We start from the raw sequence: 72,089 nt of genomic DNA, 5'->3' as shown, positions 1-72,089 counted from the left end.
CAGGAACAGATGAAGTTAGGTCTGCTACTGTTCAGTTATTAAATATGATTCATGGTGATGGGAAATAAAAAATACATCTAGTAGTAGTTTTCCTTTGCTATTTATTCCAAGGTGTGTCTTTAACTTGTAAATGTATTGTGTTGAAGCTGGCATGTGGTGTGGATGATAGAATAGAGTGAATAGAGGAGAGAAGAGAGGAGGAGAGGAGAACATAATATAGAAGACAGATAAGATAGAGATAATTCATACCCAGGGGAGTTACTGGCTCTGGCCCAAATGACACCCTGTTCCCTACATAGTGCACTAGGCTACTTCTGACCAGATCAAAAGTAGTGCACTACATAGGGAATAGGGTGGAGATTGGAGATTTGCACAATGGCATTAGAATATTAGACTATCATACTGTAATGTTAGATGTTGCCTCATTCCAATATTAGAATATCATACTGCAATGTTAGTGGTTGCCTCATTAGAATATCATAATGTAATGTTAGTGGTTGCCTCATTAGAATATTAGAAAATCATGCTGTAATGTTAATGGTTGCCTCATTAGAATATTAGAATATCATACTGTAATGTTATTGCTTGCCTCATTAGAATATCATAATGTAATGTTAGTGGTTGCCTCGTTAGAATATTAGAAAATCATACTGTAATGCTAGTGGTTGCCTCATTAGAATATCATAATGTAATGTTAGTGGTTGCCTCATTAGAAAATCATACTGTAATGTTAGTGGTTGCCTCGTTAGAATATTAGAATATCATACTGTAATGTTAGTGGTTGCCTCATTAGAATATTATAATGTAATGTTAGTGGTTGCCTCATTAGAATATCATAATGTAATGTTAGTGGTTGCCTCATTAGAAAATCATACTGTAATGTGTAATATTCATATGTGTCACCATACTGAATTGTAATTGGATGCATCATACTGTGCAATGATTGGTTAAGACCACCCAGGTGGTGAGGTCATTCTAAGATGATCATGGCCAGAGACACATGGACATGCACGTTATAGCTAGTTAATAAAGAGGTACGTTTATAAATATCCTGTCGTCCTGCATTTTATTATTTTGTACAAAGCGTACAAAACAAGACATGGTGTCAGAGTAAAAGGACTAAAAGATGGATTTTGCTGGAGTTCCTTCACCTCGAATGGATTGGGGGTCTACAAATCTACCCGATGCATGGCGTAAGTTCAAACAGCATGTGGAGCTGATGTTCACGGGTCCTCTGAAGGAAAGAGGAGAAGAGGAAAAGTGCAGCTACCTGCTCCTCTGGATCGGTGAAAAAGGAGAGACATTTACAACACATGGACACTTACCGAGGCTGAATCAAAGGTACTGAAAACATACTACGATCGTTTTGAAGCATATGTTTTGCCAAAGACCAATACAATTTTCGCTAGGTACAAATTCCATGAGAAAGTACAAGGCGCTAGTGAATCGTTTGAACAGTTTGTCACTGAGCTGCGTCTGCTTGTGAAAGACTGTGATTATGCAAACAAGGATGAGATGGTCAGGGACCGTATTGTATTTGGAATACAATCACCGCGAGTGAGAGAGAAACTTTTGAATGTTGGATCAGAGTTAACGCTGGACAAAGCTATCGACATAGCCAGATCTCACGAGCTAGCACAGGTTCAGATGAAAACCATTTCAGGCGGCAGCATGAGCGCATCACGTGAACAAGCAGTGCACGCAGTCAGGCAGACATCAAAGCACACCTCCAGTGCCCAGAGAGCATGTTTCAGAACGGAGACAGACAGAACTCCAAAACAGAGCGACACAGACTCCAAACGCCCCAAAACATGTGGATATTGTGGATACAAAGTGCATGGCGAACAGGGGAATTGCCCAGCTAAAGGCAAACAGTGTACTAAATGTGTCACGGTTCCCTCAGACAGAACCCAGAAGCAGACCAGGACAAGGAGAGTTGAACGAAGGTGAGGGTTTATTACAGATTCAAAAAAGGTGCAGAATAATCCAGGGACAGAGCGGGCGGCGTGGATGAGTTGTTGAGGGTGCAGTTGTTGGTCCAGTGATGGCTCGGCAGCCGCCGACCATCAGGCAGAGGTAGGGTGAAGGTTCCGGACGAGTGACTGCAGATGGGACAAAAAACGGAGGTAAGTAAACCAAAAACCAACAAGGTACAAAACAACAAAACTAACGCTAGACGCTCTAGGACTGATACTCTGACAAAACCTACTGTTCATGGCTAGCGATCCGGCAGGAACTGGATGTTCGGCCAGAGCCTAAGAAGGGTGATGATCAGGACCAGGTGTGCAGATTGCTGATGGGATGCAGGTGCGGAAAACAAGAGCGCTCCCCGGAGCGTTCCCGAACCCTCGGGAAACTGGAGATTACGAACAGGAAAAACTAGTCACCAGACAGGACCCGACTCAGACAGCCGGGATCGTTACAGTACCCCCCTCCGACGAGACGACACCGGGCGGACTCCCGGAGCGCCAGGATGGAGGCGGTAGAAGTCACTGATGAGGTCCGCATCTAGGACCTGTCGCCGCGGAATCCAACTCCTCTCCTCAGGGCCATACCCCTCCCAGTCCACGAGATACTGGAAACCCCGGCCCCGCCGTCTGGAATCCATGATGCGACGCACCGTGTAGGCAGGACCACCTCCGATCATCCGAGGAGGAGGAGGAGGAGGCGGAGGAGGCAACAGAGGACTGAGGAAGACAGGCTGAGGCAGGAGACATGAAAGGTGGGATGGACTCTGAGCGTCCTCGGTAGTTTGAGTCGAACTGCCACTGGATTGATCACCTTCTCCACCACAAACGGACCAATGAACTTCGGTAACAACTTCCTAGACTCAGTCCGTAGCGGAAGATCCCGTGTGGCCAACCAAACCCTATCTCCGATGGTATAGGTGGGAGCGGGGATCCGGCGACGATTCGCCTGGAGCTGATACCGGTCCGAAACTCTAAGGAGTGCCTTTCTGGCCCGATGCCAGGTCCGGTGGCAACGACGAATATGGGCCTGAACAGAAGGCACTGAGAGCTCCTTCTCCTGAGAAGGAAACAGGGGAGGTTGGTAGCCATACAGGCACTGGAAGGGAGACATCCCAGTGGCAGATGTAGGAAGAGTATTGTGGGCATACTCAACCCAAGGCAACTGAGAGACCCAGGAGGTGGGGTTGGAAGAGACCAGACAGCGTAGCGTGGATTCCATCTTCTGGTTGGCTCTCTCCGCCTGACCATTGGATTGGGGGTGAAAACCAGATGTGAGACTGACTGTAGCTCCAATGGCCAAACAGAAGGACTTCCAGACAGCAGAGGTAAACTGAGGGCCACGGTCGGAAACGATATCATTGGGCAAACCGTGGACCCTGAAAACCTCCCTAACCAGGATCTCGGACGTCTCCGAGGCAGAGGGAAGCTTGGCAATTGGCACAAAGTGGGCGAACTTGCTGAATCTGTCCACGATAGTCAGAACGACCGTGTTCCCCTCAGAAGCGGGCAACCCAGTGGCGAAGTCCAGGGCCAGATGCGACCATGGTCGCGGGGAATAGGAAGGGGGGTGAAGTAGTCCAGAGCTGGGCCGATTGGTACTCTTATTCTGCGCACACACTGGACAGGCAGCAACAAACCCCGAGTATCCTCGGCCATGGCAGGCCACCAAAACGTCTCGAAGAAACGCCATTGTCCGAGCCACGCCAGGGTGACAAGCCATCTTGCTGGCGTGGGACCATTTGAGGACAGCCGGACGAACCGACTCAGGCACAAACAACCGACCGGGTGGACCGTTACCGGGACCGGGCTGAGTCCGAAGGGCCGCCAGCACCTCCTCCTCAATCTTCCACATAACTGCTCCCACGACGCAGTTCCGGGGAGAAATTGTCTCGGTCTTGGACCCACTCTCCTCCGTCTTGGAGAACATCCGGGACAAGGCGTCCGCCTTGCCGTTCTTAGATCCAGGTCGGAACGTCAGGGAAAAACTTGAATCGTCCGAAAAACAACGCCCACCTGGCCTGGCGGGGAGTTGAGACGTTTAGCCGATTGCACGTAAGCAAGATTCTTGTGGTCAGTCCAGACAATAAACGGTTGCTCCGCCCCCTCCAACCAGTGGCGCCACTCCTCCAAGGCAAGTTTCACCGCGAGAGCTCCCGGTTACCCACATCGTAATTCCTCTCCGCAGGCGAAGGCGACGAGTAGTAGGCGCAGGGATGGAGTTTACTGTCCGTGGAGCATCGCTGCGACAGGATGGCGCCAACTCCCACATCAGACGCGTCCACTTCAACGAACGAACTGACGGGCCGTGTCCGGTTGAGAGAGAATCGGTGCGTTGGTGAATCGCCTCTTCAAATCCAGAAACGCATCGATCCGCCTCCGGATTCCACTTGAAGGTCCTGATACTGGAAGTCAAGGCAGTTAATGGAGCCGGCCACACGGCTGTAATCCCGGATGAATCTGCGGTAGAAATTCGCAAACCCCAAAAATCTCTGGAGCTGCAATCTCGTACCGGGCTGAGCCCATTCCAGAACCGCTCTAACCTTCTCCTGGTCCATCCTAATCTCTCCCCCTGGAGATGATGTACCCGAGAAAGGATGTCGTGTGGGCGTGAAACTCGCACTTCTCGGCCTTCACGAACAGGCGATTCTCCAACAATCGCTGCAGAACCTGCCGGACATGCTGGACGTGGTCGGAAGGTTCCTTCGAGAAGATCAGAATGTCATCCAGGTAAACAAACACAAAGAGACCCGATCATATCTCTCAGGACGTCGTTCACCATACTCTGGAATACCGCTGGAGCATTGGTCAGTCCAAACGGCATCACCTGATACCGAGTGACCCATCGGTGTATTGAAACCCGTCAACCACTCGTCCCCCTCTCTGATCCGGACCAGGTGATACGCATTGCGTAGGTCTAGCTTGGTGAACACCGTAGCACCCTGTAAGGAGTCGAAGGCAGAACTCATCAAGGGGCAGGGGATACTTGTTCTTGACCGTGATGTCATTCAACCCCCCGATAATCAATACACGGTCGAAGAGAGCCATCCTTCTTACCCACAAAGAAGAATCCTGCCCCCAGGGGTGATGACGAGGGACGAACGAGACCAGCAGCTAGGGACTCCTTGATGTAGGTCTCCAACGCCTCACGTTCAGGTCGGGAGATACTGTATAACCTTCCCTTGGGGTAGACAGCTCCAGGGACCAGGTTGATGGCACAATCATATGGTCGGTGGGGAGGAAGTGACAGAGCCTTCTGCTTACTGAAAACTTCCCCAAATCGTGATATGTCTCGGGAACCAGGGACAAATCTGGGGGTTTAGCCTCAATCACCTGACTGGGAACCGAATGGGGGCAGGCAGTCTTGAGACAGTTAGCATGACAATCAAGGCTCCAACTTCGTTACCTTGCCCGTCACCCAATCGAACGTGGGATTGTGTTCCTTCAGCCAGGGGTATCCAAGGACCAGAGGAACATGGGAAGACGGCAGAATGAAGAATGAAATCATCTCAGAATGATTCCCCGACAACCGCATCTTAACCGGTTCAGTCCTCATCGTGATACGTGCCAGACTACTGCCGTTCAGGTGGTCGCTTCAATGGCTTCCGGCAATTGCTCCTTGGAAAGCCCCAGCTGTTCCACCAACTCGGCATCAAGAAAGCTTCCACTCGGCACCTGAATCGATAAAAGCGTTAAGCGCTAAGCTCTGATTCCTGTTCACAAGGGTAGCCGGGAAACGGGGTCTGACAGAGGTACTGAGAGGTTGAAACTGGCTCGCTAACAGTCCTCCCAACTTTAGCGAGCCGGGCAGTTTGACGACCGCCCGGAACAAGTGGAGATGTAATGTCGGCGACCACAGTAGAGGCAGCAGTTGGTCTTACGTCTATGTTGACGCTCCTCCTTGGTTAACCCGTGCCGCCCCCACTTGCATGGGTTCAGAATCGGAAAGAGGTCCTCTCCACTAATCCTTTGTGGTGGAGAATGATCGACGTGTTCTGGTCCACCACCCGACCCGACTGGGAACTGAGAAGCTGATCGATTGGACGGACCCCATTGCTTCTCCCTCCTTCGCTCTCGGACTCGATTATCCACCCGAATAGACAAGGCTACCAAGCTGTCCAGGTCACTAGGCTCCGGATAAGAGATCAACTCATCCTTGAGCTGCTCCGACAGACCCTGGTAAAAGGCCGCTTGCAAAGACTCTCGTTCCACCCACTCTCCACAGCCAACGTCTTGAACTCGATCACGAAGTCGGCCACGCTGCGAGTTCCTTGGTGAAGAGAAAACAGGCGCCTAGCTGCGTCCCTCCCTCGGACGGAATGGTCGAAGAGCTTCCTCATCTCGGCCGTGAACCCCTGGTATGAAGCCATGCAGGGATCCTGTCGTTCCCAAACGGCTGAAGCCCACTCCAGCGCTCGACCACGCAGCAACTCAATCACAAAGGCTATCCTAGCCTTGTCTGTGGCATAAGAGTAGGGCTGTAGATCGAACACTAATCCACACTGCATAAGGAAGGAACGGCATCTTCCCAGCTCCCCCTCATATTTATCCGGCGTCGGAACCTTGGGCTCACGGAGGGACACAACTTCAGAAGCGGCAGGCGAGATGGGTGAAACCGGTAGTGGGTCCTCCACCGGACACTGGCGTTGGTTCTGGACCTCCGTCAGACCGGAAGAAAGGTTCCGAACTGACAACGCGATCTCCTGTAGTACCGTGCTATGATGGCCCAACATCTTCTCCTGCTGGGTAATGGCATGGCGAACAGAGTCCAGGTCCGCTGGGTTCATTACTGGCCGGATCGTTCTGTCACGGTTCCCTCAGACAGAACCCAGAAGCAGACCAGGACAAGGAGAGTTGAACGAAGGTGAGGGTTTATTACAGATTCAAAAAAGGTGCAGAATAATCCAGGGACAGAGCGGGCGGCGTGGATGAGTTGTTGAGGGTGCAGTTGTTGGTCCAGTGATGGCTCGGCAGCCGCCGACCATCAGGCAGAGGTAGGGTGAAGGTTCGGACGAGTGACTGCAGATGGGACAAAAACGGAGGTAAGTAAACCAAAAACCAACAAGGTACAAAACAACAAAACTAACGCTAGACGCTCTAGGACTGATACTCTGACAAAACCTACTGTTCATGGCTAACGATCCGGCAGGAACTGGATGTTCGGCCAGAGCCTAAGAAGGGTGATGATCAGGACCAGGTGTGCAGATTGCTGATGGGATGCAGGTGCGGAAAACAAGAGCGCTCCCCGGAGCGTTCCCGAACCCTCGGGAAACTGGAGATTACGAACAGGAAAAACTAGTCACCAGACAGGACCCGACTCAGACAGCCGGGATCGTTACAAAATGTGGAAAATGGAATCACTTTGCAAAAGTGTGCAGAGTTTACCGTGGAAAAACAGTACATACAGTGAGTGAAGATGAAATGTCAATCAAAGAGTCAAATGCTGATGAACTGTTTATTGATTCAGTGACACAGAAAAGTCAGATATCAGAGACAGAGCAAGCCTTTGCTGACATTGAGATAGGAAGACAAGGCACAGAGCTAAAATTCAAACTAGACACTGGTGCACAAGTAAACATTATTCCTCTGAGTAAGTACAGAAGCTTGACATCTGAGTGTGAGCTACAGCCCACCACGCGCCAGACTGACTGGTTATGGTGGTGAACAGCTCCCAGTAAAGGCACATGCACTCTCAAATGCAAATACAAGGAAAGGGACATGATGTTGGACTTTTACGTTGTTGACACTCGAGCACCTGCAGTGCTAGGTCTTAAAGCATGTTTAGACATGGACCTTATCAAGCTAGTTTTATCAGTGACAGCACCAGTAGAGATAGAGAATGTCATGGAGGAGTTTGCTGATGTTTTTACAGGAATAGGACTATTCCCAGGAGAATGTACCATTCACCTTAACCCAGACGCAACCCCTGTGATCTACCCACCGAGAAAGATTCCACTTGCTCTCCGCGCCCGTCTGAAGAAAGAGTTGGAGAGCATGGAGCAATCTGACATCGTCACCAAGGTTACAGAACCGACGGATTGGGTCAACGCGTTAGTGGTGGTGGAGAAACCACGGACAGGCAAGCTCAGAGTATGTCTCGACCCAAGAGACTTGAACAAGGCTATCAAACGCCCCCATTACCCCTTACCGACGCTAGATGGCATCACACACAAGCTAGCGGGCGCACGCTACTTCAGTGTCATGGACGCCAGATCAGGCTACTGGGCTATCAAGCTCACAGAAGAGTCATCTAAGCTCACAACGTTCAACACACCGTTTGGACGCTACAGGTTCCGTCGCCTGCCTTTTGGGATTATCTCAGCCCAAGACGAGTTTCAGCGAAAGATCGACGAGGTGTACGAAGGCCTCGGCGGAGTCGTGGCAATGTGGACGACATCCTTGTCTATGGTCGAACCAAAGAGGAACACGACAGAAACCTCAGCGCGATGCTGCAAAGGTCCCGCGAGAGAGGAGTCCGGCTCAACCCCGAGAAGAGCACAGTCGGCGCTACAGAGGTCAGCTACTTCGGGCATCTTCTCACAGCGAATGGAATCAAGCCAGATCCGCAGAAGATCTCAGCCATAAAGGAAATGGAGCCACCAAAGAACCGCGCAGAGCTGGAAACAGTGCTTGGCATGGTCAACTACTTAGCCAAGTTCGCACCCAGCCTCTCCAATGCTAATGCACCCCTGCGTCAGCTGCTAAAGCAGTCCAGTGAGTTCCTCTGGGACAACCAACACGACATCGCTTTCCAGAAAGTGAAAGACTTGATCACGAGAGAACCAGGACCAATCCTTGCCTACTACGACCCCAACAAAGAGCTCAGACTCCAGGTGGACGCGTCAAAGTATGGACTAGGGGCAGTGCTACTGCAAGAAGGAAAACCCATCGGCTACGCTTCCAAATCTCTCACAGACTGTGAAATCAACTACGCTCAAATCGAAAAGGAGCTGTACGCCATTCTGTTCGGATGTAAGCGTTTCCATCAGTATGTCTATGGACGACAAGTCATTGTGGAATCAGACCACAAGCCCCTCGGAGTCAATCATGAGGAAACCGTTAGCCGCAGCCCCACCAAGGCTACAGAGAATGATCCTTCAACTACAAAAATACGACTTCACAATCACTCACCGTCCAGGCAAAGACATCCCTGTCGCAGACACACTCTCCAGGAAGTTTCTTACCTACAAGGACAGCAGCCTCAGTGAAGGCATGGACATGCAGGTGCACACTGTGTACAGCAACATACCAGTTAGTGACACAAAACTGAAGGAGATCCGAGCAGAAACAGAAAAAGACACACAACTCACACAGCTGAGGAAAGTCATACAGTCAGGATGGCCTGAGGAGAGGAGAAAATGCCCTCAGAGCGTCTCAGAGTTCTGGAACCATCGTGACGAACTATCACAGATCAACGGAATCATTTTCAAAGGAGAGAAAATCATCATTCCTACCAGTCTCAGAGAAGAGATTTTGACAAAGATCCATGCTGGACACATGGGCATGGAAAAGTGCAAACAGAGAGCACGGGACATTTTGTTTTGGCCCGGAATGTGCAAACAAATAGAGGACATGGTTGGTAAATGCCCCACGTGTCTTGAACGACGCCCCTCGAACACCAAAGAGCCAATGTTACCTCACCGTATCCCAGACCGACCCTGGCAGGTCGTGGCAACCGATCTGTTCACGTGGAACAACGAGGACTACATTATAACAGTGGACTACTACAGCAGATACTTTGAACTCGACAAGCTTCACAGCACCACATCTGCAGCTGTGATACACAAGCTGAAAGCAGCCTTTGCCAGGCATGGCATTGTAGAGACTTTAATATCTGACAATGGGCCCTGTTACAAATCAAATGAGTTTGAATCCTTCACAAAAGCATGGGAGTTCACACACGTCACCACAAGCCCACATTACCCTCAAAGTAATGGCCTTGCTGAAAAATCTGTGCAGATCGCTAAATCACTCATGGACAAAGCAAAAGCAGACAAGAGAGACCCCTACCTCAGTCTCCTTGAATACCGCAACACTCCAGTTGACAACTTCAAATCACCAGCCCAGCTGTTGATGAGCCGCAGACTTCGCTCAATCCTCCCCAGCACCAACCAGCAGCTGCAACCTGAGGTCGTCAGCTACAAGGAAGTGCATGCAAAACGTGCACAGAGACAGCAACAGCAAAAGCGATACTACGACAGGTCAGCCAGACCAATGCCACCACTGAACGACGGAGAGTCAGTTAGAATCCAGGAGCATGGCTACTGGAAGCCAGCAGTCGTCATCCAACCAGCTGACACTGAACGTTCATATCACGTTCAGCACCGCAGAAGGAGCGGTGTACCGCCGCAATCGTCGTCACCTACTGAACACAAAAGAACAACACACTGACGAGATGAACTGTTCCCCTGAAAGAGAACGGGATGGACTAAACACAGACACAACACAACATACACCATACTTACCTGCAACACCACAAGAACTGTTGACTGACACAGAAGCATGCTCAGCTTCATATCACACAAGGTCAGGAAGAGAGGTCAAGCCTAGAGCTGTCCTAGACCTGTGAAATGTCAAAGGGTGTAGGCGGATCGCTGCCCTAAAAGAGTTTCCAGACTGTAAACTTGTTATTGAAAGTTAACTTGAAATGCTTTGGTATTGTATTTGTTTGATATGTTGAGATGTCATTGCTACAGTGAAAAGCTGAGTTGCTGAGAAATATTTGTTCTAAAAATAACAATATGCTGAATCATTGTTTGTCTGTTATGTTGATGCAGTTGGTGCAGTTTAAATGGTTACTTACCTCGAGTTCAAACTACAGAGCATATATTCAAAAGAAACGCTTTATTGTTCCACATATTTTTTTCTTTTTTTTAAAAGAAGGGGGATGTAATATTCATATGTGTCACCATACTGAATTGTAATTGGATGCATCATACTGTGCAATGATTGGTTAAGACCACCCAGGTGGTGAGGTCATTCTAAGATGATCATGGCCAGAGACACATGGACATGCACGTTATAGCTAGTTAATAAAGAGGTACGTTTATAAATATCCTGTCGTCCTGCATTTTATTATTTTGTACAAAGCGTACAAAACAAGACATAATGTTAGTGGTTGCCTCATTAGAATATTAGAATATCATACTGTAATGTTAGTGGTTTCCTCATTAGAATATCATAATATAATGTTAGTGGTTGCCTCGTTAGAATATTAGAAAATCATACTGTAATGTTAGTGGTTGCCTCATTAGAATATTAGAATATCATACTGTAATGTTAGTGGTTGCCTCATTAGAATATCATACTGTAATGTTAGGGGTTGCCGCATTAGAATATCATACTGTAATGTTAGTGGTTGCCTCGTTAGAATATTAGAATATCATACTGTAATGTTAGTGGTTGCCTCATTAGAATATTATAATGTAATGTTAGTGGTTGCCTCATTAGAATATCATAATGTAATGTTAGTGGTTGCCTCATTAGAAAATCATACTGTAATGTTAGTGGTTGCCTCATTAGAATATTAGAATATCATACTGTAATGTTAGTGGTTTCCTCATTAGAATATCATAATGTAATGTTAGTGGTTGCCTCGTTAGAATATTAGAAAATCATACTGTAATGTTAGTGGTTGCCTCATTAGAATATTAGAATATCATACTGTAATGTTAGTGGTTGCCTCATTAGAATATCATACTGTAATGTTAGGGGTTGCCGCATTAGAATATCATAATGTAATGTTAGTGGTTGCCTCATTAGAATATCATACTGTAATGTTAGTGGTTGCCTCATTAGAATATCATACTGTAATGTTAGGGGTTGCCTCATTAGAATATTATACTGTAATGTTAGTGGTTGCCTCATTAGAATATCATTCTGTAATGTTAGTGGTTGCCTCATTAGAATATCATATTGTAATGTTAGTGGTTGCCTCATTAGAATATCATAATGTAATGTTAGTGGTTGCCTCGTGAGAATATTATACTGTAATGTTAGTGGTTGCCTCATTAGAATATCATACTGTAATGTTAGTGGTTGCCTCATTAGAATATCATACTGTAATGTTAGTGGTTGCCTCATTAGAATATCATACTGTAATGTTAGTGGTTGCCTCATTAGAATATCATACTGTAATGTTACAGTGAGGGAAAAAAGTATTTGATCCCCTGCTGATTTTGAACGTTTGCAAACTGACAAAGAAATAATCAGTCTATAATTTTAATGGTAGGTTTATTTGAACAGTGAGAGACAGAATAACCAAAAAAAAATCCAGAAAAACGCATTTCAAAAATTGTATAAATTGATTTTAATGAGTGGTTGCCTCATTATAATGAGGTAAATAAGTATTTGACCCCTCTGCAAAACATGACTTAGTACTTGGTGGCAAAACCCTTGTTGGCAATCACAGAGGTCAGACGTTTCTTGTAGTTGGCCTCCAGGTTTGCACACATCTCAGGAGGGATTTTGTCCCACTCCTCTTTGAAGATCTTCTCCAAGTCATTAAGGTTTCGAGGCTGACGTTTGGCAACTCGAACCTTCAGCTCCCTCCACAGATTTTCTATGGGATTAAGGTCTGGAGACTGGCTAGGCCACCCAGGACCTTAATGTGGTTCTTCTTGAGCCACTCCTTTGTTGCCTTGGCCGTGTGTTTTGGGTCATTGTCATGCTGGAATACCCATCCCACGACCCATTTTCAATGCCCTGGTTGAGGGAAGGAGGTTCTCACCCAAGATTTGACGGTACATGGCCCCGTCCATCGTCCCTTTGATGCGGTGAAGTTGTCCTGTCCCCTTAGCAGAAAAACACCCCCAAAGCATAATGTTTCCACCTCCATGTTTGACGGTGGGGATGGTGTTCTTGGGGTCATAGGCAGCATTCCTCCTCCAATCACGGCGAGTTGAGTTGATGCCAAAGAGCTCCATTTTGGTCTCATATGACCACAACACTTTCACCCAGTTCTCCTCTGAATCATTCAGATGTTCATTGGCAAACTTCAGACGGGCATGTATATGTGCTTTCTTGAGCAGGGGGACCTTGCAGGCGCTGCAGGATTTCAATCCTTCACGGCGTAGTGTGTTACCAATAGTTTTCTTGGTGACTATGGTCCCAGCTGCCTTGAGATCATTGACAAGATCCTCCCGTGTAGTTCTGGGCTGATTCCTCACCGTTCTCATGATCATTGCAACTCCACGAGGTGAGATCTTGCATGGAGCCCCAGGCCGAGGGAGATTGACAGTTCTTATGTGTTTCTTCCATTTGCGAATAATCGCACCAACTGTTGTCACCTTCTCACCAAGCTGCTTGGCGATGGTCTTGTAGCCCATTCCAGCCTTGTGTAGGTCTACAATCTTGTCCCTGACATCCTTGGAGAGCTCTTTGGTCTTGGCCATGGTGGAGAGTTTGGAATCTGATTGATTGTTTGCTTCTGTGGACAGGTGTCTTTTATACAGGTAAAAAACTGAGATTAGGAGCACTCCTTTTAAGGGTGTGCTCCTAATCTCAGCTCGTTACCTGTATAAAAGACACCTGGGAGCCAGAAATCCTTCTGATTTGAGAGGGGATCAAATACTTTTTTCCCTCACTGTAGTGGTTGCATCCCCCCTTTTTCTTCTGTTGTGTTTTCCCTCAGTGTTCCTTATTGAAAATCAATTAACAATTCACCCCCCCCAAAAAAATCTTATTACGGTTTTGTTTGAATCACTTTGGTACTATTTTCACAAGCAGGTGGAATATTTTCACAACTCTTAGTATAAAACTCCAAGCTGGTCACGCTTGTAAAGCAGCCAGTCTTTCATTCAAAACCTGTCATTGTGCATTCATTTGGATTGGAAACATCTCTCACCACACAACCATTGATTCAAAATATAAATGTAATGAGAGCATTGGTTTAATCACCAAAACAACTTAAAACTACTCAATTGAAAATATATCATTAACTACCAGTTAATCCAATAGCAATCACTGCAAGATAATTGTTTCAAATAACCCTTAGAAGTGCTGAAATTAATATGCTACAGTACTGTAGATTACAGTTTACATTAGGCTATACACTTACATTACCCAACAACATTGACAATCTATCATTTCCATGATATCTATCCAATGTGTAATCAAAGGTGTGATCAATGATGACATCCTCTACAATCATTCATGGGGAAAATGTTTTATTTTTCTGATATAATTGCAACATACAGTACTGTCTGTAATTAGATGTAAGACATTAAATGAAACATTACATGAATGAAAATAAAATAATGTTTAGCACGCATTAATTAGCATCAAGCCTGTCTAGAGCATTTGGCCATAAATTCTCATCCACATCAGTAAATGTCCTCATTGTTCAGGCACCACTGGAGAAACCTTTCGGCATGTTGAATCAAAGCTTGACATTGGTCTGCATTGATGTCATCACATGCCTCTTCCATGGCCAGAAGGAGGGTGGCACGCTCATGGGGATGGCGATCGTACACCTTCCACCTCCATGATGAAAAAAAGAATTTAATAAGGTTGAGGAAGGAGAGTATGGGGGCTGGTATAGAGTCACGAATCAGGGAGGGACCTGAAACCATGCCTGAACCACCTCTGAATGGTGGAACCTGACATTGTCCCACACAATGACATAGGTGACCCCTTCACCTTGACAGGCCTGCTCAATTTCATTGAGAAACACAATGAGTTGTGCAGCGTGGTAGGATCCAAGTAATGGTCTACGTCCTACCACACCATCTTCAGAGATAGCTGCTGCTCTTGGAAATGTTTCCCCCACGTTGTCCAGGCACTTGGACGGACGCCCGTTGGCAGATGAGGTTCCGCCCACGGCGCCAAGTTTTGGCCAGGTTGAAGCCCGCTTCATCAACAAAGATATACTAGTGATGGTTCACAGCAGCATCAAGCACCATCACCCTCTAAAAATATATTTTGGTTAGTTCTTTTTACAGTATAGTTCCAATATGTTATTGTGAAGTAGCATGTGCATTAATAGCAACAGTAATACAGTATATAGTGCTGTACCTGAACATACTCGGCCCACAGTTGTTTCTCTTAGAAGGCTCCAGGTCAATGTGTTTCATAGATACCTGGTGCCTCTTCAAAAGGCGGGTGATTGTTGGTAGGCTGATGGATGCCACATTGGCAAAGGTGTCATCATTCTCCTCAATGGCCAGCTTTATTTCAGACAGCCGTATGTCATTCCTGGCTATCACCATTTCCACCACTGCCCACTCCTGCTGGTCGGTCAGCACACGGCCACCACCATGGGGTCTTCTGTCAATTCTGAGGGTAGAACATAGTATACTGTAAATAGATCATACTGGAAGAATACTGGAACAAGTTATGTGAATTTACATGCATTACAACATGTAATTTATTGTAAATGTAATGGTAAAGCATAGTGCATATACTTCAGACTTACCGGTTTTCTTGGAGAAAATGTTCTCATGAACTTATTGACAGTTGATCTTTTCAGATTGGGGTGAACTAATCTGACAGCCTCTGCCATGGTAAGGCCTCTGTTTACCACATGGTCAACGACGATGGCCCTGATTTCATTAGACAAAAGAGTTCCCTGCCGTCTGTCTCCCTCTCTGATGTCCACCTCTTTGACGGGACCCATGTCCACCTCTTTGACCTCTTTAATGGGGGCCATGCCCTCCTCTCTGATTGGCCCCTTGTCCACAAGCTCTTTGATTTCTTCCTCTCTCTTGCTGTCTATCCTGCTCCATGTTGAAAGAAATGTTCATAAACATCCTTTTATATGGTGACCAATTGTGGTTCCCACTATGTGGAATCAATTAGCAATAATGAGCAGTCATTATGTATGGTTATCATGTATCATACATGTTATCTAGATGTTTATACTTTACAAACTGTAGTTTATTTCTGTAGTTCTCAAAATCCTTATATAGTAGACAAACCAGTTTAAAATCTATAGTTTTACCAAACGGTTAAGTGATTAACCATTAAGCGCAGTTAGATTAAGTGATGGTCAAATGTATTTAAACAAATGAGAAGAGAATCATATGAAAAGTATTGTGAGCATTGCATTGTGAAAGGCATTTACTTTATATGAAAGGTATTTCTAGATGAAACACTGATTAGGTTTGGTGAAAATGTTTCTGTGTGGTTTTGTGTTTTGTACTTAGTCAATTGAAAATGTGCTTCAGGTTTTGAAGAGAAAAGTAACAGCCTTTTTGACGATCTGTGATGAGTTTTGTTCTAAGAGTTGTGAAATTTTACCACACACTTGTGAAAATAGTACCAAGACAACACTGGGGAACAGGTTGTCTGGAATCCAGTAACAGTGGAAATTGACCCCCTCCTCTCTCTCTGTGAGTTATCAGTGCTCTGTACAGGCAGAAGTTAGTAAGTATGAGACAATCTTTACTGAACTGATCGGGTCCATTGAGAGAATACTCACTGAGGTGAAAAGGTTGATTAGAGGCCAGGAGAAGACTGCAGTGAGACGGGTTAAAGGACTCCTGGAGCAACTGGAGCAGGAGATAGCTGAGCTGAGGAAGAGAAGCACTGAGCTGGAGCAGCTCTCACACACAGAGGATCACATCCATTTCCTCCAGGTAACTAAACTGCCTTGTTACATGTGATATGAAGTTGCATTTTTTAATAGTGACAGAACTCCTTAGCTGAAGACCAAAGAAGAGTTGTCCCTCTGTCAGTGATATTCAAACACCCTCTCAAAGACAACATACATGTTCTTTCTTTTACTTATTGGGTTTTGTTGTTCATCAGTCAGACGTCCTCCAGCTGACATTGGATCTGAATACAGCTCATCCAGAACTCAGGCTGTCTGATGGAAACAGGAAGGTGACAGCCACTAATAAAGCTCAGCCCTATCCTGACTACTGGAGACAGCTGCTGTGTAGAGAGGGCCTGTCTGGAGTCTGCTACTGGGAGGTAGAGTGGAGCGGTGGATGGGTTGAAATAGTAGTGTCATATAAAGGGATCATCAGGAAAGGAAAGGTCCCAGAGTCTACATTTCTAGGTAACAGTCAGTCCTGGACTTTGGAGTGCTATCCCCCCATTGTAGGTTTTGGCACAATGCTAATCAAACAGAAATATCTGTCCCCTGCTCCTCCAGAGTAGGAGTGTACCTGGACCACAGGGCAGGAACTCTGTCCTTCTACAGTGTGTGTTTGTGTGTGTATCTGTGCCGTGTGTGTGTGTGTGCTTACTGATGACTCTGGCGTGGGAGAAGGGTGTTTTCTCCATGGACAGGTAGCAGGAGGTGACACACTCCATGAGAGGGGCCAGCAGCAGCAGAGGTAGGATGCTGATGACGTTCATGGCACCGATGGGCAGGAGGAAGCTGTTCAGGTGCAGGTTAGAGGTCATGGTCTGAATGTAGTAACCTGATGGAATCTGTGGGAGAGGTCAGGGTAACAACAGATTCTAGGACAACTTTATGGAGCATAAATAAACATTATAGCTTTGCCAGTTTTACCCCCAACATCTGAAAAATAATGTATTTGGACTTTCCACTGAAAACAAACAATGACCTGAAAAAATCAATGAATGAATGGAACCATTTATTTGTCTCTACAGTTTGAAGGAACTTTCTAACTAGCATTAGCGCTATGAAGTCTATAGTAACTGCTAGCATGCCATAGACTTCCAGTCATTGCGCTAACGCTAGTTGGCATTGGCTCCCAAAACTACTACAAACTTCCTTCATACAGGATGCAGAGACATTAAAATGGTGTCCATGAGTTCATCTGACTCTGGGGAAGTAGATAAAGGGCTTCATTGCCTAAATCCCGAAGAATCCCTTTAAATTGAGTTTTTCAGTGATTGCAATTATTAATTTTTGCATTTACATTTACATTGTAATCATTTAGCAGACACTCTTATCCAGAGCGACTTTCAATTATTGCAAAATGTGAATCACAATAAAAAAAAATGGTATAGAAAAGTATTTAGTATTTGGAAATGTTTAGTTCAGCCCAGTGTGATTCAAATGACAAAATACTCAGAAGTAATTAAAATACGTATTTCAAATAGATGTAAGAGAAATACTGAACATCTCTGGCTACTACCCAACACTCTGTCACACTTCCTTATCAAAGAAAACACAACCCCTCTACATACAGAGTACACAGTCAAGAGGAAGCCACTCCCTGTCCTCTGGTGTAGAGTTCCATGAAACAGAAAGTAATCTTTGACACTGCCATTGCTTAACCTACGGGAGAGAGCACCAAAATAGGCACTTAACCCTAATTGCTCCTGTAAGTCGCTCTGGATAAGAGCGTCTGCTAAATAAATTTTTTATTATTTATTATATAAAATGGCAGAGAATCAGGACCAGTTCTGTTGCTCCATCTGTCTGGATCTACTGAAGGATCCGGTGACTACTGCCTGTGGACACAGCTACTGTATGGGCTGTATTAAAGAATGCTGGGATCAGGATGATCTGAAAGGTGTCTATAGCTGTCCTCAGTGCAGAGAGACCTTCACTCCAAGGCCTAATCTGAGGAAAAATAACATGTTGGCTGAGATGGTGGAGAAACTGAAGAAGACAGGACTCCAGGCTGCTCCCCCTCCTGCTCTGTGCTATGCTGGACCTGGAGATGTGGCGTGTGATTTCTGCACTGGGACCAGAAAGCAGAAAGCCCTCATGTCCTGTCTGGCGTGTCTGGCCTCTTACTGTGAGACTCACCTCCAACCTCACTATGAATCTCCTGCTTTCAAGAAGCACAAGCTGGTCAAAGCCACCGCACAACTACAGGAGAAGATCTGCTCTCATCATGACAAACTGCTGGAGGTTTTCTGTCGTACCGATCAGCAGTGTATCTGTTATCTGTGTACAATGGATGTACATAAAGGCCATGATACAGTGTCAGCTGCAGCAGAGAGGACTGAGAAACAGGTAAGACCAGAACTACTTGTTGGTGACTGTCTGATAAACAAAGAATTAAAGATACAGTAGGAACTAAGGCTGTTTGAATATGAGATCATTCAAATGATATCGATCCACGGCAGAACAAATATGAACACAAACCTTGAGTATATAGATATGTTAACCCAGATTCTCCAAATGTATTACCATTTTCTAAAGTCAAACACTATTATCATTCCGAATGCCCTTTTAGGAGTTCAAAGTTCAGTCTCATCCCCTTGATACATGTACGTCTACCATAAAAACTAGAATCATTCACATAGCAACATTTAAATATCTTATGGTAAAGGGACTTCCTCAAGATTTTAGACCTTCCTCTCTATGTGCCCTATGTCACATTACTATACTATTGATCTACTGGACAAATAAAGCTTGATAGCTCATTGAAGAGTGATTCTCCACAGAGGCAGCTGGGGATGAGTCAGCATAAGGTCCAGCAGAGATTCCAGGAGAGAGAGAAGGAGCTGAAGGAGCTCCAACAGGCTGTGGAGTCTCTCAAGGTGAGTATTGTTGACCAGAGGAGACACACCATTTCACTTCTCTCCTCCAGTCAGAGAGAGAGAGATGCCCCTATCCAATCCCACTGGCTCCACTGTTGGGAACAGGCTGTCTGGACCCCTTTCAGAGTATAGACTGCTTAATGTAACCGGCGAGGTGGGGAAAGCTGAAGGGGGAGTTTGAGTCTCTCTGTCAGTGATGGGATGTAGGGAAAGCCCAGAGCTAGATTTCCGTGTTGAGAGAGATGGATGCTCCCAGCTCTTTCTTTTTGGGGTTGGAAAAACAGAGTGGGGAAACCAAGAAGATCCCTTGTTTTATGTTTGTCTGATGGGCGGGTAACTTCTGTTGTGGGGAGATGAGGGAGCCTGATGGGTGGGTAACTTCTGTTGTGGGGAGATGAGGGAGGCTGATGGGTGGGTAACTTCTGTTGTGGGGAGATGAGGGAGCCTGATGGGTGGGTAACTTCTGTTGTGAGGAGATGAGGCTGCGGCTGTGGAGTTGTACTCTGATTTATAGAGGGCAGAACTCTGTGGTCCTCTGTAGAGCATGGCCCTTGTAATGCCAGGGTAGTGGGTTCGATCCCCGGGACCACCCATATGTAAAAATGTATGCACATGACTGTAAGTCGCTTTGGATAAAAGCGTCTGCTAAATGGCATATTATTATTATCATTATTATCCTGGGTGTTCTCAGGTTCTGCTCACAGACCTTTCCAAACTCTCTCTGTCACAGAGAAATCAAATAGACCTTTCCCTGGCCTTACACAAACTCTCAGCTGCTGTCTCTCAGACGGTCTGCCTGTGGATTTTTATAAAAAGTTCTGGGGAATTATTGGACAGAACGTGTGTTGCGTGAGTGCGTCGGGGTGGGGGAGCTGCTGCTAAGCTGTAGACCTCCGGCTTTGACTCTCCTGCCCAAAATAGGGATTTGAGCGACATAAAGAACTGGAGGCCTGTGGCATTGCTCTGTGTGGACTATAAGGTCTTTGCCAAGGTCCTCGTTAACAGACTCAAGTCCCACCTGGACTCTATTGTACACAAGGACCAAACGTACTGTGTACCAGGACGTTTGGTGGCTCCTCTCCCAAGTGTCATACAGAGGGAGGGTTCTGATCATCAACAACTTGGCGGCATCCTCCCTATGGCATAAATTGGCCAGTGATTTCTTTCCGGTCTGGGCATCACTGGCTGAGGGCAGCAGTGCTGTACCTGCCTGTCCAGGAGGGGGGACAAGGCCTGGTGGACCTGGAGAGCAGGGTGGCAGCGTTCTGACTCAAAGCAGCGCAGAGGATTCTGTACCTTTAACGGAGGTGGGCTGGAGGGAACCAGCATGTGCTCTGTTGAGGAGGGCTGGTGGTTTGGGGCTGGATCAGCAGCTCTTCATCATGCGGCAGGAGAGACTAAATACAGCAGGGGTCTCTGATTTCTATGCTGCAGTACTGAGGGCTGGAGCAGCCTGAGGAGGGGCCACCACCGTTTCCACCACTGCAAGTGACAGCAGAGACTGGGGACTGGCAGGAGAGTCCGGAGGACTTACTGACTTTAACACTCTGAGCCTGGGGGAGTTTGAGGAGGTGGGGGGTAAGGTGCTGTACACCCTCAGTGTCAAGGTTAGACACATCAGGAGCTTAGCGGGAGTGAAGGGGCATCAGTGGCAGGGGGTTGTGGGGGGCTGAGAGCATGGCAGGGTATAGGTGGAGGGTGCTCTATAAGCTCCCAGTGCTGGAAAGGTCAGGGGTCGTCCAGTGGAGGGTATTACATGGAGCCCTGGACACCAATAGCTGGTTTTTTTTTTTTTTTTTTTTATTTCACCTTTATTTAACCAGGTAAGCCAGTTGAAAACAGGTTCTCATTTACAACTGCGACCTGGCCAAGATAAAGCAAAGTAGTGCAATAAAAACAACACAGAGTTACATATGGGGTAAAAAAAACATAAAGTCAGAAATACAACAGAAAATATATATACAGTGTGTGCAAATGTAGCAAGTTATGGAGGTAAGGCAATAAATAGGCTATAGTGCAGAATAATTACAATAGTATTAACACTGGAATGCTAGATGTGCAAGAGATGATGTGCAAATAGAAATACTGGGGTGCAAAAGAGCAAAATAAATAACAATATAGGGATGAGGTAGTTGGGTGGGCTAATTTCAGATGGGCTGTGTACAGGTGCAGTGATCGGTAAGGTGCTCTGACAACTGATGCTTAAAGTTATTGAGGGGAGATAAGAGTCTCCAGCTTCAGAGATTTTTGCAATTCGTTCCAGTCATTGGCAGCAGAGAACTGGAAGGAATGGCGGCCAAAGGAGGTGTTGGCTTTGGGAATGACCAGTGAGATATACCTGCTGGAGCGCAGACTACGGGTGGGTGCTGCTATGGTGACCAATGAGCTAAGATAAGGCGGGGATTTGCCTAGCAGTGATTTATAGATGGCCTGGAGCCAGTGGGTTTGACGACGAACATGTAGTGAGGACCAGCCAACAAGAGCGTACAGGTCACAGTGGTGGGTAGTGTATGGGGCTTTGGAGACAAAACGGATGGCACTGTGATAGACTACATCCAATTTGCTGAGTAGAGTGTTGGAGGCTATTTTGTAAATGACATCGCCCGAAGTCAAGGATCGGTAGGATAGTCAGTTTTACGAGGGCATGTTTGGCAGCATGAGTGAAGGAGGCTTTGTTGCGAAATAGGAAGCCAATTCTAGATTTAACTTTGGATTGGAGATTCTTTATGTGAGTCTGGAAGTTGAGTTTACAGTCTAACCAGACACCTAGATATTTGTAGTTGTCCACATACTCTAGGTCAGACCCGTCGAGAGTGGTGATTCTAGTCGGGTGGGCGGGTGCTAGCAGCGTTCGATTGAAAAGCATGCATTTAGTTTTACTAGTGTTTAAGAGCAGTTGAAGGCTACTGAAGGATTGTTGTATGGCATTGAAGCTCGTTTGGAGGTTTGTTAACACAGTGTCCAATGAAGGGCCAGATGTATACAAAATGGTGTCGTCTGCGTAGAGGTGGATCTGAGAGTCACCAGCAGCAAGAGCGACATCATTGATATACACGGAGAAAAGTGTCGGCCCAAGAATTGAACCCTGTGGCACCCCCATAGAGACTGCCATAGGTCCAGACAACAGGCCCTCCGATTTGACACACTGAACTCTATCTGAGAAGTAGTTGGTGAACCAGGCGAGGCAGTCATTTGAGAAACCAAGGCTATTTAGTCTGCCAATAAGAATGCGGTGGTTGACAGAGTCGAAAGCCTTGGCCAGGTCGATGAAGACGGCTGCACAGTACTGTCTATTATCAATCGTGGTTATAATATCGTTTAGGACCTTGAGCGTGGCTGAAGTGCACCCGTGACCAGCTCGGAAACCGGATTGCATAGCGGAGAAGGTACGGTGGTATTCGAAATGGTCGATGATCTGTTTGTTAACTTGGCTTTCGAATACTTTGAAAGGCAGGGCAGGATGGATATAGGTCTGTAGCAGTTTGGATCTAGAGTGTCACCCCCTTTGAAGAGGGGGATGACCGCGGCAGCTTTCCAATCTCTGGGGATCTCAGACGTTATGAAAGAGAGGTTGAACAGACTAGTAATAGGGGTTGCGACAATTTCGGCGGCTAGTTTTAGAAAGAAAGGGTCCAGATTGTCTAGCCCAGCTGATTTGTAGGGGTCCAGATTTTGCAGCGCTTTCAAAACATCAGCTGTCTGAATTTGTGTGAAGGAGAAGCGGGGGGCATGGGCAAGTTGCAGCAGAGGGTGCAGAGTTGGTGGCCGGGTTAGTGGTAGCCAGATGGAAAGCATGGCCAGCTGTAGCAAAATGCTTGTTGAAATTCTCGATTATTGTAGATTTATCGGTGGTGATAGTGTTTCCTATCCTCAGTGCAGTGGGCAGCTGGGAGGAAGTGCTCTTATTCTCCATGGACTTTACAGTGTCCCAAAACTTTTTGGAGTTGGCTCGGGTTGACCTGGGAGTTGGGGAGGGGTGTCCGTTTTCTGCAATCACAGACTGTTCATCATGTTTTTTCTGTGTTGCCAGGGTAATGCCATTACTGTTGACGCCTTAGGGTTGAGTTTGAGTTGTACAAAATGATCAACAGTGTGGAGATGTTTCAGGAGGTATGGGGGCTCAGGGGGGCTGTCTGTATGGCCGGAGAGGAGGGGTTGGATGGACGTTTTGAATGTGGTGCTGGTTGGTGTATTGTACTGTGGTGTTGGGTACTGGATAATGTGATTGTGTGGAGGTTGTGGTGTCACGCAATGTGCTTTTAGGGGTGGGGGTGTTAGTGTAATGAGGATGGCTCATTAAAGTAAGACAAGTCAGTCTCTCTCTCTCTCTCTCTCTCTCTCTCTCTCTCTCTCTTAACAGCGCTCTGCACAGGCAGCAGTGGAGGACAGTGATAAGATCTTTACCGATCTGATCCGCTCCATTGAGAGAAGGCGCTCTGAGGTGAAGGAGCTGATCCGAGCCCAAGAGAAGGCTCAAGTGAGTCAAGCTGAAGGACTCCTGGAGCAACTGGAGCAGGAGATAGCTGAGCTGAGGAAGATAAGCACTGAGCTGGAGCAGCTCTCAAACAGAGAGGATCACATCCATTTCCTCCAGGTAACTAAACTGCCTTGATACATGTGGTATGAAATTAAAACTCAATGTGAAACTCTCAATCATTTGGTTCTGTTCTCTCTCTCTCTCTCCCCCCAGAGTTATCAGTCTCTCTCCGGTACCAGTGTATCTTCAGACTTACCCAGCATCGTTGTCCGTCCTCTTCAGTACTTTGGAGATGTGAGTAAGACTGTGTCTGAACTGAGAGAGAAACTAGAAGACGTCCTTAAAGGAGAATGGACCAAGATCTCCTCTACAGGTGTGTTGAAAATAATAAGAACATCAACTTAAGACCATTGAAAGTTCCCTACTAGTCATATACACGTGGAATATGGTATGATGATAACATTCCCTCTCTCTGTGAATGTGTTTGTGTGTCTGTAGTGAATATAGAGGATGTTGTACTGCCTCCAGAGCCCAAGACCAGAGAACAGTTCTTACAATGTGAGTCTCTTTATTCTGAAGTAACTAACAGTCTCTTTTTACTGACATTCCCAACAATCCCTCTAGAAATATATAGCAATAGTAGATATAATCAAAGACTGGGTATCTATCTGACTCCTCATATTTCTCTGATTTGATCTCTGCTGTGCTCTAATCAAAGACAGGGTAGATACAGTATCTGACTTAACTTATTGTTCTAACTCCCCTCATTGGTCTCTGCTCTGCTCTTCTCCCAGATTCCTGTCAGCTCACACTGGACCCAAACACAGCACACACACACCTCTCTCTGTCTGAAGGGAACAGAAAGGTGACCTATACAGACCAAGAACAACCATATCCTGATCATTCAGACAGATTCACTAACTACTGTCAGGTTCTGTGTAGAGAGGGTCTGTCTGGACGCTGTTACTGGGAGGTGGAGTGGAGTGGGTGGTGTGTAACAGCAGTCTCATATAAAGACATCAGCAGAACAGGGACAGATGGTGGATTTGGATACAATAACAAGTCCTGGAGGTTAGAGTGCTCTAGAGGTGGTTATTTGTTCAGACACAATAATGTTGTGACTAAAGTATCAGGCCCTCAGTCCTCCAGAGTAGGAGTGTACCTGGATCACAAGGCAGGTACTCTGTCCTTCTACAGTGTCTCTGATACAATGACCCTCCTCCACAGAGTCCAGACCACATTCACTCAGCCCCTCTATCCTGGGTTTAATCTCTTTGGTACTGCTGAGCTGGTTAAACTGTAGTAGGGTCCACATAGATACTAGTCATGCTGGTGGTGATGGTCCCCAGATGTGATGATTCATTCTGCTCTGTTTTTATGTACAATGATTTGATTGATTTGATCTTCAGAATATGTTATGAATTACAATTCAATGCATTCATATTTTTTTAAGTGCAATGTTTTAATCTTATATATTCACATTAATCATGATGTATGCTGTTAATGTATGTTGGTTGTCATTCAGAACCATTGAAATGTTTTCTCAATTGGTTCTCTGTCTCAATGTAAATGTCTGTTGGTTCTCAATTGGTTCTCTGTCTTTCGTAATGTAAATGTAAATGTCAATGTCATTTTCCTCAGTATCATGGAACAGGTAGTGTTACTTACTTGCTACTTGAACTATATGGGCCGGTTTCCCGGACACAGATGAAGCCTAGTCCTAGACTAAAAAGCATATTCAATGGAGATGTACGGGAAACCGGCCCTAAATTTGGCATCTTTTATTCTCCCATACTGCTCAGTCAAGCAACATTAAACCTGTCCAGCAGGTGGTGTTATTAACCAAACAATAAAAACATCACATATCTTGACTTGTCACTCAGTATATCAGTAATGTTCAGAATTGTACTTTAATATCATTGGAGATTGATGGTCTTTTTAATCCACTACCCAAAGTCAGGAACAGATGAAGTTAGGTCTGCTACTGTTCAGTTATTAAATATGATTCATGGTGATGGGAAATAAAAAATCCATCTAGTAGTAGTTTTCCTTTGCTATTTATTCCAAGGTGTGTCTTTAACTTGTAAATGGATTGTGTTGAAGCTGGCATGTGGTGTGGATGATAGAATAGAGTGAATAGATGAGAGAAGAGAGGAGGAGAGGAGAACATAATATAGAAGACAGATAAGATAGAGAGAGAATTCATACCCAGGGGAGTTACTGACTCTGGCCCAAATGACACCCTGTTCCCTACGTAGTGCACTAGTCTTCTTTTGACCAGATCTAAAGTAGTCTTCTAGATTTTACATGTTTTCTCCCTGTCATTAGAAAATGACAATATGGTAATGACTTTAGTGGTTTCCTCCCCCTTTGTTTTTATTGGTTGTGTGTTATGTGTGTTGTTGTATTAGGTTTTTCCCCTGTGTTCCTAATGGAAAATCCATTAACAATGAATCACAAACAAATTATATTCCAGTTGTGTTTAGACAACTTCATGGCTGACATCCCCCAGTTCTGTTAAGACCCATTGAACTGGGTCACATTCTAAATGGTCACTTGTATTGATAGTCCATACTGGGCCTAACTGTGGTTAACCATACTGGAGGGTTTCTTTCTGCACACATATTCCCTCATCTCCAGAACTTTACCTGATGTCCCGTCTCTCTCTCTCTCTCTCTCTCTCTCTCTCTCTCTCTCTCTCTCTCTCTCTCTCTCTCTCTCTCTCTCTCTCTCTCTCTCTCTCTCTCTGCCTCTCTCTCTCTCTCTCTCTCTCTCTCTCTCTTCCTCTCTCTCTCTCTCTCTCTCTCTCTCTCTCTCTCTCTCTCTCTCTCTCTCTCTCTCTCTCTCTCTCTCTCTCTCTCTCTCTCTCTCCTCTCTAACTCTCCCTCCCTCTACCTCTACCTCTAACCCCACCCCTCTGGGTGAACCAGGAAGTCCCTCCCCTCCCACAAACTCTCTTCTGTGGGAAACGAAACTGATCTGAGTCTCTGTGTCGTCTGTCTGTGTGAGAGTGAACAACCGTCCAAATGGCTCAGCAGGGAGTTCTGCTGGACCAGGACCAGTTCTGTTGTTCTGTCTGTCTGGATCTACTGAAGGAGACGGTCACTACTGCCTGTGGACACAGTTACTGTAGGAGCTGTATTGAGGGCTGCTGGGATCAGGATGTTCTGAAAGGGGTCTATAGCTGTCCTCAGTGCAGAGAACCTTCACTCCAAGGCCTAATCTGAGGAAAAATAACATGTTGGCTGAGTTGGTGGAGAAACTGAAGAAGACAGGACTCCAGGCTGCTCCCCTCCTGCTCTGTGCTATGCTGGACCTGGAGATGTGGCGTGTGATGTCTGCACTGGGACCAGAAAGCAGAAAGCCCTCAGGTCCTGTCTGGTGTGTCTGGCCTCTTACTCTGAGACTCACCTCCAACCTCACTATGAATGCTACTGTACCATGTCTTCTCCTCAGTCAGGAGAAACCTTGAGATTAGGAAGTGCACATCCTTACAGCCCGTTGTAGTCCACTAGTTTCAGACACAGGCCTCCTCTACACCCTGCCTCCTACCACAAATACACTTGCACATAAACATTTTATCTAACCCATAACACATTAATAACTACTGCTCACATTCTTAATACAATTTGCATATTTACCAAAGAGGCCCCAGGAGACCAGTAATTCCTCCTCACATCGTGATTAATGTGTTCAAAAAACAAAACAACAACATTGCGTGTTAAACCAAAATAATAAATGAAATTAAAATGACAACCTTTGATAATATCTTAACTTAATTGTATCCCATAAAGTAATTCAAGAATAGTAAAATTGACTAGCGACAGGTATCCCTCATTTCATCACACTAGAAAGTCAGGACAGAGGTCAGAGGTCAATCAAATCCTTCAAAGAAGTGCTTCATTCTATAGTTGTCACGGTTTCGGCCGAGGCTGCTCCTCCTCCTTGCTCGGGCAGGTTTCGGCGGTCGTCGTCCCCGGAGTACTAGCTGCCACCGTTGTATGTTTCATGTTCATTTGGTTTTGTCTTGATGTTGTACACCTGTTTCTAGTTAGTGCTCATTAGTGTCCTATTTAGTTCTCGTTGTGTGTGTCAGGTGTTGTGTGTGATTACGCTTCTGTTTGGTGTTCTGTGCTACGTGTTTCCCTCCGTTGTTTTGGAGAGGTTTTCGCACATGTTTGTGCGCCTTTTGTTTGACGCCTGTGTGCGCCTTTATTTCGCCTCCGGGCCTGTTGTGCTCGTGTACTACGTGAATATTTCACTAAAGTCTTTTGGACTTAGTTTCTGCGTCCTGCGCTTGATTCCTGCACCACACCCACCTTCAGCACCCGTGACAGAATCACACACCATATATAATGGAATCAGCAGGAGCAACAACCACACCTGAGTCGCTGGAGGAGCATGTCCGCGGCCAGGATAACCAGATCAGACAACTGGGGACCGCTCTACAGGATGTCATCAACACCCTGCACCGATGGGAGTCCAGAGGGGTACCCACACCTCCACCTACCTTGCCAACCCCATCGGCCGGTCCACCAGTCCCAGGTCCGGAACCCAGTGGGATTCGGCTCACGCTCCCGAGGGCGTATGACGGCACAGCTGCCGGGTGTCAGGGGTTCCTCCTGCAGGTGGAGCTCTACCTGGCCACTGTACACCCGGTGCCCTCGGGACACGAGAGCGTTTCCGCCCTCATCTCCTGTCTCACGGGCAAGGCGTTGAAATGGGCCAACGCCGAGTGGAGGAGGATGGACGCCACCACCATCTCCTACGCGGAGTTCTCCCGTCCCTTCAAGGCCGTGTTCGACCATCCACCTGAGGGCAAAGCGGCGGGGGAGCGGCTATTCTACCTGAGACAGGGGAGGAGGAGCGCACAGGTGTTCGCTCTGGAGTTCCGGACTCTAGCGGCAGACGCAGGGTGGAATGAACGGGCCCTCATCGACCATTTTCGATGTAGCCTACGGGAAGACGTTCAACGTGAGTTGGCCTGCAGGGACACCAATTTCACCTTCGACCAGTTGGTCGACATGTCCATCCGTCTGGACACCCTGCTGGCCACCCGTGGACGTCCCGAGTGGGGTCCGTCCATTCCACCCTCCAGCACCTCCGAGCCGAGCCCTATGGAGCTCGGGGGTGCTGGCGCTAGAGAAAGGAGGAGGAGGAGCCCGAGGGGGCCTGTCCCCTGCACCAATTGCGGTCGTGGAGGGCACACTGCGGCCAGGTGCTGGGGAGGGTTTCCAGAGGGAGGAGACAACAGGCCACGCACTGGGGAGCCTTCCCAGGTGAGTAGACGCCCCGCTTACCCAGAGCTCTCTGTTGTGCACTTTTGTATACCTGTTCGTTTTCCACAGGTTGCACCTCATTCCCAGCATAAGGCGCTAGTAGATTCAGGCGCAGCTGGGAATTTTGTTGATCGGAAGTTTTGTTTAGATTTAGGGATTCCTCTCCTGCCTGTTGACAAGCCTTTTCCCGTTCATGCTTTAGATAGCCGCCCGTTGGGGTCGGGGTTGATTAGGGAAATCACAGCGCCACTTAGGATGTGCGCGCAGGGGGTCATGTGGAGACTATACAGCTATATCTGATCGAGATCTCCTGCGTACCCGGTGGTGCTGGGAATTCCCTGGTTAAGTACCCATAACCCTGCCATTTCGTGGCAACAGAGAGCTCTCAATGGGTGGTCTGCTCAGTGTGAGGGGCGATGTCTGGGTGTTTCCGTGGGGGCGACTTCGGTGGAAAGTCCAAACCAAGTGCCCGCACTGCACATTCCGCCTGAATATGGGGATTTGGCTATCGTGTTTAATAAAGCTAGGGCGACGCAGTTGCCTCCTCATAGAGAGGGGATTGTGCGATTGATCTCCAGGCAGGAGCAGCGCTCCCACGGAGCCACGTGTATCCTTTGTCTCAAGAGGAGAGAAAAGCTATGGAGACTTACATAGCCAAATCTTTGAGACAGGGATACATACGGCCCTCCACTTCCCCGCGTCCTCGAGCTTCTTTTTTGTGAAGAAAAAGATGGAGGGTTGCGCCCGTGCATTGATTACCGTGGTCTCAATCAGATTACTGTGAAATACAGTTATCCACTCCCTCTGATTGCGACCATGACGGAGTCATTGCACGGAGCGCGGTTTTTCACAAAACTGGATCTCAGGAGCGCGTATAACTTGGTGCGCATTAGGGAGGGTGACGAATGGAAAACAGCGTTTAGTACCAATTCGGGTCATTTCGAGTATCTCGTCATGCCATATGGGTTGATGAATGCTCCATCAGTCTTCCAATCCTTTGTGGATGAGATTTTCCGGGATATGCAGGGGCAAGGGGTGGTCGTGTACATTGATGACATTCTAGTGTACTCGCCTACCCGAGCCGAGCATGTAGCCCTGGTGCGTCGTGTATTGAGGAGGCTGTTGGAGCACGACCTGTATGTCAAGGCAGAGAAATGTCTGTTTTTCCAGGAGTCGGTCTCCTTTTTGGGTTATCGGTTGTCCGCGTCAGGGGTGAGAATGGAGGTGGACCGTGTGTCAGCCCGTGCGTAATTGGCAAACCCCAACCACTGTCAAAGAGGTGCAGCAGTTCTTGGGCTTTGCGAATTACTACCGGAGGTTTATCCGTGGTTTTGGACAGGTGGCAGCTCCCATCACGTCCCTTCTGAAAGGGGGGTCCGGTGCGCCTGCAGTGGTCAGCTGAGGCGGACAGGGCCTTTGGGAGACTGAAGGACCTGTTTACGTCGGCTCCGGTGCTGGCGCATCCGGATCCCGCCTTACCCTTTCAGGTCGAGGTGGACGCGTCGGAGGCCGGTATAGGGGCCGTACTCTCTCAACGGTCCGCACGCCACCTAAACTCCGCCCCCTGTGCTTTTTATTCTAAAAGCTCAGCCCGGCGGAGCGAAATTATGACGTCGGGGACAGGGAGCTGTTAGCTGTAGTTCAGGCCCTTAAGGTGTGGAGGCATTGGCTTGAGGGGGCTCAACACCCTTTCCTCATTTTGACTGACCATCGGAACCTGGAGTACATCCGGGCAGCGAGGAGACTGAACCCTCGCCAGGCTCGATGGAGTATGTTTCTCACCAGGTTCGTATTTAAAAATCACGTACATCCCTGGGTCCCAGAACGGTAAGGCAGATGCGCTGGTCCGGCGGTATGACACGGAGGAGAGGTCCGTTGAGCCTACTCCCATACTACCGGCATCTTGTCTTGTGGCACCGGTTGTGTGGGAGGTCGATGCTGAAATCGAGCGGGCGTTGCGTGCCGACCCTAGCCCTCCACAGTGTCCTGTGGGTCGGAAGTACGTTCCGCTCGAGGTTCGGGATCGACTCATTTACTGGGCTCACACGTCACCCTCCTCTGGACATCCGGGTATTGGCCGGACAGTGCATTGTCTTAGCACTAAATACTGGTGGCCCACGTTAGCCAGGGATGTGAGGGTTTATGTCTCCTCCTGCTCGGTGTGCGCCCAGTGTAGGCGCCCAGACACCTGCCCAGGGGTAAGTTACAACCCCTGCCCATTCCAAACGACCATGGTCCCACCTCTCAGTGGATTTTGTGACAGACCTTCCCCCCTCGCAGGGGAATACCACCATCCTGGTCGTTGTGGACCGGTTCTCTAAGGCCTGTCGCCTTCTCCCTATGTTGGGTCTTCCTACTGCCCTACAGACCGCAGAGGCACTATTTACCCACGTCTTCCGGCATTACGGGGTACCCGAGGATATAGTGTCTGATCGAGGCCCCCAGTTTACATCCCGAGTCTGGAGAGCGTTCATGGAGTGTTTGGGGGTCTCGGTGAGCCTTACCTCGGGGTACCACCCGGAGAGCAATGGGCAGGTAGAACGAGTCAACCAGGATGTGGGTAGGTTTCTGAGGTCGTATTGCCAGGACCGGCCGGAGGAGTGGGCTCGGTATATTCCATGGGCCGAGATGGCCCAGAACTCTCTCCGCCACTCCTCTACCAACCTAACCCCCCTTCCAATGTGTGTTAGGTTACCAGCCGTTCTGGCACCTTGGCAGCAGAGCCAGACCGAGGCCCCTGCGGTGGATGATTGGATGAGGCGCTCGGAGGAGACGTGGAACGCTGCACACGTCCACCTGCAGCGGGCCATCCGTCGACACAAGGCGAGCGCCGATCTCCACCGCAGTGAGGGGCCGGTGTACGCACCTGGAGATCGAGTCTGGCTCTCCACCAGAAACCTGCCCCTCCGCCTGCCCTGCCGGAAGCTGGGTCGGCGGTTTGTGGGGCCTTTTAAAGTCCTGAGAAGACTGAACGAGGTGTGTTATAGGTTACATCTGCCTATTGAATATAAGAATATAAACCCCTCGTTCCATGTGTTTCTTCTCAGGCCGGTGGTAGCTGGTCCACTCCAGGAAGGTGAGATAGGAGACACTCCTCCGCCCCCACTGGACATCGAGGGGCTCCGGCGTACACCCGTTCGGTCCATCTTGGACTCAAGACGCCGGATGGGGGTCTCCAGTATCTCGTGGAGTGGGAGGGATGCGGCCCGGAGGAGCGGTGCTGGGTGCCGCGGAGGGACATCCTAGACCCGTCTCTCCTGTCGGAGTTCCACCGGGACCATCCCGCGCGCCCCTGCTCCGCGTCCTCCTGGTCGTCCCCCGAGGCCGGGGTTCGGCGCACGGCTGGAGCCGCGCGTCAAGGGGGTACTGTCACGGTTTCGGCCGAGGCTGCTCCTCCTCCTTGCTCGGGCAGGTTTCGGCGGTCGTCGTCCCCGGAGTACTAGCTGCCACCGTTGTATGTTTCATGTTCGTTTGGTTTTGTCTTGATGTTGTACACCTGTTTCTGGTTAGTGCTCATTAGTGTCCTATTTAGTTCTCGTTGTGTGTCAGATGTTGTGTGTGATTACGCTTCTGTTTGGTGTTCTATGCTACGTGTTTCCCTCCGTTGTTTTGGAGAGGTTTTCGCACATGTTTGTGCGCCTTTTGTTTGACGCCTGTGTGCGCCTTTATTTCGCCTCCGGGCCTGTTGTGCTCGTGTACTACGTGAATATTTCACTAAAGTCTTTTGGACTTAGTTTCTGCGTCCTGCGCTTGATTCCTGCACCACACCAACCTTCAGCACCCGTGACAATAGTAGACTAATCCTCAACAACAGTCAAAACATTTCATACATATCGTATCCCCAGTGTACAGTAAGACTTCATTACAGTTCTTATCAAAATAAATCAAATATGATTAATTAAAACTCACTCAGAAAATAAAACTTCAAAAATTCCATGTGTGTGTCCCTTTAAGACATATAATTTCTAACCTGTGAAACCCCCTCAACAAAATTAAATAGTCCACTCAGTGAGACCACATACTCGGGAACATCTGAAAAGATAATGAAACCCCCTTCTCCTGGAACAGAAAGTTGACTTGTTGTTAACATTCATTTATAATCAGCAATCCCCCAAATAGTAATTACACACAAAACATGATGCAGATAATTCCACTGTACTACCTCATATCACTAATCGTTTATATCAATCCAATTCCTCGTTTCTACTCAAGAATAAGATGACCTAAAATCTCTCACAAGATGAAAACCACCCAATGTTCTCTGAGTTTGCAATGAGTATTTTCAACTGAGTACCCTTTAGAACACACTTTCTGTAATTCTCGCAAGGATTATTCCACCCCAAAATCGGCTCCATTTGCTCCCATGTCAAATTATCCTAGTATCATTACTTGATCAACAACATAGGAAATATCTGTTTCCCCTTATATTGTTCCTGTCACCCCTCTAAATGTCATATTTTATTCATTCGCCAATATAATCAATTACTCCCCGTAAGGAAGCCGTGATATTTTATCCCAGGCATCTATTTAAAAAGTAGTTTGAGACGTTGTCTCCTACTTTTCCTTTAACATATACTGTAGGGACATTCCATCAATCTGCTGTCTTGACAAGATCCTTCCGTGTCGTTCTGGGCTGATTCCTCACCGTTCTCATGATCATTGCAACTCCACGAGGTGAGATCTTGCATGGAGCTCCAGGCCGAGGGAGATTGACAGTTATTTTGTGTTTCTTCCATTTGCGAATAATCACTCCAACTGTTGTCACCTTCTCACCAAGCTGCTTGGCGATGGTCTTGTAGCCCATTCCAGTCTTGTGTAGGTCTACAATCTTGTCCCTGACATCCTTGGAGAGCTCTTTGGTCTTGGCCATGGTGGAGAGTTTGGAATCTGATTGATTGATTGCTTCTGTGGACAGATGTCTTTTATACAGGTAACACGCTGAGATTAGGAGCACTCCCTTTAGAGTGTGCTCCTAATCTCAGCTCATTATCTTGTATAAAAGACACCTGGGAGCCAGAAATCTTTATGATTGAGAGGGGGTCAAATACTTATTTCCCCTCATTAAAATGCAAATCAATTTATAACATTTCTGACATGCGTTTTTCTGGATTTTTTTGTTGATATTCTGTCTCTCACTGTTCAATAAACCTACCAATAAAATTATAGACTGATCATTTCTTTGTCAGTGGGCAAACGTACAAAATCAGCAGGGGATTAAATACTTTTTTCCCTCACTGTATATTATTAATATTCAATCTATTGATTGACATTACGACACCATTCTCAGTCGTTTAAGATAGCAAACCATTAGGCAACTCAAAAAAATTACTACCTCGAAATCGTCACGCTATTTCTGTGGCATAAGTGAGTCTTTCAATTTGAACCAAACAAGCTGCTAAATCTTCCAGTCTACATCACAAAACAAACACTGGCTGCAGTATATTTCTAAGCAACACATACCAACAGTTGAATTACACTCAGAAACCCAGATTTTACTCTATGCCATTGACCCAATGCTATTGAAATGACAAAGAAATCCCGCAAATAACCCAATTACAATGGTTTGTCGTCTTAACATCTGATCCATAATGAAATTCCTTCACTTCCTCACCATAGCTCCTCAATGATAATATACACTGCTCAAAAAATTAAGGGAACACTAAAATAACACATCCTAGATCTGAATGAATGAAATAATCTTATTAAATACTTTTTTCTTTACATAGTTGAATGTGCTGACAACAAAATCACACAAAAATGATCAATGGAAATCAAATGTATAAACCCATGGTAGTCTGGATTTGGAGTCACCCTCAAAATTAAAGTGGAAAATCACACTACAGGCTGATCCAACTTTGATGTAATGTCCTTAAAACAAGTCAAAATGAGGCTCAGTAGTGTGTGGCCTCCACGTGCTGGCTGTATGACCTCCTCACAACGCCTGGGCATGCTCCTGATGAGGTGACGGATGGTCTCCTGAGGGATCTCCTCCCAGACCTGTACTAAAGCATCCGCCAACTGCTGGACAGTCTGTGGTGCAACGTGGCGTTGGTGGATGGAGCGAGACATGATGTCCCAGATGTGCTCAATTGGATTCAGGTCTGGGGAACGGGCGGGCCAGTCCAGAGCATCAATGCTTTCCTCTTGCAGGAACTGCTGACACACTCCAGCCACATGAGGTCTAGCATTGTCTTGCATTAGGAGGAACCCAGGGCCAACCACACCAGCATATGGTATCACAAGGGGTCTGAGGATCTCTTCTCGGTACCTAATGGCAGTCAGGCTACCTCTGGCGAGCACATGGAGGGCTGTGCGGCCCCCCAAAGAAATGCCACCCCACACCATGACTGACCCACCACCAAACCGGTCATGCTGGAGGATGTTGCAGGCAGCAGAACGTTCTCCACGGCGTCTCCAGACTCTGTCACGTGCTCAGTGTGAACCTGCTTTCATCTGTGAAGAGCACAGGGCGCCAGTGGCGAATTTTCCAATCTTGGTGTTCTCTGGCAAATGCCTCCTTGCACAAAGGCGGAGGTAGCAGTCCTGCTGCTGGGTTGTTGCCCTCCTACGGCCTCCTCCACGTCTCCTGATGTACTGGCCTATCTCCTGGTAGCGCCTCCATGCTCTGGACACTACGCTGACAGACACAGCAAACCTTCTTGCCACAGCTCGCATTGATGTGCCATCCTGGATGAGCTGCACTACCTGAGCCACTTGTGTGGGTTGTAGACTCCGTCTCATGCTACCACTAGAGTGAAAGCACCGCCAGCATTCAAAAGTGACCAAAACATCAGCCAGGAAGCATAGGAACTGAGAAGTGGTCTGTGGTGACCACCTGCAAATCCAGTCCTTTATTGGGGGTGTCTTGCTAATTGCCTATAATTTCCACCTGTTGTCTATTCCATTTGCACAACAGCATGTGAAATGTATTGTCAATCAGTGTTGCTTCCTAAGTGGACAGTTTGATTTCACAGAAGTGTGATTGACTTGGAGTTACATTGTGTTGTTTAAGTGTTCCCTTAATTTTTTTTGAGCAGTGTATTTAATGGAAACCCTGAATTGGCTTTGTACTATGTTATAAATTCGTCTATAAATTCCAGTCCTTATGGGCAGTTTATTCCTTAAACCTTATCTCTATCACATGATCCATCAACGGCACCAACTTCTAAAACTTGTATTTATTGTTTATCACACCCAACGATGCGTCACGTTTTGGGGTTAACATATTGTATACTAATAATATTCCAATTATTACTTGATCAAATCTCTAGTAATCGCTTAAACACACATAAAATTCATCACATTTTCATATATTCACATAATCCATATAGAACGTTAGAAATCCTTAGGTACTCACATCAAACAATCCCTTCTTTTTTTAAACGATTCTCAATCGACACAAATCAACTTCTCCAAACATACTCCCAGCGGAACCAAAAAACAGACTGTAGTTTCCAGGACCCTGCCCTGCCTGTCATGGGATCCTCCCAGAAAATACAGACTTTTCCACAACTCTCTAAAATAACCTCACGCTTTCCATACCACTCCTTGATATTCTATGACCTAACTCTGTGATATATCGAAACTTCTTATCTGACGTTTGGCAACTGACGTTAGCTGACGTTTGGCAACTCGAACCTTCAGCTCCCTCCACAGATTTTCTATGGGATTAAGGTCTGGAGACTGGCTAGGCCACTCCAGGACCTTAATGTGCTTCTTCTTGAGCCACTCCTTTGTTGCCTTGGCCGTGTGTTTTGGGTCATTGTCATGCTGGAATACCCATCCACGACCCATTTTCAATGCCCTGGCTGAGGGAAGGAGGTTCTCACCCAAGATTTGACGGTACATGGCCCGCGTCCATCGTCCCTTTGATGCGTTGAAGTTGTCCTGTCCCCTTAGCAGAAAAACACCCCAAAAGCATAATGTTTCCCACCTCCATGTTTGACGGTGGGGATGGTGTTCTTGGGGTCATAGGCAGCATTCCTCCTCCTCCAAACACGCGAGTTGAGTTGATGCCAAAGAGCTCCATTTTGGTCTCATATGACCACAACACTTTCACCCAGTTCTCCTCTGAATCATTCAGATGTTCATTGGCAAACTTCAGACGGGCATGTATATGTGCTTTCTTGAGCAGGGGACCTTGCAGGCGCTGCAGGATTTCAATCCTTCACGGTAATGTGTTACCAATAGTTTTCTTGGTGACTATGGTCCCAGCTGCCTTGAGATCATTGACAAGATCCTCCCGTGTAGTTCTGGGCTGATTCCTCACCGTTCTCATGATCATTGTAACTCCACGAGGTGAGATCTTGCATGGAGCCCCAGGCCGAGGGAGATTGACAGTTCTTTTGTGTTTCTTCCATTTGCGAATATTCGCACCAACTGTTGTCACCTTCTCACCAAGCTGCTTGGCGATGGTCTTGTAGCCCATTCCAGCCTCGTGTAGGTCTACAATCTTGTCCCTGACATCCTTGGAGAGCTCTTTGGTCTTGGCCATGGTGGAGAGTTTGGAATCTGATTGATTGTTTGCTTCTGTGGACAGGTGTCTTTTATACAGGTAACAAGCTGAGATTAGGAGAACTCCCTTTAAGGGTGTGCTCCTAATCTCAACTCGTACTCTGTATAAAAGAACACCTGGGAGCCAGAAATCCTTCTGATTTGAGAGGGGATCAAATACTTTTTTTCCCTCCCTGTAGTGGTTACGTCCCCCCTTTTTCTTCTGTTGTGTTTTCCCTCAGTGTTCCTTATTGAAAATCAATTAACAATTCATCCCCCCCAAAAATCCTATTACGGTTTTGTTTTAATCACTTTGGTACTATTTTCACAAGCAGGTGGTACATTTTCACAACTCTTAGTATAAAACTCCAAGCTGGTCACGCTTGTAAGGCAGCCAGTCTTTCATTCAAAAACCTGTCATTGTGCATTCATTTGGATTGGAAACATCTCTCACCACACAACCATTGATTCAAAATATAAATGTAATGAGAGCATTGGTTTAATCACCAAAACAACTTAAAACTACTCAATTGAAAATATATCATTAACTACCAGTTAATCCAATAGCAATCACTGCAAGATAATTGTTTCAAATAACCCTTAGAAGTGCTGAAAGTAATATGCTACAGTACTGTAAATTACAGTTTACATTAGGCAATACACTTACGTTACCCAACAACATTGACAATCTATCATTTCCATGATATCTATCCAATGTGTAATCAAAGGTGTGATCAATGATGACATCCTCTACAATCATTCATGGGGAAAAATTTTTATTTTTCTGATATAATTGCAACATACAGTACTGTCTGTAATTAGATGTAAGACATTAAATGAAACATTACATGAATGAAAATAAAATAATGTTTAGCACGCATTAATTTGCATCAAGCCTATCTAGAGCATTTGGCCATAAATTCTCATCCACATCAGTAAATGTCCTCATTGTTCATGCACCGCTGGAGAAACCTATCGGCATGTTGAATCAAAGCTTGACATTGGTCTGCATTGATGTCATCACATGCCTCTTCCATGGCCAGAAGGAGGGTGGCACGCTCATGGGGATGGTGATCGTACACCTTCCACCTCCATGATGAAAAAAATAATTTAATAAGGTTGAGGAAGGAGAGTATGGGGGCTGGTATAGGGTCACGAATCAGGGAGGGACCTGAAACCATGCCTGAACCACCTCTGAATGGTGGAACCTGACATTGTCCCACACAATGACATAGGTGACAGGCCTGCTCAATTTCATTGAGAAACACAATGTGTGCAGCGTGGTAGGATCCAAGTAATGGTCTACGTCCTACCACACCATCTTCAGAGATAGCTGCTGCACTTGGAAATGTTTCCCCCACGTTGTCCAGGCACTTGGACGGACGCCCGTTGGCAGATGAGGTTCCGCCCACGGCACCAAGTTTTGGCCCAGTTGAAGCCCGCTTCATCAACAAAGATATACTAGTGATGGTTCACAGCAGCATCAAGCACCATCACCCTCTAAATATATATTTTGGTTAGTTCTTTTTACAGTATAGTTCCATTATGATATTGTGAAGTAGCATGTGCATTAATAGCAACAGTAATACAGTGTATTTATATAGTGCTGTACCTGAACATACTCGGCCCACAGTTGTTTCTCTCAGAAGGCTCCAGGTCAATGTGTTTCATAGATACCTGGTGCCTCTTCAAAAGGCGGGTGATTGTTGGTAGGCTGATGGATGCCACATTGGCAAAGGTGTCATCATTCTCCTCAATGGCCTGCTTTATTTCAGACAGACGTATGTCATTCCTGGCCCTCACCATTTCCACCACTGCCCACTCCTGCTGGTCGGTCAGCACACGACCACCACCATGGGGTCTTCTGTCAATTCTGAGGGTAGAACATAGTATACTGTAAAAATATCATACTGGAAGAATACTGGAACAAGTTATGTGAATTTACATGCATTACAATGTTATTTACTGTAAATGTAATGGTAAAGCATAGTGCATATCCTTCATCCTTACCGGTTTTCTTGGAGAAAATGTTCTCATGATCTTATTGACAGTTGATCTTTTCAGATTGGGGTGAACTAATCTGGCAGCTTCTGCCATGGTAAGGCCCTCTGTTTACCACATGGTCAACGGCATGATGGCCCCCTGACTTCATTAGACTACAACAGTTCCCTGCCGTCTGTCTCCCTCTCTCTGATGTCCACCTCTTTGACCTCTCTGACCTCTTTAATGGGGCCCATGCCCTCCTCTCTGATTGGCCCCTTGTCCACGAGCTCTTTGATTTCTTCCTCTCTCTTGCTGTCTATCCTGCTCCATGTTGAAAGAAATGTTCATAAACATCCTTTTATATGGTGACCAATTGTGGTTCCCACTATGTGGAATCAATTAGCAATAATGAGCAGTCATTATGTATGGTTATCATGTATCATACATGTAATCTAGATGTTTATACTTTACAAACACATTTTATTTCTGTAGTTCTCAAAATCCTTATATAGTAGACAAACCAGTTTAAAATCTATAGTTTTACCAAACCGGTTACGTGATTAACCATTAAGCGCAGTTAGATTAAGTGATGGTCAAATGTATTTAAACAAATGAGAAGAGAATCATATGAAAAGTATTGTGAGCATTGCATTGTGAAAGGCATTTACTTTATATGAAAGGTATTTCTAGATGAAACACTGATTAGTTTGGTGAAAATGTTACTGTGTGGTTTTTGTGTTTTGTACTTAGTCAATTGAAAATGTGCTTCAAGTTTTGAAGAAAAAAGTAACAGCCTTTTTAACGATCTGTGATGAGTTTTGTTCTAAGAGTTGTGAAATTTTACCACACACTTGTGAAAATAGTACCAAGACAACACTGGGGAACAGGTTGTCTGGAATCCAGTAACAGTGGAAATTGACCCCCTCCTCTCTCTCTGTGAGTTATCAGTGCTCTGTACAGGCAGAAGTTAGTAAATATGAGACAATCTTTACTGAACTGATCGGGTCCATTGAGAGAATACTCACTGAGGTGAAAAGGTTGATTAGAGGCCAGGAGAAGACTGCAGTGAGACGGGTTAAAGGACTCCTGGAGCAACTGGAGCAGGAGATAGCTGAGCTGAGGAAGAGAAGCACTGAGCTGGAGCAGCTCTCACACACAGAGGATCACATCCATTTTGATATGAAGTTGCATTTTTAATAGTGACAGAATTCCTAATGTCTCCTTAGCTGAAGACCAAAGAATAGTTGTCCCTCTGTAAGTTATATTCAAACACCCTCTCAAAGACAACATACATGTTCTTTCTTTTACTTATTGGGTTTTGTTGTTCATCAGTCAGACGTCCTCCAGCTGACATTGGATCTGAATACAGCTCATCCAGAACTCAGCTTGTCTGATGGAAACAGGAAGGTGACAGCCACTGATAAAGCTCAGCCCTATCCTGACTACTGGAGACAGGTGCTGTGTAGAGAGGGCCTGTCTGGAGTCTGCTACTGGGAGGTAGAGTGGAGCGGTGGATGGGTTGAAATAGTAGTGTCATATAAAGGGATCATCAGGAAAGGAAAGGTCCCAGAGTCTACATTTCTAGGTAACAGTCAGTCCTGGACTTTGGAGTGCTATCCCCCCATTGTAGGTTTTGGCACAATTCTAATAAAACAGAAATATCTGTCCCCTGGTCCTCCAGAGTAGGAGTGTACCTGGATCACAAGGCAGGTACTCTGTCCTTCTACAGTGTCTCTGATACAATGACCCTCCTCCACAGAGTTCAGACCACATTCACTCAGCCCCTCTATCCTGGGTTTTGGATTGGTACAAAATCATATCTCAATAATTACCAGTAGGTACAGATGATTTCAACCATTTCAGACATATTGATGGAGAGCTTCTGGGTTATTAACAGTCTTCCAGTAGGCCTATGATCTGGTTCAATTCCCCTTTTTTAACGTTATTGTAAAAAAAAAAAAAAAATAATAATTAGACATAGCACATTGTTTGTAGCCTGGTCCCAGATCTGTTAGTGGTCTTGCTAAACAGATGGCATGATGGCACATACAGACTGACACTCAGGCTTCAGACTTTTACTGTCTACCTGATCACCTCTTGGCTGTTGCAATCCTCTGTAAATGTGTCTCTTTTTCTCTTGATGTAAACTGTAGTACTGGCAAACCAGTCAAATCAGAAACTGGGATCATTGTTGATCCATTTATGATCAGATGAGAATATTTAAATCCCCATGTCCATGTATGAATACAAACAATTCAGTTGTCTGAATCAATTACTGAATCAATGTGATCTTTCAATATAAAACTCATCATCGTGACATTGGAATTGCTCTGTTATTGAATTGATTGACACAATGAATCAGCTATTTCCAGTCATCTATGTAGCAGTATATCCACAGGGGGAGGAAGTGCAGGAGATGCCTCTGATATGACTGGGTGTCAGGTGGAAGGAGATCACAGAGCCTGGAACAGAGAAGAGAGGGAAGACTGGGAAGAGAAAGAAGCATTCATTTGGTTCAAACGTCTCTTGTCTGTCTCTAATACACCAGTAGTGGGCAGGTACACCAGTAGGGTGTGTGTGTGTGTGTTTGTGTGTGTGTTTGTGTGTGTGTGTGTGTGTGTGTGTGTGTCTTTCTCTGTGTGTGTGTGTGTGTGTGTGTGTGCTTACTGATGACTCTGGCGGGGGAGAAGGGTGTTTTCTCCATGGACAGGTAGCAGGAGGTGACACACTTCATGAGAGGGGCCAGCAGCAGCAGAGGTAGGATGCTGATGACGTTCATGGCACCGATGGGCAGGAGGAAGCTGTTCAGGTGCAGGTTAGAGGTCATGGTCTGAATGTAGTAACCTGATGGAATCTGTGGGAGAGGTCAGGGTAACAACAGATTCTAGGACAACTTTATGGAGCATAAATAAACATTATAGATTTGCCAGTTTTACCCCCAACATCTGAAAAATAATTATTTGGACTTTCCACTGAAAACAAACAATGACCTGAAAATGTTATAAAAATCAATGAATGAATGGAACCATTTATTTGTCTCTACAGTTTGAAGGAAGTTTGTAACTAGCATTAGCGCTATGAAGTCTATAGTAACTGCTAGAGCATGCCATAGACTTCCATCATTGCTCTAACGCTAGTTTGCATTGCTCCCAAAATCGACCTCTAACTTCCTTCATACTGGATGCGGAGACATTAAAATGGTATCCATGATTCATCTGACTCTGGGAAATAGATGGGCTTCACTGCCTAAATCCTGAAGTAAATCTTTAAATTGGGTTTTGTGATTGCAATGATTAATTTTTACATGTACATTTACATTTTAATCATTTAGCAGACGCTCTTATCCAGAGCGACATTGTCAATTAATGCAAAATGTGAACCACTATTTTTAAAAATGATACAAAAGAGTATTTTGTATTTTGAAAATAAAAATACATTGGAGTGTAGTTCAGCCCAGTGTGATTAAAATGACAAAATACTCAGAAGTAGTTGAAATACATATTTCACATAGATGTAACATAAATACTAACCATCTCTGCCTGCTACCAAACACTCTGTCACATTTCCTTATCAAATAAACCACACCCCCTCTACATACAGAGTACACTGTCAAGTAGGAAGCCACTTCCTGTCCTCTGGTGTAGAGTTCCATGAAACAGAAAGTAATCTTTGACACTGCCATTGATTAACCTACGGGAGAGAGAACCAAAATGGCAGAGAATCAGGACCTGTTCCATTGCTCCATCTGTCTGGATCCACTGAAGGATCAGTGACTACTGCCTGTGGACACAGCTACTGTATGGGCTGTATTAAAGAAAGCTGGGATCAGGATCGTCTGAAAGGGGGTCTATGCTGTCCTCAGTGCAGAGAGCCTTCACTCCAAGGCCTAATCTGAGGAAAAATAACATGTTGGCTGAAGTGGTGGAGAAACTCGAAGAAGACAGGACTCCAGGCTCTCCCCCTCCTGCTCTGTGCTATGCTGGACCTGGAGATGTGAGCGTGTGATGTCTGCACTGGGACCAGAAAGCAGAAAGCCCTCATGTCCTGTCTGGTGTGTCTGGCCTCTTACTGTGAGACTCACCTCCAACCTCACTATGAATTTCCTGCTTTCAAGAAGCACAAGCTGGTCAAAGCCACCGCACAACTACAGGAGAAGATCTGCTCTCATCATGACAAACTGCTGGATGTTTACTGTCGTACCGATCAGCAGTGTATCTGTTATCTGTGTACAATGGATGAACATAAAGGCCATAATACAGTGTCAGCTGCAGCAGAGAGGACTGAGAAACAGTAAGACCAGAACTACTTGTTGGTGACTGTCTGATAAACAAATAATTAAAGATACAGTAGGAACTAAGGCTGTTTGAATATGAGATCATTCAAATGATATCGATCCTCAGCAGAACAAATATGAACACAAACCTTCAGTATATTGGGTTTGCTCCAAATGTTTCACCATTTTCTAAAGTCAAACAACATTATCATTCTGAATGCCCTTTTATGAGTCCAAAGTTCAGTCTTAACCCCTTGATACATGTACGCCTACCATAAAAACTATAATCATTCACATAACAACATAATAAAATAATTTCACACAGACAGTTCCTCTACATTTTAATCCCTAACTTATATGTGCCCTATGTCACATTACTGTACTATTGATCTACTGGACAAATAAAGCTTGATAGCTCATTGAAGAGTGATTCTCCACAGAGGCAGCTGGGGATGAGTCAGCAGAAGGTCCAGCAGAGATTCCAGGAGAGAGAGAAGGAGCTGAAGGAGCTCCAACAGGCTGTAAAGTCTCTCAAGGTGAGTATTGTTGACCAGAGGAGACACACCATTTCACATCTCTCCTCCAGTCAGAGAGAGGGAGAGAGACAGGCCTCTATCTAATCCCACTGACCACACTGTTGGAAACAGGACCCCTTTCCAGAGAACACACGGCTTAATGTAACTGACGGGATATGAACCGGGTCTACTGCGGGAGAAACCAACATCTTGGGGGTTCGACCCCAGGACCACCCATACGTAAAAATGTTTTCACACATGACTGTAAATCGCTTTGGATAAAAGTGTCTGCTAAATGGCATGTTATATATTATTAAGTTCCACCAAGAGGAGATTCCCTACTGGGCCGACACTGATTTTAAAGTCACAAGTGGAGCTACCTCATCACATAACCATGAGTAACCATGAGTGACTCATGTCCGCTATACATTAACAGGGAGCTCTCTTTCTCTCACTCTCTCTCAATTCAATTAAATGGGCTTTATTGACATGGGAAACATATGTTACATTACCAAAGCAGGTTAAATAGATAATGAACGAAAGTGGAAACAATGATCAGAAATGAACAGTAAACGTTACACTCACAGACGTTTCAAAGTAATAGAGACATTTCAAATGTTATAATTCAAGTGAAAACAGAGTGAGTCAGACCGAGTTCTGGAGGTAAAATGAAATGAATGAGGGGAGAGTTAAGTGAGGTAGAAGGTGTGGTGAAGAGCTCAGAACCAGAGCCTGGCATCAATGGACATGATAAAGAAGAATCTGGTGCAGTAGGAGTTACATTGTTGTAGAAAGTGGATCCATACCTTTTGGCAGATCCATTTGTGGTTTCAGGGTGGGTGGAAAAGGAGTTGGATGCAGTTGAATCAGTGAAGGTAACCTGTAGTGGACTTGGGATGTTTGTTTGTGTTTCTTCTGACCAGAGGGAGTGGCGCTCCGTGTCACACAACTTGGGTCAAGATCTGTTTCTTGCTTTGCTCTTAGGAACAGGGCACCGTTGAAAGGAGTGATTTCTGGGGTAATGTTAAGTGTGGAGGTGGAGCAATTGAAGATGAAGATTCCTGGTGTTTGTGATTCCCGCTCGTTTGGTGCAACTACAGATCCGGTGGTGAGCGTAGTGAAACAGAGGAGTCACTGTCAGTCCTTTTGAGTTTTGAGTCTTTACCAACAAAGTCATGTTAGGATATATCAGTTATCCTGTTAGAACTTTGTGCCGAATCCACTGTGCTGTTTCAGGTGCAGCGTTTATGGTCATGTTGCAGCAGTTTGTAGGAGGGAGATTCCAAGATGTGGGAAGTGTGCAGGAGGGCATGGGATGAGGATTGTGTAGTTTCGGTGGATAAAGTTGTGTGTGTCAACTGTTGGGATGCCCATGTTGCTGGGGATCTGAAGTGTCCGTGCGATAGAGGCAGGTTGAGGTGGCTAGAGTCAGAGTAGTGCAGAAGGTAGTCGTATGCTGAGGCAGTGAAGAAAGTAGAGGAGGATGGGTCAAGGGTGAGAGATCCTGAGAGGATCCCTGTGAGTAGTAGATCTGTGCCAGCACAGAGGGATAGGCCAACGAGTGATATATGCTTCAGTAAAGATAGCTTCCTAGCGTTCATAGCAATGGTTATCAACTGTACCGCAGAAATGGAACGTAAATCACAGAAAATAGATGTTGTGGTGGCAGCTGCAGAGAAGTATTTGGGCATACAAGATTAGACTTCAGAATAGTTACAGGGTGTGTTGAGTGGTGGTGTCCCGTCCTCCCAGGCCGTTGGCATGATGCAGGATCAGATAGGGTCAAAGTAGTGGAATGGGGTAGTGGGTATTCAATGTGTAGGGTTAGTTGGAAGGGTGATTTTTAAAATTATTATAGTTTCCCCTTTTCCCATGTTGTATTACTAAGTAAAATGTATTTATATTATAGTCCAGTAGGGGCGGTAATGCAACATATTGGATACCAAACGCCGTTAAACTCCAAAGAAGAAGAACCGTTCTATTATGGCTATGTACAGTGTTGTAACGATGTCTCTGTCTCTCCAATTCCATCACTTTCACGGTAGCTGGTTGTGTGGGTCTCTGGTTATGAATGGGGTGCTGACAGACAATCGTTGATGGATATTTATAGAGCTCTGATCAGGACGAAAATTGATTATGGGTGTATAGTTTATGGAACAGAGGCAAAGACTTGCCTTCAGAACCTGGACATAATCCAGTATATAGCTTTAAGGATATGTATTGGTGCATTTAAATCAACATCGGTATGTGCCTTACTGGTGGAGGCAGGTGAGATGCCTTTGGATATACAGCGTAAAAATGGTCATTATCTTATTGGGTTGAAAGGCTGTGAGGTTGAGCATCCCACTGCTACTGTTCTAGATGACTGTTGGGAATATACTAGTAGACGAGGCAGTGGTTTTGGTTGGACAGTTGGAAAGCTTGCTGATGAGAGTGGTTTGAGGGAGTTGGAGGTTGGCCCTTCTGTGGTGATAGGGGATGTTCCTCCATGGTTACTCCCAGACCCTGTTGTTGATCTAACCTTGGTAGAGAAAAGAAAAGATTGGTCAGAAGTCAGTGATATAGAGAAACTGGTTGTCAATTACATTGTTAGAATTTTTTATGCTTTTTTACTGCTTTTCACAGATGGATCCAAGGACCCAGAATTATAGTATACTCAGATTCTCTGTCTGTATTGAATAGTTTATCATCTGGTAAATCTAATAGGAGTGACCTGCTATTGGAGGTATTCGTGTTATTATGGAGAATTGAGAGAATGGGTGTAGTAGTGAGATTCTGCTGGGTCCCAGCACATCCGGGTGTGGAAGGGAATGAAATTGTAGACCAGTTAGCTAAAAGAGCTTTGAAACTAGATATAATTGATATTAATGTTCCACTGGGTAGAGGTGAGGCCAAATGTAAGATCAGAGCCATTTTGATAGATGTGTGGCAGAAGAGATGGTACTCTGAGCACAAGGCCGGCATTTATATGAATAGTTTACAGTTTTACAGAAAGGTCGATGGACCAATATTCAAAAGTCAGATTAGGAAGGAAGAGGTGGTGTTTACTCGATTGCGCTTAGAACATTGTACATTGAACTCGTCATTACATCTGGTTGGCAAGCATGGGAATGGTTTGTGTCTGGAGGGTACGGTCGATGAAACGGTGGAGCATGTGTTGTTATATTGTTGTAAGTATGTTGAAGAGAGGGAAAGATTGAAGTGTAGGGTCATTGAGGTTGGACGGGGTTGGGGGGGTTTGGAAGGGATTTTGGGGATGGGGGAGGGTCTATTAGAAGTTAGTAGGGCTCTTCTTTATTTTCTCAGAAGTACTGAGTTAGGTAGGAGGATTTAGAAGTGTTGGAAACCGTGATTGACCACCCACTCCAGCACAGTAGGTGGCGGCATGCACTTTTAACGTTGGTTTGTGGACCGCCATTATATCATAGAAGAAGAAGTTGGTTGTGTGAGAGATTTGTGGTTCGTGAGGAGGGCTACTATTCTTTTTTCTTTTGGTTCTTGCGTATTTTCTGAATTTATTTTCTCATGGTGGAGGGTTTGTTTATTGGTTTCCACTGTTTATCGTTTAGAGTTGAGGGGGGAGTAGGGGTAGTTTGTTAGGGCGGCGTGATGGCCTCAACCGAGTGGAGAAGAAACGCTGTCGCTTCGGGTGCGTTCCGGAGAAAAGTGTGGAGGAAGTTTTGCTCATGGTCAGGGAACAGGTTGGAGCGGAACATCTGCATTCTGCATCCAGAATGAACAAGGCGGTGGTTGTGTTAATGAAAAACGTTTGTCTTGTTGTGAGTGGGATTTTTGTGAGGGGTGTGTTGGTGCAGATGTCGCCTCTTTCGACAAGAGTTGTGGTGGCTAATCTGCCTCTGTTTATTGCTTACGAACAGACCGCAAGTAGTCGGTTCGTTTTGGTAAATTTGCAAGTGGTTTTCGTGTGCTCTTGGCTGGGTGTTAAGCGGAATCCGTTAAACATGTCTCTTTTCGTAGGCAATTGTTTGTTTCTTAACAAACTTCAAGGTTACACAGGGGAGGGGTGGAACACAGGGTTTGCTAGCACAGATAGTTTTCGGTGTTTCTAGTGTGGGGATCATCAGTTATAGGCTACAAGCAGCAATATGATTGATAGGTAGGACAGGTATTGAACCCAAATAATCCCTACTCAGATGCGCTAACCTCAACCCTAGTAAACATGCATTATAAAAACCTTCAATATAAAATTATCTTATATTGGGAGTAAATAGCCTCTGAATAGAAAAGAAAAAACACTGCATCTTCCAGCCCACCAATACATTACATAACCGTTGCGGTTAGCATATTTACCTCAACATGACCCTCGCTTGCGTGAGAAGGCAGAGTGCTCGATGCTGGTTGATGAATTTGACAATTAATGTACTAGGAAAATACGTTTTTGTCGACCAGAGGTGACTGAATTAATGTTCAGGTTTATTGATAATCATTATAGTAATGAAGTATAATTTCAAAACATGACCATAAAAACAGGTAATAATAAAATAAACATGAATCATCATTATATTACTTCACAGTAATGTGTTAAATGCTTTTTCAGTCCTTCCTCTTGCGTTAGCAGTGTGGAAAGGGACAGTAAAAAGCTCAGGCAGGAGTTTTCCTGTGAGGTGGAGTGGTGGTGTATCCAGGGAGAGATCTAAACTAATCTTCTGAAATGTCATTCATGGTCTTGCCTCCATCTATTTGAATTATTAAGCAACTGCAGTAGTACTGAATAAAGTGTTTTTTCTTACTAATCCGTACTAAAATAGTGATTACTCAGAATTGCAAAATAAAAGGCAGGGTACCAGGAGGGAGGAGAGTACATTTTTTACATTTTAGTCATTTAGCAGATGCTCTTATCCAGAGCGACTTACAGTTAGTGAGTGCATACATTTTCATACTGTCCCCCCATGGGAAACGAACCCACAACCCTGGCGTTGCAAGCGCCATGCTCTACCAACTGAGCTACACGGTAGTAGTGCATGGCCAAGTGGTGGTGCGCAGGCCGTGGAGAAAGCGGTGGTGGGGAGGGTTTCAGCTGGGCTACATGAGCTGAGGCAGGTTTCTGTAGTAACAGAGACTCCGGTGGCGAAGGCTTGGTGGGCTCATCCCAGGAAATATTGCCTGTCATTGGGGAAGAGGCACTGATCAGGGGGGAAGTGCAGGGGGGCAGAGACTGGGGAGGAGGAGGACGGTACCGTGCCAATGGTGGAGGAGGAAGAGGGGGGAGGTGATTCTGCGGGAGCGGAGGACAAGGCGTCTCGTTTTCAGATGGCTCATTGGATCCAGAGCTGTCAGGCTGAGGGCCCAGTATATACGGTGAGAGAACTTTCTAGGTTCCTGATGGAGACTAAAGGGGTAAAAGAAGGTTCTGCTGGAGTCTTATTTGATTGATCCTGGAAGGTTTGTAAGGTCAGTACAACACGTGATGAAGAATGAGGGGTTTAGTGTCCTCTCACCCAGGAAGCGGTATAGGCTGAGAAAATGGGTCATGGGTTCTTAAGGGCATGTCTTCAGAATCTGCTTAAATTTATGTTTTTTTCTGGCATGGCGGCTTTATGGGCTTCTCTACTGGTTTCCGATTGTGGTGATTTCCCTCCCACCTCTTATGGAGATTTCACTGTTAGACTTCCTTAACATGAACGGCGGCAGAGACTGGGGGAATATGTAAAACAAAAACATTTAAATGCCACGGCAGAAATCTTAGTGCAGGGGTAGCAAAAGAGGTGTGTAAGGGTAGGTTGTTAGTGTTTAGAGCCCAAATAATGACCTTGTCTTTGCTTTCATAAATGTGTCTGCACCTGGTCCTCTGTAGCTCAGCTGGTAGAGCACGGCGCTTGTAACGCCAGGGTAGTGGGTTGGATCCCCGGGACCACCAATACACAAAAAATATATATATGCACGCATGACTGTAAGTCGCTTTGGATAAAAGCGTCTGCTAAATGGTAAATTATTATTATTATTATTATCCTGGGTGTTCTCAGGTTCTGCTCACAGACCTTTCCAAACTCTCTCTGTCACAGATAAATCAAATAGACATTTCCCTGGCCTTACACAAACTCTCAGCTGCTGTCTCTCAGACGGTCTGCCTGTGGATTTTTATTAAAAGTTCTGGGGAATTATTGGACAGGACGTGTGTTGCGTGAGTGCGTCGGGGTGGGGGAGCTGTCGCTAAGCTGTAGACGGGAGGCTTTGATTCTCCTGCCCAAAATAGGGATTTGAGCGACATAAAGAACTGGAGGCCTGTGGCATTGCTCTGTTTGGACTATAAGGTCTTTACCAAGGTCCTAGTTAACAGACTGAAGTCCCACCTGGACTCTATTGTACACAAGGACCAAACGTACTGTGTACCAGGACGCTCAAACACAGACAATCTGTTCATAATCAGGAGAAAGCCTTTGATAGGGTGGACCATGAATATCTGTTCAATGTGTTGTTTTAATTGTGGGGAGAATTTTGTGGCCTGTGTTCAAATGCTGTACGCTGGGGCTTCATGTATGGTCAAGGTGTGGGGAGGGCTCAGTAGGCCAGTCTGGGTAGGGAGGGGCCAGTCTGGGCCTGCTACGCAGGAGGCTACAGGGAGTGTGGGAGCCAGGCATAGGGTTGGAGACAGGCATAGCAGTGTCAGCATACGCTGATGACGTCAGTGTTGGTTAGGGATGAGCAGAACCTACAGGCCCTGGAGAATAGTTTGAGGGTGTACGAGGGGGCGTCTTCTGCTTAGGTAAACTGGGGCAAGAGTGAGGCTCTGTTATGTGGGGAATGGAGGGACAGGGCACCTCCGCAGCTGCCAGGGGGGTTGCAGTGGGGCTGTGAGTGGCTCAAGATGCTTGGGGTGTATCTGGGCTCGGAGGGTTGGGATAGGAAGAACTGGGAAGGAGTGTCACAAGTGGTGGTGTCGAGGCTGACGAAGTGGAGGTGGCTCATCTCCCAAGTGGCATACAGAGGGACGGTGCTGATCATCAACAAATTGGTGGCATCCTCTCTATGGCTTAAATTGGCCATTCTCAACGCTCCCGGTGGTCTGCTTGTGGACCTGCAGCGCAAGTTAGTGAATTTTTTCTGGTCAGGGTGGCAGCGTTCTGACTCAGCAGCACAGAGGCTCCTGTACCGTACGGAGGTGGGCTGGAGGGAACCAGCATGTGCTCTGTTGAGGAGGGCTGGTGGTTTGGGGCTGGATCAGCAGCTCTTCATTAACATTTAACATTTAAGTCATTAGCAGACGCTCTTATCCAGAGCGACTTACAAATTGGTGCATTCAACTTAGGATAGCCAGTGGGACAACTACATCTCGATCACAATAAGTACATTTCTTTAAACAAGTCAGTGCTAGCAGGGGAAATAAGTCAGGTGTTAGTTTAGACAAAAGACAGTGGTAGTAAAGGGGGGGTAGAAGGATTACTATTATACTATTCCAGGTATTCCTTAAAGAGGTGGGGTTTCAAGTGTCTCCGGAAGGTGGTCAGTGACTCCGCTGTCCTGGCGTCGTGGGGGAGCTTGTTCCACCATTGGGGTGCCAGGGCAGCGAATAGCTATGACTGGGCTGAGCGGGAACTGTGCTTCCGTAGACGTAGGGGGGCTAGCAGGCCAGAGGTGGATGAACGTAGTGCCATCGTTTGGGTGTAGGGTCTGATCAGAGCCTGAAGGTAAGGAAGTGCCGTTCCCCTCACAGCTCCGTAGGCAAGCACCATGGTCTTGTAGTAGATGCGAGCCTCAACTGGAAGCCTGTGGAGTGTGCAGAGGAGCGGGGTGACGTGAGAGAACTTGGGAAGGTTGAACACCAGACGGGCTGCAGCGTTCTGGATAAGTTGCAGGGGTTTAATGGCACAGGCAGGGAGCCCAGCCAACAGCGAGTTGCAGTAATCCAGACGGGAGATGACAAGTGCCTGGATTAGGACCTGTGCCGCTTCCTGTGTAAGGTAGGGTCGTACTCTGACTAGCAGACCTGCGGCACAGCAGGCGGGACAAACGTCTCTTAGGCTGCTGGAGGGAGTCATTGGGCTCTGCCTGACCCAGTGAGGAGGGGGCTGTAGCAGCCTGAGGAGGGGCCACCACCGTTTCCACCACTGCAAGTTACAGCAGAGACTGGGGACTGGCAGGAGAGTCCGGAGGACTTACTGACTTTTAACACTCTGAGCTTAGTGGGAGTGAAGGGGCATCAGTGGCAGGGGGTTGTGGGGGCTGAGAGCATGGCAGGGTATAGGTGGAGGGTGCTCTATAAGCTCCCAGTGCTGGAAAGGTCAGGGGTCCTCCAGTGGAGGGTATTACATGGAGCCCTGGGCACCAATAGCTGGTTGGCTCGGGTTGACCTGGGAGTTGGGGAGGGGTGTCCGTTTTCTGCAATGACAGACTGTTCATCATGTTTTTTCTGTGTTGCCAGGGTAATGCCATTACTGTTGACGCATTAGGGTTGAGTTTGAGTTGTACAAAATGATCAACAGTGTGGAGATGTTTCAGGAGGTATGTGGGCTCAGGGGGGCTGTCTGTACGGCTGGAGAGGAGGGGTTGGATGGACGGTTGGAATGTGGTGCTGGATGGTGTATTGTACTGTGGTGTTGGGTACTGGATAATGTGATTGTGTGGAGGTTGTGGTGTCACGCAATGTGCTTTTAGGGGTGGGGGTGTTAGTGTAATGAGGATGGCTCATTAAAGTAAGACAAGTCTCTCTCTCTCTCTCTCTCTTAACAGCGCTCTGCACAGGCAGCAGTGGTGGTCAGTGATAAGATCTTTACTGAGCTGATCCTCTCCATTGAGAGAAGGCGCTCTGAGGTGAAGGAGCTGATCAGAGCCCAAGAAAAGGCTCAAGTGAGTCAAGCTGAAGGACTCCTGGAGCAACTGGAGCAGGAGATAGCTGAGCTGAGGAAGAGAAGCACTGAGCTGGAGCAGCTCTCACACACAGAGGATCACATCCATTTCCTCCAGGTAACTCAACTGCCTTGATACATGTGATATGAAACTAAAACTCAATGTGAAACTCTCAATCATTTGGTTCTGCTCTCTCTGTCTCTGTCTCTCTCTCTATAGTTATCAGTCTCTCTCTCTAGAGTTATCAGAGATCTAGAGTTATCAGTCTCTCTCTCTCTCTCTGTCTCTCTCTCCAGAGTTATCAGTCTCTCTCCGGTACCAGTGTATCTTCAGACTTACCCAGCATCGTTGTCCGTCCTCTTCAGTACTTTGGAGATGTGAGTAAGACTGTGTCTGAACTGAGAGAGAAACTAGAAGACGTCCTTAAAGGAGAATGGACCAAGATCTCCACTACAGGTGTGTTGAAAATAATAAGAACATCAACTTTAGACCATTGAAAGTTCCCTACTAGTCATATACATGTGGAATATGGCGTGATGATAACATTCCCTCTCTCTGTGAATGTGTTTGTGTGTCTGTAGTGAATATAGTGGAGGTTGTACTGCCTCCAGAGACCAAGACCAGAGAACAGTTCTTACAATGTGAGTCTCTTTATTCTGAAGTAACTAACAGTCTCTTTTTACTGACACTCCTAACAATCCCTCTAGAAATATATAGCAATAGTAGATCTAATCAAAGACTGGGTATCTATCTGACTCCTCATATTTCTCTGATTTGATCTCTGCTGTGCTCTTATCAAAGACAGGGTAGATACAGTATCTGACTTCACTTATTGTTCTAACTCCCCTCATTGGTCTCTGCTCTGCTCTTCTCCCAGATTCCTGTCAGCTCACACTGGACCCAAACACAGCACACAAACGCCTCTCTCTGTCTGAAGGGAACAGAAAGGTGACCTATACAGGCCAAGTCCAACCATATCCTGTTCATCCAGACAGATTCACAAACTACTTGATGGTTCTGTGTAGAGAGGGTCTGTCTGGACGCTGTTACTGGGAGGTGGAGTGGAGTGGGGAGTGTTTTACAGCAGTCTCATATAAAGACATCAGCAGAACAGGGACAGATGGTGCATTTGGATTCAATAACAAGTCCTGGAGTTTAGAAATCTATAGTTGTGGTTATTGGTTCAGACACAATAATGTTCTGACTAAAATATCAGGCCTTCGGTCCTCCAGAGTAGGAGTGGACCTGGATCACAAGGCAGGTACTCTGTCCTTCTACAGTGTCTCTGACACAATGACCCTCCTCCACAGAGTCCAGACCACATTCACTCAGCCCCTCTATCCTGGGTTTAGGCTCTATTTTGGTACTGCTGAGCTGGTTAAACTGTAGTAGGGTCCACATAGATACTAGTCATGCTGGTGTAGTCTATAGCTGAGCTGGTTAAACTGTAGTAGGGTCCACATAGATACTAGTCATGCTGGTGTAGTCTATAGCTGAGCTGGTTAAACTGTAGTAGGGTCCACATAGATACTAGTCATGCTGGTGTAGTCTATAGCTGAGCTGGTTAAACTGTAGTAGGGTCCACATAGATACTAGTCATGCTGGTGTAGTCTATAGCTGAGCTGGTTAAACTGTAGAAGGGTCCACATAGATACTAGTCATGCTGGTGTAGTCTATAGCTGAGCTGGTTAAACTGTAGTAGGGTCCACATAGATACTAGTCATGCTGGTGTAGTCTATAGCTGAGCTGGTTAAACGGTAGTAGGGTCCACATAGATACTAGTCATGCTTGTGTAGTCTATAGCTGAGCTGTTTAAACTGTAGTAGGGTCCACATAGATACTAGTCATGCTGGTGGTGATGGTCCCCAGATGTGATGATTCATTCTGCTCTGTTTTTATGTACAATGATTTGATTGATTTGATCTTCAGAAGATGTTATGAATTACAATTCAATGCATTCATATTATTTGTAAGTGCAACGTTTTAATCTTATACATTTACATTAATCATGATGTATGCTGTTAATGTATGTTGGTTGTCATTCAGAACCATTGAAATGTTTTCTCAATTGGTTCTCTGTCTCAATGTAATTTTCCTCAGTATCATGGAACAGGTAGTGTTACTTACTTGCTAATTGAACTATATGGGCCGGTTTCCCGGAAACAGATGAAGCCTAGTCCTAGACTAAAAAGCATGTTCAATGGAGATGTCCGGGAAACCGGCCCTAAATTTGGCATCTTTTATTCTCCCATACTGCTCAGTCAAGCAACATTAAACCTGTCCAGCAGGTGGTGGTATTAACCCAACAATAAAAACAGCAGATATCTTGACTTTTTTATTTTATTTCACCTTCACCTTTATTTAACCAGGTAAGCCAGTTGAGAACAGGTTCTCATTTACAACTGCGACCTGGCCAAGATAAAGCAAGTAGTTCAATAAAAACAACACAGAGTTACATATGGGTAAAAAAAACATAAAGTCAGAAATACAACAGAAAATATATATACAGTGTGTGCAAATGTAGCAAGTTATGGAGGTAAGGCAATAAATAGGCTATAGTGCAGAATAATTACAATAGTATTAACACTGGAATGCTAGATGTGCAAGAGATGATGTGCAAATAGAGATACTGGGGTGCAAAAAGAGCAAAATAAATAACAATATAGGGATGAGGTAGTTGGGTGGGCTAATTTCAGATGGGCTGTGTACAGATGCAGTGATCGGTAAGGTGCTCTGACAACTGATGCTTAAAGTTATTGAGGGAGATAAGAGTCTCCAGCTTCAGAGATTTTTGCAATTCGTTCCAGTCATTGGCAGCAGAGAACTGGAAGGAATGGCGGCCAAAGGAGGTGTTGGCTTTGGGAATGACCAGTGAGATATACCTGCTGGAGCGCAGACTACGGGTGGGTGCTGCTATGGTGACCAATGAGCTAAGATAAGGCGGGGATTTGCCTAGCAGTGATTTATAGATGGCCTGGAGCCAGTGGGTTTGACGACGAACATGTAGTGAGGACCAGCCAACAAGAGCGTACAGGTCACAGTGGTGGGTGGGTAGTGTATGGGGCTTTGGAGACAAAACGGATGCCACTGTGATAGACTACATCCAATTTGCTGAGTAGAGTGTTGGAGGCTATTTTGTAAATGACATCGCCAAAGTCAAGGATCGGTAGGATAGTCAGTTTTACGAGGGCATGTTTGGCAGCATGAGTGAAGGAGGCTTTGTTGCGAAATAGGAAGCCGATTCTAGATTTGACTTTGGATTGGAGATTCTTTATGTGAGTCTGGAAGATGAGTTTACTGTCTAACCAGACACCTAGATATTTGTAGTTGTTCACATACTCTAGGTCAGACCCGTCGAGAGTGGTGATTCTAGTCGGGTGGGCGGGTGCTAGCAGCGTTCGATTGAAAAGCATGCATTTAGTTTTTCTAGTGTTTAAGAGCAGTTGAAGGCTACTGAAGGATTGTTGTATAGCATTGAAGCTCGTTTGGAGGTTTGTTAACACAGTGTCCAATGAAGGGCCAGATGTATACAAAATGGTGTCGTCTGCGTAGAGGTGGATCTGAGAGTCACCAGCAGCAAGAGCGACATCATTGATATACACAGAGAAAAGTGTCGGCCCAAGAATTGAACCCTGTGGCACCCCCATAGAGACTGCCATAGGTCCAGACAACAGGCCTTCGATTTGACACACTGAACTCTATCTGAGAAGTAGTTGGTGAACCAGGCGAGGCAGTCATTTGAGAAACCAAGGCTATTTAGTCTGCCAATAAGAATGCGGTGGTTGACAGAGTCGAAAGCCTTGGCCAGGTCGATGAAGACGGCTGCACAGTACTGTCTATTATCAATCGTGGTTATAATATCGTTTAGGACCTTGAGCGTGGCTGAAGTGCACCCGTGACCAGCTCGGAAACCGGATTGCATAGCGGAGAAGGTACGGTGGTATTCGAAATGGTCGATGATCTGTTTGTTAACTTGGCTTTCGAATACTTTGAAAGGCAGGGCAGGATGGATATAGGTCTGTAGCAGTTTGGATCTAGAGTGTCACCCCCTTTGAAGAGGGGGATGACCGCGGCAGCTTTCCAATCTCTGGGGATCTCAGACGTTATGAAAGAGAGGTTGAACAAACTAGTAATAGGGGTTGCGACAATTTCGGCGGCTAGTTTTAGAAAGAAAGGCTCCAGATTGTCTAGCCCAGCTGATTTGTAGGGGTCCAGATTTTGCAGCGCTTTCAAAACATCAGCTGTCTGACTTTGTGTGAAGGAGAAGCGGGGGGGGCATGGGCAAGTTGCAGCAGAGGGTGCAGAGTTGGTGGCCGGGGTTAGTGGTAGCCAGATGGAAAGCATGGCCAGCTGTAGCAAAATGCTTGTTGAAATTCTCGATTATTGTAGATTTATCGGTGGTGATAGTGTTTCCTAGCCTCAGTGCAGTGGGCAGCTGGGAGGATACTTGCTGCTCAGTATATCAGTAATGTTCAGAATTGTACTTTAATATCATTGGAGATTGATGGTCTTTTTAATCCACTATCTAGAGTCACGAACAGATGAAGTTAGGTCTGCTACTGTTCAGTTATTAAATATGATTCATGGTGATGGGAAATAAAAAATCCATCTAGTAGTAGTTTTCCTTTGCTATTCATTCCAAGGTGTGTCTTTAACTTGTAAATGGATTGTGTTGAAGCTGGCATGTGGTGTGGATGATAGAATAGAGTGAATATAGGAGAGAAGAGAGGAGGAGAGGAGAACATCATATAGAAAACAGATAAGATAGAGAGACAATTCATACCCAGGGGAGTTACTGTCTCTGTCCCAAATCTCTCCCTGTTCCCTACGTAGTGCACTAGGCTACTTTTGACCTGATCTAAAGTAGTCTTCTAGATTTTACATGTTTTATCCCTGTCATTAGAAAATGACAATATGGTAAAGACTTTTGTGGTTTCCTCCCCCTTTGGTTTTATTGGTTGTGTGTTATGTGTGTTGTTGTGTTAGGTTTTTCCCCTGTGTTCCTAATGGAAAATCCATTAACAATGAATCAGAAACAAATTATATTCCAGTTGTGTTTAGACAACTTCATGGCTGACATCCCCCAGAACTTTACCTGATGTTTTCTCTCTCTCTCTCAAACCATACACATTTACATCATTTAGCAGACGCTCTTATCCAGAGCAACTTACCGTTAGTGCATATATATATATACATGACTGTATGTCTCTTTGGATAAAAGCGTCCGCTAAATGGCATATTATATTATTTTTATTAGGGATGTAACGATTCGTTTTAACAACGATTCAATTTGTATCACTATTCGTGGTTGTCGATACGATTCAAAGACGATATTGGTTCATTTAGAACGATACGATTCAGTGACTTGAAATCGATTCAGTAACCTTTTAGCCAAAAATTCAACCAGTGTGACTGAAATAAATACCTGGATACTGGACAGTGCAGGTGAAGTTTCCTAGATTCCTGTTTCTTGTAATGGAATCAGGTATCAATTAATTATGAATATAAATAAACAAGTAAACAACAATGAATGCAAATGCATTCACATTTTATTTGAATAAAGTGCAAACAACACTTTAGGTTGAATTAACAGGAAGTTAAAATTGTCTGATCTCATTTTTAATATTCAATAAATGTTCAATAAAAGTACAGTAAGTGCAACCAACATTTCAACAGTAGGTTTATCTGCTACTTCTGCTTTTGTTTTTCAACATAAAAATATTACAATATTAATATCAAAAATAAAGTGCAACCAACATCTCTTCAGGTTGAATTAACAGTAGGTTTACCTGCTACTTCTGCTTTTGTTTTTCAACATTACAACACAAATACAGTATTAATATCAAAAATAAAGTTCAACCAACATTTCTTCAGGTTGAATGAGCAGTGGATGAACCTGCTACTACTCTCATTTTAATAAACAAACAATATTCAATATACAATATTCAACAAAAGATCAAGTGTAACCTACTAGGCTACTCTTCAATGACTACAGATTTATTTTTTTAAATATCAACTGATCAACATGATCTGGCTGCAGAACACTTCTCTGTGCGTTCACTATGTCGCCAGCAGTACTAAAAACTCGTTCTGCTGGCACACTGGTGCCTGGAATGCACAGGTACCGTTTAGCAAGGGTGGAAAGTACAGGTAGCTCTTTCTCCTGAGATCTCCACCACTTCATGGCATTTTCAGTCAACGCATATTTTGCTCGGTACTTTAACACCTCTGCTCTAGCTTTCTCGCTTGTAGTTTTTCTTTCTCTTTGGGTGAAGGAATCGCCAAACAGCGCATCTAAGGCTTTCTTCTTACAAGGAGGTGACTCATTTGGAGCTACAATATAAGAAATATATTTCAAAATATAGTCAAATTAATTACCTATGTTGAGAGCATCTTGGGTGCCTCTGTAGCGTGTGGAGAGGTCACTGGCCATCACCCTCTTAATCTCTGCAACCAGGGTTGAGTCGTCTTCGCATGGCTGTAGGTGTTTCAGCAGTTTTGCTTGAAGAGGAGCAATTACAGAGAGAGTTGGCTGGTCTTCTTCACACATCACAGTGGTTGCCATTTTGACAGGACCCATCAACTGAACAATGTCATCCATGTTGGCAATATCACTCTCACTCAGCGTGCCTACATCTGTGACCCCCTTTCGTAGATCCTTGGACATCAGAGTTGCCATTATAGCTGGCTGTTGTTCCAAAAAACGTTAAAGCATTTAGAATGAACTGTTCCATCTGGTGATTTATGTCTTGGATCAGTTTATGTTTTGGTAAATCCATCAGAGTTTGTTTTTCCTGTAGGGCGTGACATGCAATCGGGCTGCGAGTGAAAATATCCAACAATTTTTAGCACTTTCCCCAACAACCTGGAAGCACGGTCCACCCCAAACCCTTCTGCGAGGCAAGGTTGAGTGTATGTGCGAAGCAGGTAATGTGTGGACTGAACTGGGCTTCTGCACCGGCCACAATCATATTCCTGGCGTTATCTGTGACGATGGCAGGATTCTTGTCGTAGATTTTCCACTCCATGCAGGCTTCACGCAGTAACGCGCCAATATTTTTACCAGTATGGGCTTCATTTAAAACTCTGGTTAGCAGAACAAAGGTCTTCATTTTCCACTCCGGATCAATGTGATGAAAGGTAATTGTCACATACCCTTGATTTGAGCATGACGTCCAGCCATCTGTCGGTTATCGCTACTCGTTCAGCTTGAGAAAGCGACAGCTTCACATCATTCTTAGTACTTTCGTACAATGCAGGAATAACCTTTTCTGAGAAGTGTGGTCGGCTTGGTATTGTGTACCTTGGCTCCAATGTTTGAATCATTTCACGGAATCCCGGATTTTCAACCACACTGTAGGGTCGCATGTCTTTGCAGATAAACTTGGCAATTGTTGCCGTGATGTTTTTCGCCCGAGCTGAGTTTTGGCCTAGTCTCTGACTAAACATGCAGGCGAGACCTGAGGCTTCTGCAGAGTTGACTTTACCTTTCGCTGCTGTAGCAGCGGGAATGCTGCAAGAGGTGCCTGGACGGTCGGTGTGGTGTGAAATCCCATGGCGCCTTAGTAGGTGGTTGGAGAGATTTGTCGTGTTGCCGTTGTACTTTACTTGACCTTTACATATCCTACAAACAGCGAGCGACTTATTTAGAACATCTCCGTCTTTGCAAAAAGCCAAAGTGTTTCCACACACTGGACCGCAATGGTGGCTTGATAATTTCTCGCTCTTCGGCTTCTCCTCTTTCGTCCGCCATGCTATGTTTGGTTGTCTTTGCGCCTTTGCACTGCTGTTGGCGCGATGACGTCACGGATAGGCAGACTGAATCGAGAAATGTTTAAAGCCTTTATCATTAAAAGTGCTAAGAAAAAACATCCATATAAAGTCTGACGTGCTTAAATCCAATGAGTTATTTCATAGTATCGATACAATCGATTTATTACATATTAAAACGATGTTAGATCGATATATGTTGTCCACAAGGCCAACTCGCCGATCACAGATCGATGTAGTTGGATCATAGGAATATAAATCGATACATTGATGTAGTAGATGGATCGTTACACCCCTAACTACTTTGTATCCTTTTCTCTCTCACTCTCCTCCAACACTACTCACTCTGCCCCTACTCAGATGGTAATGCGCCATCGCAACCTTCGCTCTCTCTCTCCCGCTACTCTCTCCTCTTCCATCCTATCATCTCTTCCCTCTGCTCAATCCTTCTCCCTCCAATCTCCTGATTCTGCCTCCTCAATCCTGCTCTCCTCCCTTTCTGCATCCTTTGACTCTCTATGTCCCCTATCCTCCCGGCCGGCTCGGTCCTCCCCTCCTGCTCCGTGGCTTGATGACTCATTGCGAGCTCACAGAACAGGGCTCCGGGCAGCCGAGCGGAAATGGAGGAAAACTAGACTCCCTGCGGACCTGGCATCTTTTCACTCCCTCCTCTCTACATTTTCTTCCTCTGTTTATGCTGCTAAAGCCACTTTCTACCACTCTAAATTCCAAGCATCTGCCTCTAACCCTAGGAAGCTCTTTGCCACCTTCTCCTCCCTGCTGAATCCTCCTCCCCCTCCCCCCTCTCTGTGGATGACTTGTCAACCATTTTGAAAAGAAGGTTGACGACATCCGTTCCTCGTTTGTTAAGTCAAATGACACTGCTGGTCCTGCTCACACTGCCCTACCCTATGCTTTGACTTCCTTCTCCCCTCTCTCTCCAGATGAAGTCTTCCGACTTGTGACTGCCGGCCGCCCAAAAACCTGCCCTATCACCTCGTCTCTTCTCCAAACCATCTCCGATGACCTTCTCCCTTACCTCACCTCGTTCATCAACTCATCCTTGACCGCTGGCTATGTCCCTTCCGTCTTCAAGAGAGCGAGAGTTGCACACCTTTTCAAAAAACCTACACCTACACAGTATCCCTTCTTTATTTTCTCTCCAAAACTCTTGAGCGTGCCGTTTTTAGCCAACTCTCTTGCTATCTCTCTCAGAATGACCTTCTTGATCCAAACCAGTCAGGTTTCAAGACTGGTCATTCAACTGAAACTGCTCTTCTATGTGTCACGGAGGCTCTCCGCACTGCTAAAGCTAACTCTCTCGCCTCTGCTCTTGTCCTTCTAGACCTGTCTGCTGCCTTTGATACTGTGAACCATCAGATCCTCCTCTCCACCCTCTCTGAGTTGGGCATCTCCGGCGCGGCTCACTCTTGGATTGCGCCCTATTTGACCGGTCGCTCCTACCAAGTGGCATGGCGAGAATCTGTCTCCGCACCACGTGCTCTCACCACTGGTGTCCCCCAGGGCTCAGTTCTAGGCCCTCTCCTATTCTCGCTATACACCAAGTCACTTGGCTCTGTCATATCCTCACATGGCCTCTCCTATCATTGCTACGCAGACGACACTCAACTTATCTTCTCCTTTCCCCCTTCTGATAACCGGGTGGCGAATTGCATCTCTGCATGTCTGGTAGACATATCAGTATGGATGACGGATCACCACCTCAAGCTGAACCTTGGCAAGACGGAGCTGCTCTTCCTCCCGGGGAAGGACTACCCGTTCCATGATCTTGCCATCACGGTTGACAACTCTGTTGTGTCCTCCTCCCAGAGTCCGAAGAGCCTTGGCGTGACCCTGGACAACACCCTATCGTTCTCCGCTAACATCAAGGCGGTGACCCGATCCTGTAGGTTCATGCGTTTTTTTTTTTCTGTGGTTTGTGCGTTTAAATGCAGTGGGAATAGACTGACAACACGAAGGCTACCGTGCAAGCGCTATAGCGGTTATTAGGCCTACCGTATGAGGTGATTGCAAACTCCAAGAACAAATCGCGTAACATCCAATTGACCCGACATAGTGAATCTACCCAAGCCAGGGCAGCCGCCGCATTCCGCGGCCCAGCTGTCAAACATTCAACAACTCAGAATTGGCTTGCTTTCAAAACTAAGTTCTGGCCAATGGATAGTCTCGCTGCTATGGTACAAATTCATCTATAAAATAAAAACAAAGACTGCACTAAACTGTCCTTGTTGTCTGTTTCAGATAGGCCTATAGAGTGCCCTTTACATCTACGCCTAATTTAGGCTTTAACATACCATGTCATTCGTTGACAATAACAATAATGTATTGTCTTTCATCAGCAAAAAGGTTAGGGGCAGGCAACAAAACATTTATATATTTTGAGACTAAGATCCAGAGAATTGTGAATGCGCACGTTACTTGTTTACGCGAATGTGGATAGCGAATATATCCAACAAAGAGAACATCCTATAGGCTATAAATCACCTATCTGTCCCTAGATGTCTCAGTCGGAATATATTAGCAGCATATATCTTTGCACTTAATACCCAGTTTATCTTTTGACACTTACGGACTTTGAACGGGTGAAACGCGTTTTTTATTGGCCGGAATCTCTTTCCATGTCAGAATCACACGGTTTAACAATACTTTGAAGACGCTGTTTTTCAGGAGGAGTTGGGATGCCAATAACCTCGGTTGTTTTTCCATGTCTTCACCAATAAGTCACCGCACTAGGTGACTTAGAGAGCGTATCAATGTTATCTTAATCTAAGCATTTCTTTAGTAATTTATCGGGTTACTGAGACCCATTCTCTACACAAGGAAACAATGTTGCTCTTTTCGACTGCCACAATTGGATAGCGGATTCTCCATTCACCAAAAGGGGACGGGCTGAAATTACGCTTGACGTCACGACGCATTCCAATTTTGGTGCTAGAGAAAGAGGCTTTGAGATGAGCTTGTTCAGAGAGCAAATATTTCAATAAAATAAAATATAATTAATATGATTGTAGGCCTATGTGTATATTTGTAAAATAAATACAATTAAATAAGTGTTATGCATTTTAAAAACGTCAGAATGACACTAAAGCGGACCATTATTATTTCACTTTCATGTTAGGCCTACTACTTCTGTCCAATAGAGATAGATAGAGGACTCTAGTGGCCAAAAGCCTGATCGTTTTAGCATGGGCAGCACCATTGAGGACTTTCACCATTTTGAAGTAGTGAACTGGATCGGACTTCCTAGGGGTTAAGGAAGGATCACAGAATTCCATCCAGGTCACCAAGAGGGATCAGCCAATGAATTATACTTGTGAGCAAACATTCCATAACTACAGGTGCCAGTAAATCGCCAACCTTGGCATTATATCTGTTCAAACAACACACTCCAGGTGGCAGTATGCACCCTTTCAGTTTGTTTACCAACTCATAAAAGTAGTAGTTGAAGAAAATTGACTACTTCAAAATGGAGATGGCCTTAATGGCAGTGCCCATGCTCTCACAGACGCCATAATGGGACAGATACAATGATGCCATGTCTATCTAAGTCTATGTTCTATCCAGCACTTATAGTCCTTGATTTTGTGCCATAGGTGGACAAAAAATGAGTTTTATTTTGACATGAGGTAAGCCGAGAGGAAGTGGGTCTACAACAGACCCACGTTTGTAAAGTCTGTTCAATAATATTATCCTTTAGATATTTTGTCTCAAATTACCCCTCTCATAATGACCAACCGCCCTGCCCACCGGCACATAAATTTTAAATGGAATTGTATTTAACTTCTGGCTTCCCACGGACTGTTGTTGTGCAACCGAGTACATTTGAAAGCAACGCTAGTGTGTGTACTGTAAATACAGCTGCGTTGCTAAAAAGTAACTAGTACATTGGGTGCAGTAGGTCTTTGAGACTCTCCTGGAGGTGGTTTGTAAATCTTCCCTAGCGTGAGGTCATTTTTTTCTTATTTCTCTGGACTCTCGTTTGAGGTCAAGCAGGTCATAAACAGTTTCTCTGTATTGTAAAATTATGCTTTTGTTAATTCCATGAAGTTTGGACGTTGAAAGGGATTGAATGCATTTCTCACAAAATGTATTGCTGCAAAGCAGATCAATCTATGTGCTAGTTAGTCACTGCAGTAGATCATTCAAGAAAACAACGTCTTCAATGGCCTGTACTGTATAATCAATGATCTCACTAACAAAGCATCATTGGTTTAATTGGAACACAACACATCTCTGTTATGTAGTGGCTATGTGAGCAATGACAGCTTTGTCAGAGTCCCATTACAATGAACTGGGAGTCTGTAGTTATACATAGTGAAGCATTGAGGATGAGTAGAATGCCATCTTGGAGTGATGTCATAATGGATCGAGGGGTCATAAGAAGATAGAATCCTCTTGCCATTAGGCTAGAATCTTAGGTGGGAGAACATTTTTTTATTTATTTTTTATTTCACCTTTATTTAACCAGGTAAGCCAGTTGAGAACAAGTTCTCATTTACAACTGCGACCTGGCCAAGATAAAGCAAAGCAGTGCGATAAAAAACAACAACACAGAGTTACATATGGGGTAAAAAAAACATAAAGTCAAAAATACAACAGAAAATATATATACAGTGTGTGCAAATGTAGCAAGTTATGGAGGTAAGGCAATAAATAGGCTATAGTGCAAAATAATTACAATAGTATTAACACTGGAATGCTAGATGTGCAAGAGATTATGTGCAAATAGAGATACTGGGGTGCAAAAGAGCAAAATAAATAACAATATAGGGATGAGGTAGTTGGGTGGGCTAATTTCAGATGGGCTGTGTACAGGTGCAGTGATCGGTAAGGTGCTCTGACAACTGATGCTTAAAGTTAGTGAGGGAGATAAGAGTCTCCAGCTTCAGAGATTTTTGCAATTCGTTCCAGTCATTGGCAGCAGAGAACTGGAAGGAATGGCGGCCAAGGGAGGTGTTGGCTTTGGGAATGACCAGTGAGATATACCTGCTGGAGCGCAGACTACGGGTGGGTGCTGCTATGGTGACCAATGAGCTAAGATAAGGCGGGATTTGCCTAGCAGTGATTTATAGATGGCCTGGAGCCAGTGGGTTTGACAACGAACATGTAGTGAGGACCAGCCAACAAGAGCGTACAGGTCACAGTTGTGGGTAGTGTATGGGGCTTTGGAGACAAAACGGATGGCACTGTGATAGACTACATCCAATTTGCTGAGTAGAGTGTTGGAGGCTATTTTGTAAATGACATCGCCGAAGTCAAGGATCGGTAGGATAGTCAGTTTTACGAGGGCATGTTTGGCAGCATGAGTGAAGGAGGCTTTGTTGCGAAATAGGGAAGCCGATTCTAGATTTAACTTTGGATTGGAGATTCTTTATGTGAGTCTGGAAGGAGAGTTTACAGTCTAACCAGACACCTAGGTATTTGTAGTTGTCCACATACTCTAGGTCAGACCCATCGAGAGTGGTGATTCTAGTCGGGTGGGCGGGTGCCAGCAGCGTTCGATTGAAAAGCATGCATTTAGTTTTACTAGTGTTTAAGAGCAGTTGGAGGCTACTGAAGGAGTGTTGTATGGCATTGAAGCTCGTTTGGAGGTTTGTTAACACAGTGTCCAATGAAGGGCCAGATGTATACAAAATGGTGTCGTCTGCGTAGAGGTGGATCTGAGAGTCACCAGCAGCAAGAGCGACATCATTGATATACACGGAGAAAAGTGTCGGCCCAAGAATTGAACCCTGTGGCACCCCCATAGAGACTGCCATAGGTCCAGACAACAGGCCCTCCGATTTCACACATTGAACTCTATCTGAGAAGTAGCTGGTGAACCAGGCGAGGCAGTCATTTGAGAAACCAAGGCTATTTAGTCTGCCAATAAGAATGCGGTGGTTGACAGAGTCGAAAGCCTTGGCCAGGTCGATGAAGACGGCTGCACAGTACTGTCTATTATCGATCGCGGTTATAATATCGTTTAGGACCTTGAGCGTGGCTGAAGTGCACCCATGACCAGCTCGGAAACCGGATTGCATAGCGGAGAAGGTACGGTGGGATTCGAAATGGTTGGTGATCTGTTTGTTAACTTGGCTTTCAGATACTTTCGAAAGGCAGGGCAGGATGGATATAGGTCTGTAACAGTTTGGATCTAGAGTGTCACCCCCTTTGAAGAGGGGGATGACCGCGGCAGCTTTCCAATCTCTGGGGATCTCAGACGATACGAAAGAGAGGTTGAACAGGCTAGTAATAGGGGGTTGCGACAATTTCTGCGGCTAGTTTTAGAAAGAAAGGGTCCAGATTGTCTAGCCCAGCTGATTTGTAGGGGTCCAGATTTTGCAGCTCTTTCAGAACATCAGCTGTCTGAATTTGTGTGAAGGAGAAGCGGGGGAATGGGCAAGTTGCAGCGGAGGGTGCAGAGTTGGTGGCCGGGGTAGTGGTAGCCAGGTGGACTAACCTAACCTCTACTCTAAATCAGCCGACAAGGTGAAAATTCTGCTCCTGTAAGTCACTCTGGATAAGAGCGTCTATTAAATGACTAAAATGTAAATGTAAATCCCAGTCAGGATGGGAAGGAAGAAGATATGACCGTCTTATGGTAGTTGCAGACTGATAGTCAACTTCTAACGTTCTCAACAGGGGCTCGGATCAAATAGGCCTCCACATTTCATTTCCCATGGAGCCTTGCCTAAATAAGTAAAGTGTGTATGTGTTTTTAGGGGAGGGGATGTTAAGCCTGCTTGTTGTAGTACAGTACACCTCAACACCCACAGCCACTCCTCCACTGCAGCTTCCTCCTGCCTCTGCCTCTCCACCTAGACCAGCACCCAGAGACCAGCACCACCTCACAGCCAGGACACTGGGGAAATAAGAACAGAAGACAACATGGTCAATACAACAATAACAAAAACAGGCCACTACAGAGACGGACAGAGACGAAGTCAATAAAGGACAGTGTAATGTTTAGAAGGCACAACACAGAAGAAAACCCAGTGAAACAGGAGGTAGAATACTATCTGAACTTGTGCAATATCAAATGCGTATTTCCCCTGTTTAACACCTTAAATATGGGCCATTACCCGTCTATCGAGCTATCTGTAGCTAGCTAACGTTAGCTAACCAAGCTAGCTAGCTAGCTGATCGTTTTGTGAACAGAACTCGTGAGCATCGCATTCAGAATTGCTTTTTTATTTAATTTATAGAATATATTATTTGTTGCAAACTGACTAAGTAGATATCTATTCAGCTATCTATCTATACCCATTTCTGATGATCCATTGATCTCATCCATGATGTCTTGAGGGCTGTGTCGCAAGCTAAATGCAAAAATATTTAAACAAATCCTTAGGACCAATGAGAGTAGAGCTACTGAGTTCAGATGTAACACTCACATGTCCATATATGGCATTGCGTTGGCAGCCATATTGGATTTTCTATCTGGTGATGTCCCTGGAACTGGTACCAGAATGAGAATGAATGCAACATCTGCGACCTGGCCAAGATAAAGCAAAGCAGTGCGATAAAAATAACAACAACACAGAGTTACATATGGGATAAACAAAACTACAGTCAAAAACACAATAGAAAATCTATAAACAGTGTGGGCAAATGTAGTAAGTTATGGAGTTAAGGCAATAAATAGGCCATAGTGCAAAATAATTACAATTTAGTATTAACACTAGAGAGATAGATGTGCAAAAGATGATGTGCAAATAGAGATACTGGGGTGCAAATGAGCAAAATAAATAACAATATGGGGATGAGGTAGTTGGGTGGGCTGTGTACAGGTGCAGTGATCGGTAAGCTGCTCTGACAACTGATGCTTAAAGTTAGTGAGGGAGATAAGAGTCTCCAGCTTCAGAGATTTTTGCAGTTCGTTCCAGTCATTGGCAGCAGAGAACTGGAAGGAATGGCGGCCAAAGGAGGTGTTGGCTTTGGGGATGACCAGTGAGATATACCTGCTGGAGCGCATACTACGGGTGGGTGTTGCTATGGTGACCAATGAGCTAAGATAAGGCGGGGATTTGCCTAGCAGTGATTTATAGATGACCTGGAGCCAGTGGGTTTTGCGACGAATATGTAGTGAGGGCCAGCCAACGACAGCGTACAGGTCACAATGGTGGGTAGTAGACTACATCCAATTTGCCGAGTAGAGTGTTGGAGGCTATTTTGTAAATGACATCGCCGAAGTCAAGGATCGGTAGGATAGTCAGTTTTACGAGGGCATGTTTGGCAGCATAAGTGAAGGAGGCTTTGTTGCGAAATAGGAAGCCAATTCTAGATTTAACTTTGGATTGGAGATGCTTAATGTGAGTCAGGAAGGAGAGTTTACGGTCTAACCAGACACCTAGGTATTTGTAGTTGTCCAAATATTCTAAGTAAGACCCGCCGAGAGTAATGATTCTAGTCAGGCGGGCGGTTGCAAGCAGCGTTCGATTGAAGAGCATGCATTTAGTTTTAATAGCGTTGAAATCAAATCAAATCAAATCAAATTGTATTTACCACATGCGCCGAATACAACAGGTGTAGACATTACAGTGAAATGCTTACTTACAAGCCCTTAACCAACAATGCAGTTTTTTAAAAGAAAAATGTAAAATAAAAAAGTGTTAATTAATGAAATATAAAAGCAAATAGCTAAAGAGCAGCAGTAAAATAAAATAACAGTAAGGAGGTACCGGTACAGACTCAATGTGCGGGGGCACCGGCTAGTCGAGGTAATTGAGGTCATATGTACATGTGGGTAGAGTTAAAGTGACTATGCATAAATAGTAGCAGCAGTGTAAAAGAGGGGGATGGGGTGGGGTGGGGGGGGCAGTGCAAATAGTCCGGGTAGCCATGATTAGCTGTTCAGGAGTCTTATGGCTTGGGGATAGAAGCTGTTGAGAAGCCTTTTGGACCTAGACTTGGCGCTCCGATACTGCTTGCCGTGCGATAGCAGAGAGAACAGTCTATGACTAGGGTGGCTTGAGTCTTTGACAATTTCTAGGGCCTTCCTCAGACACTCCCTGGTATAGAGGTCATGGATGGCAGGAAGCTTGGCCCCAGTGATGTACTGGGCCGTACACACTACCCTCTGTAGTGCCTTGCGGTCGGAGGCCGAGTAGTTGCCATATCAGGCGGTGATGCAACCAGTCAGGATGCTCTCGATGGTGCAGCTGTATAACTTTTTGAGGATCTGAGGACCCATTCCAAATCTTTTCAGTCTCCTGACGGGGAATAGGTTTTGTCGTGCCCTCTTCACGACTGTCTTTGTGTGTTTGGACCATGATAGTTCGTCGGTGATGTGGACACCAAGGAACTTGAAGCTCTCAACCTGTTCCACTACAGCCCCGTCGATGAGAATGGGAACGTGCTCAGTCCTCTTTTTTTTCTCCTGTAGTCCACAATCATCTCCTTTGTCTTGATCATGTTGAGGGAGAGGTTGTTATCCTGGCACCACATGACCAGGTCTCTGACCTCCTCCCTATAGGCTGTCTCATCGTTGTCGGTGATCAGGCCTACCACTGTTGTGTCGTCGGCAAACTTAATGATGGTGTTGGAGTCGTGCCTGGCCATGCAGTCATGGGTGAACAGGGAGTACAGGAGGGGACTGAGCACGCACCCCTGAGGGGCCCCCGTGTTGAGGATCAGCATGGCAGACGTGTTGTTACCTACCCTTACCAGCTGAGGGTGGCCCGTCAGGAAGTCCAGGATCCAGTTGCAGAGGGAGGTCTGAAGTCCCAGGAACCTTAGCTTAGTGATAAGCTTTGAGGGCACTATGGTGTTGAACGCTGAGCTGTAGTCAATGAATAGCATTCTCACGTAGGTGTTCCTCTTGTCCAGGTGGGAAAGGGCAGTGTGGAGTGCAATAGAGATTGCATCATCTGTGGATCTGTTGGGGTGGTATGCAAATTGGAGTGGGTCTAGAGTTTCTGGGATAATGGTGTTGATGTGAGCCATGACCAGCCTTTCAAAGCACTTCATGGCTACAGACGAGAGTGCTACGGGTCGATAGTCATTTAGGCAGGTCATCTTAGTGTTCTTGGGCACAGGGACTATAGTGGTCTGCTTGAAACATGTTGGTATTATAGACTCAGTCAGGGACATGTTGAAAATGTCAGTGAAGACACTTGCCAGTTGGTCAGCACATGCTTGGAGTACTCGTCCTGGTAATCCATATGGCCCTGTGGCCTTGTGAATGTTGACCTGCTTAAAAGTCTTACTCACATCGGCTACGGAGAGCGTGATCACATAGTCATCCGGAGCAGTTGGAGGCTACGGAAGGAGGGTTGTATGGGATTGAAGCTCGTTTGGAGGTTTGTTAACACAGTTTCCAATGAAGGGCCAGATGTATACAAAATGGTGTCGTCTGCGTAGAGGTGGATCGGAGCGTCACCAGCAGCAAGAGCGACATCATTGATATACACAGAGAATAGAGTCGGCCCGAGAATTGAACCCTGTGGCACCCCCACAGAGACTGCCCGAGGTCCAGACAACAGGCCCTCCGATTTGACACACTGAACTCTATCTGAGAAGTAGTTGGTGAACCAGGCGAGGCAGTCATTTGAAAAACCAAGGCTATAATTGAACTACAAAATTGCCTGATTATACAGGCACAACTCATATTTTACATTTCAAATCATACTTTACATGCTTGTACACTTATGACATAAATTTACCTTCATAGTCCTGGACTTCCTGACGGGCCTCCCCAAGGTGGTGAAGGTAGGCAACAACACCTCTGTGGCATTTTGTATCGGACCCACGTGACCACTTAGGGGACGAGCAGCCCGCACAGAGGAGTGGGAGAGCAGGAGATCTCATCTCAATGCACGATACTTGTACGGCGCCGGTTAACTTCAATAAAGAAGGACTTATGTTTTAAAGAACAGTTATTTTCTTTAGTATTTCTTAGACAAGAAGATACACGATGGTACCAGGAGTGAAATAACTCGCCTTTGACTCATCCATCATCGAGTTTTGGTTGAAAATGCTGAACGGCGCATACACATATATCAACTAGCAAACTTGACTAACGTTAGCTAACTAGCCACTGGGCTAATGAGACTGAGGTAAAAAATAACCAAGCCGGAGCTAATAGAGCGTGCAGTGCATGTAGCTAGTCGT

General features: G+C 45.6%; 1 protein-coding gene and 1 pseudogene across 1 annotated transcript; both read left to right on the top strand.

The window, feature by feature from the left end:
• Window positions 1-17,323: 17,323 nt before the first annotated feature.
• On the top strand, window positions 17,324-25,159 carry LOC121556718 (tripartite motif-containing protein 16-like). Its single transcript, XM_045218432.1, has 6 exons — window positions 17,324-18,849; window positions 19,284-19,379; window positions 23,740-23,973; window positions 24,070-24,229; window positions 24,355-24,414; window positions 24,651-25,159. Exons 1-6 carry the CDS (start codon window positions 18,268-18,270, stop codon window positions 25,157-25,159), a joined length of 1,641 nt encoding a protein of 546 aa, XP_045074367.1. The 5' UTR covers window positions 17,324-18,267.
• An 18,162-nt stretch (window positions 25,160-43,321) lies between these two features.
• On the top strand, window positions 43,322-59,502 carry LOC123487264 (annotated as a pseudogene).
• Window positions 59,503-72,089: the final 12,587 nt, after the last annotated feature.

The sequence above is a fragment of the Coregonus clupeaformis genome, unplaced genomic scaffold (assembly GCF_020615455.1).
Source record: "Coregonus clupeaformis isolate EN_2021a unplaced genomic scaffold, ASM2061545v1 scaf1578, whole genome shotgun sequence".
Taxonomy (NCBI): Eukaryota; Metazoa; Chordata; class Actinopteri; order Salmoniformes; family Salmonidae; genus Coregonus; species Coregonus clupeaformis.
This window is presented reverse-complemented; position numbering and strand designations above follow the sequence as displayed.

Bases quoted from the DNA above. Each gene is read 5' to 3' on its own strand.
- LOC121556718 (XM_045218432.1), top strand. From the start codon at position 18,268: ATGGCAGAGAATCAGGACCAGTTCTGTTGCTCCATCTGTCTGGATCTA. The intron at 24,230-24,354 runs GTGTGTTGAAAA...GTGTGTCTGTAG, and splicing joins GACCAAGATCTCCTCTACAG to TGAATATAGAGGATGTTGTA. The intron at 24,415-24,650 runs GTGAGTCTCTTT...CTCTTCTCCCAG, and splicing joins CAGAGAACAGTTCTTACAAT to ATTCCTGTCAGCTCACACTG.